The sequence below is a fragment of the Lytechinus pictus genome, chromosome 12, assembly GCF_037042905.1.
Source record: "Lytechinus pictus isolate F3 Inbred chromosome 12, Lp3.0, whole genome shotgun sequence".
Taxonomy (NCBI): domain Eukaryota; kingdom Metazoa; phylum Echinodermata; class Echinoidea; order Temnopleuroida; family Toxopneustidae; genus Lytechinus; species Lytechinus pictus.
This window is the reverse complement of record NC_087256.1, coordinates 30,353,043-30,413,990: the sequence shown is the minus strand read 5'-3', so window position 1 is coordinate 30,413,990 and position 60,948 is coordinate 30,353,043. Positions and strand designations below refer to the sequence as shown.

Below are 60,948 nucleotides of genomic sequence, written 5' to 3'. Positions count from 1 at the left end.
TGCTTTTCAAATTTCTCGGGACCAATCAGCTCCCCCACTTTAAAAAAAATCGTTCCCGGGGTGGGCATATCTAAAGGGAAATGAATATGCAATGAGGATATATTGGACGGTGTAATCAAAAGATGAAAAACAAAAGGTTCGAGACGGATTTCTGATTTGGACGAAAATAGGTAAATTGGAAGGGGGTGAATTTAGAAGGCCGCAGAAGGGTGGGGGTGCCTCCATATCGCCATGGACAACGTACTCGGGATCAACGTCCCGATTCGATTTCATAAACGCAAGAGGGCGCTATTCGACAAGCGCGAAAAATTAGGGAAAATCTAAGCACAACATGGCGAACGTCGAACAGGTAGGCTCCACAAATTGATAAATATTCAACGTTTGTTTTAGTAGTTTCCAAGGAGAAGAATAAATTTGATCTTAATTTAAATGTGATAAGATATTTGAATTTTGTAAATAAGTGTTTCTGATGTGTTAGAATTACCTGAAATCCATAAAAACATTAATATTAGACATCGCCCGCTTCGAAAAATTGTGAAAATTGAAATGACGTGTGTGTTTTGAATGCGAGTGTAACTGTAAGACTGTGCTGAGAGATTGGGTGATTTCAAGTTCGGTGTTGACTGTTGGTGTTGAGAGCGTAAAAAGGCCCCTGAACCGAGCTGGGTTCAGAGGAATGATACCGATTGCGTTATCGATAGCACATGACGTCACGCCTCTGCGCTGCGCTGCTAAATCATCTCAACTTCACGTGAGAAGTCTCGACGACGAAAATGAAATCGGAGAGAAATGCATTAAATTCTCATCGTACAGAATACCAATGTTTTACTTAATTCAAGAATTCGAAAGAGTGAACATTATTCTTCATCAAAATATATACAGCTCAAATGATTTGTACTCATCTTAACTGTAAAAGCTAATTTTACGGGGATGTCTCATCGTGTTCGCCGCCTGTTCACGAGCTTGAGATTGCCAAAAACTGAAAACCAACAGTAACACCGAACTTGAAATCATGATTTTCCCAATCTCTGGGGGTTGGTGTTGGTGAATGGGGAAATCGCATGTAGATCGTCAACACCAGCCGCAGTGCTGGGTTCAGCAGACGACATTCAACACAAACTGCCGGAAATACGTCATATTTTCCGAGGTCAATCCCAACACCAGCCTGATTTCAAGTACGGTTTTGTGGCTGGTGTTGGTGTTGTCACAACACCAACACCAGATTTCAACACCGTACTTGAAATCACCCATTGTGATGTGATGATAGTATGATGGGTGACCATAATTTGCGCACATTTTAAAAATTATCATGAAGTTGATTTTCAATCAAAAATTTCTCACAGGTCACACAAAATTAATCAAAATAAATACCAGACGGAAGGCAAGATCCCAAAGTCAAATTCGTCTGAAGTAGGTCAAGCCAGGCCCAGCCCCAGGGTTTCGCTGGTAATTGGTATCGCGATCTCAAAATTCCATGGCGATCGACTAGTGCGTGCTCGGCTGAAAAAGTGTCATAAAAAGTGTGACCTTATTTGCGCACGATCGTTTTGCAAGGCTTTAGAAAAGAAATCAAGCAGAAAAGGTAAGATAATTATATCAGACGGATGGTAAAATGCCCTAAATTCGGTTAGTATCACATTTTACTTATTTGGAGACCTCTGCTTGCAAACTGGCGATTTTTTTATGCTTGTCAAGAAGATCAGATTTTCTCTGAGCGGACGCAAAAGTTAACAAAATTTGCCGATGTTTTGCCAATATTTTCACAAATAGAGACCTTTCCTTCAAGAAAATTACCATACCGAGTAATTTTAAGTTGCTCTTTCTGTTGGTGACATCAGTATTTCAAGATATTAATTAGATATTGAGATATTCGACCGTGCGCAAAATTAGGTAATGCGCGAATTAAGGCAAGGCTCGACATTAGCGGTGGCCCGGTGGCCCGGGGCCACCAGAAATTCACCATAGGCAACCATTATTGATAAAATGTTCAGTTTTGGTGGCCCGAATCGGGCAACCAATAATTTTCAAAGTAGCGCAATTTTTCTCTCGATTTTGCACGCATTTATCAACTTTCTACAGCTCAAATTGCAACCCAGTTCGTCATGCGCCCTTTTTGTTGATCTACACACAAAGTTTGCATATTAGGCCTACAGCTATAGCATACAGTAGCTATTATCCAGCCAGCCGCGCCGGCCGGCTGGCGTGAGCTTTGCATGAAGCCACTGCATACAGTTGTGCTCTAGATGGAGCTGCGACAAAAAATGTTGCTGATAAGAAATCTTCCACAGAACTTTGAAAATCTGAGTCAAAGTCACATTTTACACCTATGAAATGACATTCTACAGTCTACATTACGAAAATTTGGTGTACCCTGATTATTTGCAAGCATTAAGAAGAGGAATTATTACCTCTCCTTTGACTACAAAATACCGATTTCCAAATGAATTAATACACATAAAAACACATAGGCAAGTACATCACAGTCCCACGTGTGCATTTGTATGTATGTTGATACTTGGTTTCTTTCGAAGCTGTGTCTTTTCTAGCCAAAAATAAACAGACAGTTTCTTTCTTTCTTGTTTATAAATGACTTCTTAAACCACTCTTGAGAAAGTAAATACTTTGGGAAGGCATTTCATTGATATGAAATGTGAATTTTTCCAACATTTTGGCAAATATAGGGAAGGACTTTTCTCACACTTTTTTTCCAGATATAACTTTTGCCGTTTTCCTTCTTCTTTTTTTTTCTTTCATTTTTTTTTACAGTGGTTAAACCATTTATACCCCTTCCCATTGAATATGCCTGATTAAAAAATATGTTTCTACTGAAAAAAAATAATACAAACTAAAGGATATAAAAATAGAAATGTGCCATTCCCAGAAGGTAAGTGAAAATTATTTGCTTGGCTTTTAATTATATTCCAGTCAGAATAGACTGTTGCCACAGCTGTTAAAAAATATTTTTAATGGCTTCTTAATTATCCCCTTTTCCCCATGTTTATATTAATTTTGTTTTATTCATTTTTCTTTCACTTTTTTTTTCTCTCTAAATTTGTTCTTTTCTTTTTTCCCTGTTCTTTGTTTTTTCTTTCTTCGTTTTCTTTCTTTTTTTTATTTCACTTATTTCTTTTATTATTTTTGTTTTCTTTTTGTAATATACTTTTTGATAATTATTTTTATTTGTTTCCCCCTTTTATGCATTGTTCTAATTTTGCAGCATATTTTTCTGTGATTTTCTCCTGCTATAATATGCTGCAAAAGAGAAAACAGAAATAAACTGGATTTGGGGCCTGCATAATCTAGGTTTTAGGATTCAAAGAGGAAGAAATGAAAAACCATTGTTTTGTACATCTATCTGAATTTGCTATGCACTATTTATTTACTTTACCAATTTGAGTGTGTGTCTATACGGAGATAAACAAAAAGTCCACACAACCTGCGAACAATAAAATTCATTTATTCTCTTTCAATCATTTCATTTTTACAACGATAGAAACAATTTATATTTTACCACAAGCCAATTAGCAAAGTAAAATAACAGCAAACATGGTTTACATACAACTTATGATAAAGTGAAAGTAACTTAGTGGTAGTGGCTGCAGAATTAATATTTCAGAAGTTTGTTTTATTCATTTTTGATTAATGTGTTTCTTTATATTTTTCGGGCCACCAAACTTTAATAACGGGCCACCAAAAAAAAACATTTGAAGGTTTTGGTGGCCCGAACGGGCCACCACCAAAAAAAGTTAATGTGGAGCCTTGATTAAGGTCACACTACCATATACTTTTAATGACTTTCAAGCATAGAATATCTTAGAAAGACAAGTAGTGAACCACAATAAAGGTTACACTATTCAATCAACAAACACTGAACAATTAAAACAATCTTTTTTTGTGAGTACCCCTCTGGCTTGGAACCATCTCCCACCTGACACAGTGAACAGCACATCACTAGAGGTGTTCAAGTCAAAGATCGAAAAGAGCTACCTACGATACGACTAAATATCACCGTGCCCTCTCTCACCCGCTGCATTCATACCAATTGGTTCAGCATTGTACACATCCAGATCCAGATCCATATACTGATCCAGATCCATATACTGATGTGACTGTCAACTTTGTTTCTTCCATCTGATCTGCAAACAAGACACTGCCCATTTTGTGCTTGCACTGAGCTGACTGCTGCACTGCAGATCTGATTGCTGGCGAATAGCTTCTCTTTAGTTCAATTTAGGAATCTTTTTAATATCGAGATAAGGGTCTAGTTACAGACGAGGCTGATGTCGTGATGACGTAAAACTGTAACTTTGATTTAAATGGCAATGCAGCCATGGCCATATCATGCATGACATACCTGCAGGCTGCACTGATCGTACACAGAATTTCAGAAGTGCACTGACTCGGCTGCGTTCTCGAGTCAAGCTTCTCCGAGGGTTGGGATATTGCCGAAGTATGCGTGCATTTATTGTGCATCAGAAAATAATTTCAAGAGGTACGCTTAAAACATTTGACATAGGGAAATTGAATAGGGCCTAGAAAGATTATTAAAAAGGACCAAAAAACGAGGGAAAACACATTTTCAAAGTCTTTATTTTCTAAAAATAACCAAATCTGGGCAAAATAGCTGATATTGTGAATTTTCCAGCTACATGTAAGGGTGCGATACCAATTTTTTACTGACCAAAATATTTCACATGTGAAGAGGGGTGTGATAGGAAGCTGACATAAAAAGGAAAACTGATTCAGCAAAGATAAATTTCATCTTTATATTTTTTTGTAGGTATCGTAGATGTAGTCTATCTATTTTTGTTCATATGATGGAAATGTGATAAATTGTAAGAATTTTATTGCATTTATTATGATTTAATTTATGAAAAGTTTTCAGTAAATGGATCCATATCCATTGTCATACATAAAGGCTCCACCCCTGTTATTTTGATATCAATTATTACAAATTTTTCATGATGTAGATATGAATATGTTGCAAAGGCTCAAGGTCTTTAGATGTTGAAAATGTCACAGAGAAGTGAGAACTTTGGTTTTCTTTTTCTGAGAAGCCCTATTTATAGGGCTGTAAGTCTCAGAATTGTGTTGTTGAACAGTTGACGATTTTCATTGAAGAACGAAAAAGAATGAATTGAAAAAAAATGCAGATTTTTACTCTCTTGTGTGTGAAACATTCACTAAAATCTCAGATTTATCTCTTAAAGCGACTTTACATTGACAAATCATGGGGAAATCGAGGCTAATCTAAAAAAACAGAGAAGGGATTCAAGTCTTTCACTCGGCTGCTTGCCTGGGGTGTTACGTAATAGACGCCAGCTTGTCTGGGAGGTCTAATCTTAGGAGAGCAATAGTTAGTAGACTAACCAACCAGAAGTAAACTGCATGTTTTCACTTTGAAACATGTAACTCCACAGAGGTTATTTATTTTGCTTTAGCAATCAAGAGACCTGCTTTGAGTCTAGGAATTGGGATTGTTGGAAGCTAGAACTGCGACGACCCGAAGTAAATAACCATCGGTCAAATTCGTGTGCTGTCCGAATTTTATCGCATTAATCCGACGGGCGCTCATGACGAAGGGATTATATTATGCAAGTCAATTGGCCTTTTGCAAATTTCGTATTGATTCAATTTCCCCATGATTTGTCAGTTGCCATGCCCTTTAATGAATATATTGTTTAACTAGACCTGTGAACTATTACGTTTTTGCAGCAATTATGTTTTTGTTGTTTTTTCAAAAGGATTCTCCTTTAAAGTAGCATTTATATGTAAGTGACAAGTCGAGGGGGGGGGGAGGAATATTTCGGAAGTCACTTGGCTTGGGTTCCATACAAGGATAAACATGCTACTGTAGCTGACATTATTCATATCGGCAAGAGTTCCATATGCACCCCCCCCCCCCCCCCCCACTAAAATTGAAATGAAAACATGGAGAAGGTTCAGAATAATATATTTAGCCCTAATATAGAACATATATGATGGAGTGGAAATACATACCAAAATATGGCTTTATTCCATCAAATTTTGAGCAGGAACTAGTGCGTGTAATTGTCCATAGACATCAGTTTATTTAGTCAGTAAAGGGTCTGTGAGTCTAGACAGCCGATAGTTCGGGAACTAGTGCGTGTAATTGTCCATAGAAATCAGTTTATTTAGTCAGTAAAGGGTCTGAGTCTAGACTAGTCGAACTATCGGCTGATAATTAAAATACCCCTTCGGGTGTCAGCGCTTCTCGCTAGCATAGCACGAAGAGGTCTTGACTGTAGATAAAGAGAGGTGAGTTCGAGTCCCAACTGAGGTAAGCAAGAGTAAAAAATAATAGAAAAATGTGAAATGAACGAACAAGAAGTCTCAACAATCTTTTGTTATTTTTTTATGGGGGGTGCATATGGAACTCTTTCCTTTATATCCAAATCTTTTAAAGCTTTCACAATGAGGAATCAAGATCATGCTTGGAGCGTATTATGTAATGGGTTTGGGTTACAACACTGGTTAAATTTGTACTGTCTGAATTTTTTTTACATTTTTTTTTACACTACTCCAACTTGCTCGATTGATGAATAGCCTATATTGTAATGAGCAAGTCAAACTCAAGCCATTTGCAAATTCCATGAGACTCGAATTCCCTGTGATATGTCACTTTACTGTCCCGTTAATCACTATCAACCATTTTCCTTTTTTTCCTATTTTTTCACCAGGAGCTTGTGCAGCTGGAGCTGCTATGCAAGCAACTTTACGAGAGCCCTGACACCGAGCAACGTTCACAGGCCGAAAAGGCTCTAGTTAGTTTCACCAACTCTCCAGATCTCAACAAATGCCAGCTACTGCTTGAAAGGGGGAATGTGAGTACAGCCAAGCCAGCTTCATGTATTATCCAAAACCTTAAAGATAAATGCCAGTTGTGGTAATGATTTCAAAATGAGTTTGTACTGTAGCCAACAAAATGACCATCGAAGTGTCTTTATGTATCAATAGAAAAAGAAAATGTGGCAAATGATTCTAGAAAAATATGTGTAATTGCTTTAAACTTGTAAAGTAAGAAAAACTACATCTTGCAAGTTAAATACTTGAGGTATTTGTATGCTTAATTTTGTGGACATACATGTAGTTATTTCACAAAATTGCCCGATTCTGCCTGGGTCATGTTGAAATCTCCTTGAAGAGGTGTGTGTTGAAACCTTTCTAGACAAATACCTGAAACTGAAAGAAGTTTTAGGGACACATTAAATTGCTTAGTATTATGTTGAGCAGCAATGCATACAATCTGGAAAATAGTTAAAAATATATATAATCCTGAAGGCTGGGGTTAAATACTTGACTTATTTTTTGTACTTAATTTTGGTGCTCTAATTGCTTGACATGTAATCTGCCCTATTCTGCCTGAATCATGTTGGAAACTTAGAAGATGTTTTTGTTGAAATCTTTTGAGGCACGATGATACACAAAATAATTAGCACCAAAAACTGAATGAAGTTTTAGGAATCTAGTAACGTCCAAATTTGATCTCTTTCAGACTATACATTATGCACAATAAGGAATTCAGGGGTTTGTGCCTGCCTACAGACTACAATCATGTGCTTTATCATCAAAACAGTTCATATCAATTTTTTTCTCTTTATACAGTCTGCCTATGCCCAGTTACTTGCATCATCATCACTCCTTAAACTGGTCTCTAAAACCACTGCAGTCATTCCCCTTGAACAAAGAATAGACATCAGTAAGTACATCTTTTATTCAAATAATGCACAGATATGAGTGCATTGGTTGGTTTTATGAGCATAAGGTAACTATGGAATTGTTAAACCCACGGGCGCAGCAGAGTTCGTTTAGACTAGTTTCCATGGTTCTCCGCATGCTCACTAATTCTACCGATGCATAAACAAACCTGTGTATCATTTGTTTTATAGAATGGTGGAATTTTTTGGCGAAAAATCTTCTTTTTTTTTACAACCATCCGTAAGTAATTACCAACACATGGCTAGCCATGTATCCGGTAAATTTGCCATGCATAAGTAATTACCGGACGCTCAGCAAATTTACCAGATGCATAGCTGTCCATGTGTCGGTAATTACTTATGCATGGTTGCCATTCTATAATGTTTTTTTATTTTAAACATTTGATCTACATGTCTGATTTTTTAAATTATGGTAAAGTTTTTGTCACATCATTCTGTGCAACCCTTGCGGGTGATTGCCCACCACTTCACCAGCCACAAAGTTTTGAGCATGTTCAAAAATTTTCTGCGTGCAAATCAGACTTGCGTGCACTTCTGCGGGCAACCTTATGTGAGATACATGCGAGATATTGTCAATGTGGGCAACCTGCGGGTGGCTTGCTGGTAGCAAAATTAGTTACCCGCAAGTCACACGCAACGATGTGACAGGGCCTTTATAGCAAGACTGACATCTGAGATTGCAACTATAATAAAAGATGAAGATCATTGTGATGATGATGATAATAGGCGGTGATCATGGTGAAGATTTGTGGAAAAGCCCCCCCCAAAAAAAAAAAAAAAAAAGAATTACATAAGCACATTACATGAGAGAGAAATTTCCATTTTGAATATATATTTGAATTAATTATAGTTCAATTTTCCTTCAATTAATAGACCTTACTTTGTGCCTGGATAATCAATGACATTTCTGTTAATACACTTATCTAAAAACATTATTTGCATAATTTTGTTTTTGTTTATCATTTTTTTTTGCAGAAAACTATGTGTTGAACTATCTTGCCAGTAGACCTAAACTGCCCAATTTTGTTTCCCAGGCACTCATTCAGGTAAGATACAAAGTTTTATTGGTGATGGCTACATACATGTACTGTACTTACAGATTTTAATCTGTGTTGCTAAACGCATACCTGCAATCGTTATTTTATGTTTAATCTTTTATTTTCATTATTCATTATTGATACCCTCTTAATACAGTTTCTTCCTCTCAGGCCATGATGATGCTTTCTTCCTTTAACCATTCTCTTATCGAGTGTAAATTGAGTAAGATAAATATATTCCAGAGGGATATTTCACAAAGATAAAAGTCCGACAAAAAATTTCCAGTTGCATGTGGTATAAAACACATCACCACATTGGCTGATCATGCTATGTAATCATCATTGAGATCATATAATAAACATATATAATATATGAGCATTGGCACTTACAGCATTACTGCTAGTCAACCCTAACTATTTGTGAAACACCCCCCTTATCAGTGTGCATCCCTTGACATTAATATATATTTTCTCATCTTGCAGTTACTCGTGCGGATCACAAAGCTAGGATGGTTCGACAGCAGGAAAGATGACTATGTCTTCAGGAACGTCATGTCGGATGTCTCCAAATTTCTCCAAGTAAGCAACAAAATATATAGATACACAAATATTACAGAAGTTGAAATGTTTGTTAAAGTTACATTTTACAAAATGCGAATATCATGGGGTTAGGGTGGAGGTTCAAGAGGAGTATTGGTCTTGTAATTCTAGGAAATTGTACATCTAGATCAACCTTGATCTTTAGACCAGTCTCGAGATTACAATCGGTGATCTTGGAGGTGTTAGCCTTGGTCTTATATATCTGGTCTTGATCATGGAGGGTCTGATTTCAAATCTTGATCAATAGCCTCTCATGAAGCATGGTATTAATTGAAAATTCCTGATAACTTTGTGCCTTCATCCAACCACATATTCCAATTTCAAAAGCTAATGACACCAATGAAAACAAGATACTGAACAGGACCGTGATTATTTGACAGCACAAATCCAGTTTCCAATCATCAAATCTGTGCAATTGGTTTGGTAGCTTGCAGTTTCATACAAGTTGTACATCACAAAAAAGAAAAATATGTTCTGGGCCTCTCTGCTTACAAAGAGTTACGATTGATCCAATCAATCGTATCTTTATGGAAATCCATCAGTGTCATAATTTTGTCTACAGGAAATTTTAACAATGTCCTTTGTAAACAAAGAGAAGCACAGTGAATTTTCAAGAAAACAACGAATGCATGAATATACATCATAGTTAGAAGATATATTGAACAACATGCATAATAGATGTTGACATCGCTGGCTGTCCATAGTTGTGATTAAATCGGATTAATCGCAACTCTTTGTAAGACAGGGGCCCTGTGCCACATTGCATAAAAGCTACTATTATATTAACTCTGCCATTCAATGATAACTGATATCCTTGATTATGAGTGGCTGTTGATCATTATTACCATCGTAGTTACCATTGGATTGGCAAGTTACTATTAAACTTTAATGTAAAGTTTCCCTGATTGAACAATTATGATTGATTCATTGTTTTCTTTTTCATTTTGTGTATTTCAGGGTTCCATGGAACATTTTGTCATTGGAGTACAACTCATGTCACAACTTGTTAGTGAAATCAATCAGGTGGGTTGTATTAAATCCCTTTTGTGATGACCGTCTCAAATTTTTAGCTTTGATATCTCTAGTTCGTGAAAACCCCACCTTTTAAGCAACTTATTATGTCCAGATTGTTTCATTCTACAATAAATTTTACAGACATTGTAAGTGTTTTGGTACATATTAAAAAGTGTAGTTTATATAGAGCATTTTATCAGTCCATTAATAAACATGCATTTTGGTTTGCAGTGCAATATTGTACTGTATCGCATGGTCTCAAATAATGATCATTAAAGTTAATGATCATTTTGGATGGTTTCTCTTCATGAATATTCCATTTGTTAGGGTTAATATTGTGCTCAGTTATGATTTGTGCTACATTGCCCCTAACCAGTGGGATATTTCTGGTATCCCATTATGAGCCTTTTTTTTCACATTTCCTCATTTAACGTATGATGTCAATCATGTCATACTTGATGAACAGTGACTATTCTATTGTAATACCGAGACAAGAAATGTATTCTGTCATAGGATATGTAATTCATATATATCACTATTCGTGTTCTTGCCTACAGCCCGACAACATTCGTCCCCTTACGAAGCATAGAAAGATAGCTTCATCCTTTCGAGACACCATGTTATTTGAGATCTTCAACATGGCATGTAATCTACTCAAACAAGCTTCCAAAGGTGGTATCAACATGCAGGATGACAGCAAGGTATGTACAAAAGCCTATTTAATGGGGAATCCAACCCAAATAATAAATTGCTTGAGAGGAAAATGAAAACTCAGACAAGTAGATACAGTACGTGAAAGTTTGAACAATATCGCACAAACAAAAAGTTGTACATTTTTAAAATTTCTAACAATTGGTAATATTGTTTTTCACTGTACCTATGGAGACAATTGGCCGCATTTGTGATGTCCAGTACATGAAATTTTGTTCAATAGTTTTACTTCAAATTATATTTTTCCTTCATGAGGACATAAAACAATACACTACTTTGGTTATAATATGATTACAGCCCCAGGGGAATCAGTACTAAAGTGAAAACCACAATCTCTGGTAACCAAGTACATGACCTCTGGGAAAGTTGTCCCTACCACTGGTCTTAGTTTACTTACCCAATCGCCAATTTGAAAAATTACATACTGTATAGTCTTTTAATGGGGATCTCAATTTTTAAACAGCCATAAGTGTTTTATTGCTTGTCCAATTTCTTTCAATTTTTCACCATTCTGCTTTACTTATTTTTTTTCCTCTCCCTCACAATTTTTGATGACCAAAGCGAGATTCCCCTTTAACATAAAAAAGAATTATTTTGCACCGTTTTAATAACCCTTTCACTTACGAGACTGCAAGCTTCATTGGACCTTCTTTGTTGAGAGCATAGTTGCTGACGCAGCACGACAATGTGATAGAACGGGATGGTATGTTCAGAACAACAGTCGTGGGTTCATACCCTCTTTAGTCATTTTAAGTACATGTGGACATGGAATTGAGAGCGAAGTTGGCTCAGTCGGTAAAGCGTGTGCCCGTCGAACCAAAGATCGTGGGTTTGAGTCCACCCCGGGCGGATGACTGAAGCCAGTGCGTTGTGTGTAAACGTCCCTCCCCTGTTTCATAGATGCAGGCTATGTTACAGTGGAAAACACTCCGTCCCTTGGATAGGACGTTAAATGGTGGCCCGGTGTAGAGGAAAATCACCACCTTTGCACGTTAAGAACCCACTGCACTATTCGAATAAGAGTAGGGGGAAACCCCGGTGTAGTGGTCCACCTGCATTCCCCCAGTTATCGGGAGTAGAGACCTGCGGGTCACAGTTCTGTGTGTGCGTCCTTCTAGGCGACCCAGATTGGCTGGCTCCTCCAATGCGCCTTTGAATGTCTTTGACAGATATATGGCGCTATACAAATGCTGTGCATCATCATCATCATCAACCCCATTGTACATTCTCAAAACCAAGCTCACCCCCGACAAAAAAGTTACCGGTAATTTGAATAAATAGATCAATTTTTTTTATTTTTTTTTTTTGTCTGTGATCAAACCCATTTTTTTTCTTCTCTTTTCTGCACCAACAGCAAGCTGTGATCAACCAGCTCTTGCAGCTCTCAAGGAACTGCTTGACCTTTGACTTCATAGGTACATTGACCGATGAATCGTCAGATGACTTGGGCACTGTCCAGATACCTACAGGATGGCGGTCAGGTAAGGGCAAGCAGTGTACAAATATCGAATAGGCATGAGTGCAAGATTTCGCATGAGGTGAAAGAAAGATGCTCTATAGAGTGTCTCTTTCTTTCACCGAATTCGAAATCTCGCACCATTGCACGAATAAGAATATTCGCCATTTGTGTTGTACAACACAGAGCTTAGCGAAAATATGAAGAAAAGAACCAGAGTTTTTCCCTGCAGTAATCTATGAAAAGGGTGCAAAAATATTGAAAGCAAAAGCAAAATCCCACAAGCGCACATGACCTCGGGCAGCATTGCGCATTAAGCCAGCAGGCTATACACATACTTCACTATCATTTTTTACTGAGCACAATGAATTGAATCGTATTGTGACGTCACCTCCTAAAGCCGTGCAGCGGTACATTTTGGATGGTACGTCGTGTGTGCAACGGTACAAATGTTTGACATTCAACCTCCCAATTTGCTCGCGTACAACAAGCCAAGTAGGCGTTGTACAATCAAAGACAACAGACAAGTTGAAACTTCCTCTCAAACAGCATGCGAGCGTTTCATGACAGTTTTTTCAGTGATTTTCACAGCCTAGTCTGTTCTCAGCCAATAAGATGCAAGGATTTTCAGTAGCTTATAACTTCTGTCGATAAAATCTCTAACGTAACTTTTCCTGAAATGCTCCCCATATTTTAGGGCAATATCATAAAAAAAAAACCTTTTTGTGTGTCCATCTGACCTCCATTTTCTCCAATCTTTCTTCACTTTGTGAACCAATTCAGCACTGATTAGTTGAAAGTTTTGTTATGATTCTTATATGCACAATCTCACAATTAATTTTTACAACTTATTTTTGGTTTTGGGGGTGTCTGGTCACATTTTCAAACTTAAAAAGCTTGCCAGTAGGTTGCAAAACAAATCAATTTTAGTCCAATGCTGAAGTACATACTCCTAAACTTTAGTGAATAATTTAATGTAATTATGCTTTTACATTTTGCCCATTTTCATTTTCAATTTATGTGTTCAAATTAAGTGTATTAATAAATACATCTTGCCCCTGCTAATAATGTCACTTCATTTTCTAATTCTATTCCTCTATCCATAGCCTTTCTGGATTTTAGTACAGTACATCTCTTCTTTGATCTATACAAGGCATTACCTGCATCGTTAGCACCTATAGTAAGTCTTGATAAAGTTTGCATAATTATATTAAAGGGGTACTTTGGGCTGAAAATATCTATATCTAAATAAATAAAGTAAAATTCACAGAGCAAAATGCAGAAAATTTTATCAAAATCTGATAACAAATAGCAAAGTTATTGAATTTTGAAGTTTAGCAATATTTTGTGGAATCAGTTATGCACATCATCATGTATATATACAAAAGAAGTGGGGATATGACATCAGTTTGCTCATTGAATGTTCATGAAGACATGCAGATAACTTTTTTGCCTGAATAATGCAAATCCTTACAATGCCATAACTTTGTTATTCCTTGTCCGAATTTGATCAAATTTTCGGTGTTTTGTTTGTCTGATTTTCTTTATCTGCTCAAATCATATTATTTTCAGCCTGGAGTACCCCTTTAATCAATTTGATGTAAATCTGAATTTGAATTTGTGAGAACATAGCATGCCTTGTCAGTTTCAATACCAAGTAAAAATATCAGATTTATCGTGAAATGGGGGAATTCTTTTGTTAAATAGGAAGGCGATTGTGATGATTGTGAGTTTTCAAATTCTTTTCATGATAGTTTATAGTGAAAAGGTTAGCTGGAAAGGAGTGCTCTTAAGAATTCCTAACAATGACAATATAAAAATAAGAACAAAAACAGCTTGAACGTTCATATGTTCAATGCAGTTCCATTCATGTTTTTATGTGTAGAGTGCATCAGGCTCATAGCAGAATAGAGATATTTTCTGATATCAGGATCTAACATGATATCCTACCTTGATTTTTTTTTCTCATGAAATATGAAATTAAAGAATCAATTTCTGTCAAAGTAACTCCCAAAGGAACTCGGCACTGCAACTTTCCACCACATTGACACCAAGCTGGTACATGTATTACCAAATTACATGGCTTTCCAGGAGATTATGGCTAATCTAATTGGCTAAAAACATTTGAATGCTTTTAAATGTGGAAATAGATGAATCTGATTGGCTTATGATATTTTGAATTCTTTGTGTAAATAGGCCCTCTCCTGTCTAGTACAGATAGCTTCAGTACGCCGGTCATTATTCAACAATTCAGAACGAGCAAAGTTTTTATCACAGCTAGTCACTGGGGTGAGAGGGATCCTGGAAAATCCACAAGTAAGTTGGAAGCTATTTCTGTCTGTAATTGATATTTTATTCAAGAATTACGAATCAATTGAAATTGCAAGTTTCATAAGGTATGTAGCAGAAGCTGAATATATTTCATTTCCTGTAATTATATTGTAATCTAGGAAGTTTTGTTGTATGCTCTTTCTCTTCTCAATTATAAATGTTTCCTATTTCAAGAGCCCTGGGCCCAATCTTACAAAGAGTTACAATTGATCCGATCATCCTCAACTGTATGAAATCCATCAATGTCATAATTTTTTCTACAGGAAATTTGCACAATGTCCATTGTAATTAAAGAGAAGCGCACTGAATTTTCAAGAAAACAATGAATGTACATCAGAGTTTAAAAATATTTTGAACAAACATGCATGATAGATGTTGACGTTGCTGGCTTTCCATAGTTGTGGTTGATCGGATCATTCACAACTCTTTGTAAGACGGGGGCCCTGTATTATAAAAATGTAAGATCATTCGTGACTGTAAGTCTATGTACAGAAGGTTGTAATCAATACATGCATCACCAACATTCATTATCATGTGAGGCTTGTGGGTCAACCACTATTTCCTTACACGTATAAAGTAATACAGGCTGCAAGTGAAAATTGAAAAATTGAACAGATATTTAACTGACTGATGAATCCCGAGTGCAGGGTAGAACTCCATGAGAGGTCCCTGGAGAACTAGTGTTTGAATGGAGTTTATCATCACTTTGAAATATAAACACTGTGATTAATGCATGGTGTTGAGTACACTGTGGCAAATGAGTCTCTCAGGATTACTGCAAAGTAGTGACATCACAATAAGAGCAGGTATAACAAAATGCATGAATTGTAATTATTAACATCTCTTTTTTTTTTACACTCCCGTATGTGACAGGGTCTTTCAGAATCAGCCAACTACCATGAGTTCTGCAGATTACTTGCAAGATTAAAGTCAAACTATCAGCTTGGTGAACTGGTCAAGGTGGAAGACTACACCGAAGTCATAGCCTTGATTGCAAAATTCACAGTCTCAAGTTTACAGGTAAGTACATTAGGTCCTGGGCCCCCGTTGCATAAAAGTTGCCATTATGGTAACTTTGCTATCCAATGGTAACTTGCATGGAATCCTGATTTTGATTGACTGTTGATCATTGTTTTGTGGACAGGTGTTAGAAAAGACAACATCCCATCCATATCCGGGGGTTCAGCTGGACAATAAATTATCACAGAGGGAACAAGTGGATAAAAACAGCTAACAAAGCCCACAAAACCCTTTGGCTTTCTACAGAGAAATTTATGGTTTTGTCCAAGGGATGTCAAAGTCATAGCCTATAAATCATAAGTCAGACCAGTATTAGAGTATGCCACTTGTGCATGGGATCCACATGAAGTCAAAACAAGTTAAAACTCTAGAAGGGGTTCAACGCAAGGCTGCCCCTTTTTGCTGTGGAGATTATAGCCGTGAAAGTAGCGTCAGTGGAATGTTAAAGGGGAATCCAACCCAAATAAAAACTTGTTTTTATAAGGGAAAAAAAAATCAGACAAGTTGATAGGTGAAAGTTTGAACAATATTGGACAAACAACAAGAAAGTTATGAATTTTTAAAAGTTGTAAATATTGGTAATCACTATACCCATGGAGACTTCAAATTGGCCGCATATGGGATGTCATAGTGATGTAAGGCAAGGACTACTCTTCCATGTACTCCAATACATATTATGGCTAAAATGTCATTTTTCCTAAAAGTTTTATTTCAAATTATATTTTTCTTTCATGAGGACATAAAACAATATACTACCTGGGTTATATTTAGATTACTGCCCCAGGGGAATGGGTACTTAGGAGAAAACCACAAATCCCTGATAATAAAGTACATGGCCTATGAGAAAAATGTCCTTGCCCCTTGTCATAATTTACTTACCCAGTTGCCAATTTGAAATCTACATAGTATTAGTGATCTCAATTTTAAAGCAACTATAACTTTCTTATAGCTTGTCCGATTTCTTTCAAACTTTCACCATTCTGTTTAATCTATTTTTCTCCTTCCCAACACAACATTTTATGGCTGAGGCTGGATTCCCCTTTAAAAGATCTCCAACTCGATACACTGGAAAGTAGAAGGGAAAAGAGCAGACTGACAATGATGTTTAAAATTCAGAATAATATTGTTGATATAAAAAAAGAGGAATACATAAACTTGATTTCCACAAGGGAGACGAGGAACAATAGTGGTACCCGTATAGAAGTGCCCTTTGCCTGGACAGAAACTTACAAAAATTCATTCTTTCCAAGAACAATAAGAGCTTGGAACTCATTGGATCCTAATATGAAAAATAAAATATCTGTAGAAAGTTTCAGAGCAACACTCTGACCCACACGTGAGCAGCATTCTGGCGATTTGCAGTCTACTGCCCTGCCAGTGTAAACTTCAGAAGGTTCATAGTAGTTACCATTGGATGACAAAGTTACCGTAAGAGTAACTTTTATGCAACAGGGCCCTTGTCTTGCAAAGAATTGATCCTATCAATCGCAACTTTGGAGAACCAGCACCAAGATGTCGGATGCATAGTTCCAAACAAAATGTATTCTGAATATGATGTATTCTCTTGTCCTCACCTGTCGGTGTGTTGCTCCTTGTTTCTAAATGAATGCTCTGTATAATTCCTATGTGCAGGACAATATGAATTTTATGGCTTTCCATAGTTGGGCTTGACTGGATAAATCACAACCCTTACTTTGGGCCCAGAACACAAAGCTTAGCAATGATCATAGAACTTTATTCTACGATGGATTCCACTGACTACAATGTACAATCAATCATTAAAATCAGGGGTACAATTGATTTCTAACCTTTGTGTTACAGGACCCAGGTGTGATGGATTCCTATCAAACTTTAATTGCAAATTCATATCACTTTACACAAATTTAGATCAATCGCAATTAGAATTTGAGTTGAATCTTATCTTGGGTTGTTGTTTTTTTGTGAGACAAGGGATGCAGTGGCAGTGCAGAAAAATGTTCTTGAGTCACAAATAATAAAAATAAAAGAAAAATAAACCCCTGTACTCTGCAATCAATAAAATATTGTCTTCTGCTGTTATAGAGAATTATGATTGGTCGATCCCCAAATTGTGAAAAAAGAAATTGGAAATCACCTTGTTGTAATTTCATAAAATAATCAACCTTTTTTTTATATCCACCCCTTTTCTCTATTCTTCACTTCTTGAACTGCTCAAGCCATGATAATTTGAGATTATTACAATTTTTTGTTTGAACTAAAAAAAAAAGAAAGATTTAAATCAATTTATAGAAGATTGACACATAGGAGGCAGGTCATTGATATTTTATGAAATTTCCATATCACAAAATTATATCGGTGGAGCCAGCAACTCGCTGTCCCAGCAAGAGACATTCTCCTCCCCATCCTAGGGCATTTTCAGCCATGGAGAGTAATTGAGAGTGAGGTAATGGCCTGTATTCTGAAGTCGGGTTTAACTTAAACCCAGGTTTAAAGTTGTGGTTTAAGTATGGATAGCCAATTGTTACATAAATCACTAACAGTAGAGATACCATATTTCAGCTCTTTTGGCTCTCGAGTCATTCATAATTGTCTAGGAAGTATAAAAAGATGATTGTCTTCACCATCGATGAATCAGAAAAGAGCACAGTAAACATAAGAAACATTATAATGTTGACACTTTTGGCTTCCCATAATTTTAGCACAGAGTTAGACCATGGTCTAAGGTAAACCTGACTTCAGAATACGGGCCAGTGACTTTAAATGAAACACTTCTGATCTGAGTAACGAAAAAAGCTTGGTATAAAAAAAATTCTATCTATACATAGGAAATTGTACAGCTTACAATGCTTGAGCGCTGAAAGCCAGCTCGAGCTAAAGCAGGGGTAATAATAATAACAAAGCACCTCGGAATAGAATATTTCTAGATAGGTGGCGCTATATAAATGCCTATTATTATTATTATGCTGACTTTCTCAATTTTTTGTAGTTGCAGATGTTGCCCCATACTTCCCTATCTGAAGTTGCATTTGGTATCTAAATGGTGTTGTAAGTGTTTTTATTTTCAGCAAGATTCATTCTGTTTCACCCAGATAGATGGGATGTTTTTCGTTTAAATATTATCTTACTTTCTACTTTATTTCTCTTGTATTGCAGGCGCCAGTCTGGCAATTTGCACCCAACAGTATTCACTACCTCTTAACGCTATGGCAGCGGATGGTTGCGTCCGTACCCTACGTCAAGGCCACGGAACCCCATCTCCTGGAGGTCTACACTCCAGAGGTCTCCAAGGCCTACATCACCTCAAGGTTAGATTCTGTCACCATGGTGATACGAGATGGGTTGGAAGACCCCCTGGATGATACCGGTATGGTTCAGCAGCAGTTAGAACAGGTGAGTCATTTGCTTTTCTGTTCCGGTAAAGTCTGCTACAAGGTTACGATTGTACATTGTGCCTGTAACGTGCTGAGTGTACAGTGGAAGTAAAAATATCACCTGTTGAATTCTTTGTGTAGTTAAGAAAACACATTTTCAGAGGAATAGCAACCAAGTAAGCGTAGATTTGCCAAACCTTCTGAGGGTCTCTAAGTAATTGCAGTGGTGGATCCAACTGGGTTAAGTACTATGCAATTACACAAGCCATATTGTTTGTGAACAATGATTGGCCCATCCAAAGCATTGTGTCTGGCCAGCTAGATCCGCCATTCAGTCAGTAAAAAGATTCTTTGACAATTGCTCCCAAGACAGTTGCTCCTACTTAAGCCTAACGTAAACCTGAACTTTAAACCCAACTCTCACTTTCATCTGATCCTCACATTTTGAACCAAAAATCACTACCCGAATCCTAACCTTATATCTTTGGAGAAATTATAGGAGCAGCCATCTCAGGAGCAAATGTCATATTTCTTGGGATCACTCTCAAGGGGGCAGTAAAATTAGCAATATATGTATATTATTCTCTTTCATTTTGACAGCTGTCTACCATAGGTCGGTGTGAATATGAGAAGACCTGTGCACTCCTCATTCAGCTCTTCGATCAATCAGCGCAGGATTACCAGAAGACCTTACCTTCAAGCCCTGAAATGGCCATACAAGAAGGTATGTGCTAAGACCTCCCTATCAATGGTCTAGGACAGTCATGGTACAGATTTAGTTTCAGGGCCATTCTCTACATAATTTCACAGTTCATGAAATGTATGGTAAACTGCCGATTTGTCTATTGCCAGCTCGTCCACTCATCACATGGTCTACCTTCATTTAGTCTAATGCCATTTCGTCCATCAACATTTTGTCTAACAATCATTTGGTCCAGTAACCATTTGCTCCAATAATAACTTCGTCTAATCACCAGTTCATCTATGACCATTTTGTCTAATAACCAGTTGGTCTAATACCCATTTTCTTTTCATTAATTTTGCCCAATTAACATTTATCCAATTAGACCAAATGGTTTGTGGACTAAATGGCTATTGGACCAACTGGATATTAGACGATATGGTGAGTGGAAGAATTGGCAATCAGACCATGTGGATAGTAGACGAATTGATGATAGACCAAATGATAGTATATAATTTGTAATTAGATGAAATGGCATTAGACCAATTGGAAATAAACCAAATGTATGACTCAACCATCTTTCCATCCACACACTCATGCAAGTTGGAACACAAATTAGATAGCCACACAATGCCTCCACTTTCTGTGACCAGGGGGGTGTTTCATGAAAGATGTCAGCGCTGACTAAATTGTCAGAGCTGACAATTTCAGTGAAATCCTTGGTTTTGATTGGCTGTTACCATGGTAACTGTCGGAGATCAAATGCAGATTACAAATGATTTATGAATGTTGACAAACCTGTTCGTATTTTCAAGCTTATGCATTACTGGCCACCGAGCACGTATGTATGGCAATCTGCCTATCTTTATTGAAAGAAAATGCAACGGAAACCACGCAAGAATCTAAGGCTACAGACCGAAAGATGGCTGGGAGACAGAATTGTGATGTTTTTCTGAGAAATGTCATCTTTTTAATTGTTCCGTGTATCTATGAGTAGAATACCAATCCTCTTCTCTTGCTGATCTTTTGTTTTTAACCATGACATAATAATTGTAGAACTCTGTTTATACTGCTACCAATTCTCAAGGCAGTTTGTTATGTTTGATCACAAAGTAAGTGCTATGCATAAAGGTCAACAGCATACAATAAAATAACCCTTTTGTACATCCAACCCCCCAATGTTCCCCATTCGTACTTGCTCAAACTATGATAATTTGATTATGACACATCACATGAATTCGAAAACAGACATAAAATCAGGAAAATCTAAGGAAACATTTACATGGTGATTTGGGGCGATGTCGCACCAAAATGCACGAAAGAGCCCTGGAAACTCGAAAAAGGGGAAAGGTTTTATCAATATTTTTGTCTGACAAGTTGTCAGATCTGACAACTTTCCTTGATTTTGATTGGCTGAGAAGCACTGTTACTATGGTAACTGTCGGATAGATCGTCCGACAAGTCCTTTCATGACACGCTTCCCTGGAAAATCCCCTTCCGTTGCAACGTTAAAGCTTATCCAATGATGCAGTTTCAGGTAGAGAGTTATGACAAGTAACCTCTGAAAATAAGAAATTCCTTTTTCCCTGAAGATTCCACATATAGGTGATTGGAAGTACATGATTCAATTTTAATCATTCATTTTTTTCTTGGCTGTCATTCCTCTGTTTAATACTCGTACGCTTCTCCTCTTCCTCCCATTGGTGACAGGTCGATTGACTTGGCTTGTGTATATCATTGGTGCCGTGATCGGTGGTCGGGTATCTTTCACTAGTGCGGATGAACACGATGGGCTCGATGGGGAATTGGTCTGCAGGTAAAACAACATCATATTCCCTTTGCTTTTGTAATCGTATATAAGCATGCTGAATCATGAAACGTGTCATCGATTGTACAAAGCAAATATTCAATGACAAACTTGCTGTCATCCAATCATATGGGATGATATTGTTAGTCGTCATTGATGACAAGTTTCATGAAACAGGATCCAAGGCTTGACACTAACGGGCAGTCCCCTGAGGGAAAAACCCATAACGAGTTACCCCTATACCTTACATTATCTCCTACTCACCCCCCCCCCTCCACCTTTTTTGTTTAAAAAAAAAAGGCCTTTAAAAGATAACACTCCTGGCATATTCTCTTTTATTCTATTTATTTTATCACCACATGAAAGGTATTGACTATTTTAACCAGTTTGAGGGGGTAAATGCTGACATATTTAAAAAAAAGATAATTACTACAGTGACAACTTTAATAGAAAAGTGTAAATTTTGCCCTTATTAAGTTTTTAGAGGCTGTCCCAAATAATTATATTTTTAAAGATAAATACATCGACTCAAGGCTGGGAAAGACGAAACATAATGCATATCTCTTATAATGCAATGTTTTCAATTTCATTCAGATAAAAAAAAATGTATTCAAAGTGATTGTCTTACCAACACATCTAAATTTTTAATATGTGATATTCAGACTAATCAGACATATTAATGCATATGTTTGCTTTGAATTATTATTCATTGTTTCAATTGAGATTTTATGTGGATTTATGGTAAAGGAAAAAAAATACATGGGCAGTGGGCAAAGAAACATTATTTTATCAAACCCACTTGATTGCAAAAAACCACAGAAATTGATATCAGGATTTGAATTTTGATGAAAGTATACTTTGGAGTGAACAAATTTTACCCTTAAGAGAAAATCGTTCCCCTTCCCTCATAATATGTGGAATTTCGCCCCTCTTTTTCTCAATATTGGGAATGCATCGGCTGTTTAGCATTCTCCTCCATATTCAACATTTGATATACATGTTGTTGAACTATTAACCATTAATTTTGTCCATCTCAAACTTGTTTACATTGAATAGATATTAGTTATTGTTTTTGTTGTATGCATGTCATTTTTTCGGGAAATCCAGGATATATATATTAAATAAAAAATAATAAGATGAAAAAAGGGAACAACTTTAATACAAAAGTGTAAATTTTGCCCTTATTAAGTTTTTAGAGGCTGTCCCAAATAATTATATTTTTAAAGATAAATATGTTAACTCAAGGCTGGGAAAGACGAAACATAATGCATATCTCTTATAATGCAATGTTTTCAATTTCATTCAGATAAAAAAAAAATGTATTCAAAGTGATTGTCTTACCAACACATCTAAATTTTTAATATATGATATTCAGACTAATCAGACATATTAATGCATATATTTGCTTTGAATTATTATTCATTGTTTCAATTGAGATTTTATGTGGATTTATGGTAAAGGAAAAAAAATACATGGGCAGTGGGCAAAGAAACATTATTTTATCAAACCCACTTGATTGCAAAAAACCACAGAAATTGATATCAGGATTTGAATTTTGATGAAAGTATACTTCGGAGTGAACAAATATTACCCTTTAGAGAAAATCATTCCCCTTCCCTCATAATATGTGGAATTTCGCCCCTCTTTTTCTCAATATTGGGAATGCATCGGCTGTTTAGCATTCTCCTCCATATTAAACATTTGATATACATGTTGTTTAATTATTAACCATTAATTTTGTCCATCTCAAACTTGTTTACATTGAATAGATATTTGTTATTGTTTTTGTTGTATGCATGTCATTTTTTGGGGAAATCCAGGATATATATATTGAATAAAAAATAATAAAATTGAAAAAGGGAATTTCTCTCTTGTGTTCTCTAGAGTACTGCAATTGATGAACCTTACTGATGCCAAACTATCACATGGAGGCTGTGAGAAGCTAGATATCGCAATGCTTAGTTTCTTTGAACAATTCACAAAGATATATCTTGGACACCAGATACAAAAGTCATCAAAGGTAAGCACTCTGTATGGCTAAATAGGGTTATCTTATAGAATAGGGGAAAGAAACAAGGAGGAATATAGTATAGGAAGAAGAAGTAGGTCCTCATTACATCCATCCATCAGCGGCCTCAAAATCTTATTTGCATTAATTATTATAAATCATTGTTTTATTAAGTTTCCCTTCATTACTCATGGACATTTTTTTTCTTCTGATTTTTAAATTAGATCACCTCTGCTTTATTGCAATGAAATAACTCTCCTCTACTATAATGTCGTGGAATACACAGGATTCCCAGCCCATCAGGGACAATTATTTTACTCTTTTCCAGTCAGGGAAAAATCAGGAAATTTGATAAAATATACCTCAAATCAGGAAATCTTTCAATCTGAGGGACGTGGGTTCGATTCCCAGCTATGCCGATTTTGTTGTTGTTTTTCCTTCAGCAAGAAATTTACTCACATTGTGCTGCACTCAACCCAGGTGTGGTAAATGGGTACCAGCAGGAAGTAATTCCTCAAAAAGCTGTGAGCACCAGAATCGATAGACTAGCTTTAATAGCCGGGGATATATAGGAGCACCTAACAAGGTGGATACGTGTGCTATATAAGTCCTATATTGTTTTTATTTTTATTATGATTTAATCATTGTATATACCAATTAATTTTTTTTTTGTATGAACAGCTATACAGAACATTATCACAGGTACTAGGACTCCAGGATGAATCCATGGTGCTCAGTGTATTCATTGGTAAAATGTAAGTTCACTTTCCATTCCAAGGTATTCTGCAGCTGTATTAAATCACGTAATCCGGGCGAGACTGCCAGAGGCGTTGCACTTGTTCATGCTAAAACCTTCCAAATCAAACCCCTTGTCAAAAAAATTATGAATTGAATTATGAACCAGATCCAGAGAACTCTTGGAAAAGATCCAAATAAAGTGAGTACACATCCGACTTCATGCAGTGTTCCCAAAATGTATGGGATAGCCACACCAGGCGTTTGTATATATATCAAACCATCCAGATCCAGATTGTTGACCCCAAGATGACATTTTTAAAAGATCTGACATTTAGAAGCCATGTTCTTAAAGTCACATGGCTTTAGACTGGTATTCTGGCCTTTCCGATATTTGCAAATTTACTGCTCTCAGAAGGTAAATCAAATGATTGGATGAAATCTGTTATGCGACCAATCCTTTTTAAAGCCAATTCAAAATCCTTTAACTGGTATATCACTCAGTTCATGGCTCTGCTTTACAGTACAACACTGCTCTCATTCACACCTACACACCATCTAGGCTTCTACGCTCCAGTGACTCCGGTCTTCCTACTGTTCCAAAATGTAAAACAAAGTTGGGGGAAAGGGCATTTATCCATGCAGGCCCTTGCTATGGAATTCCCTCCCACGAGAGATCCGGGATAGGAAGTGTGTCAAAACCTTTAAGATTAAGCTAAAAACTTCCCTCTGTAACTCATTTTATCAGTGATGATTTTTTTGTTATTTTGTTTTGCTCCCCCCTTCACTTGTGCGCTCTGAGCATCTCTTATGAAATTATTAATAAGAAAACTTGCTAATGACTGGTCCGAATGACTATTTCTCTTGACCAGTCATGATTTGAGATAAGGATTGTTGATCTCATAACAGGGATCAACTCAGTGTTAGATAGCATGTGATACACATCATTTTTATTAGGCATTAGAATAATTGCACACACTTGTTAGCTTTTGAACACCCTTGGCTATGCCTCGGGCATGTGGGAACTTTTCCAAAGTTACCTCGTGCAACGTTGATTATTGTATTATTTGTATACTAATACCCTTGATGAAGTGTATTATTTATATACTAATGCCCTGGATGATGTGTATTATCTGTATACTAATGCCCTGGATGATGTGTATTATCTGTATTCTAATGCCCTGGATGATGTGTATTATCTGTATACTAATGCCCTGGATGATGTGTATTATTTGTCTACTAATTCCCTTGATGAAGTGTATTATTTGTATACTAATGCCCTGGATGATGTGTATTATTTGTATACTAATACCCTGGATGATGTGTTTTATTTGTATACTAATACCCTCTATGATGTGTATTATTAGTATATTAATGCCCTTGATAAAAAGTATTTGTATACTAATGCCCTGGATGATGTGTATTATTTATATACTAATGCCCTGGATGATGTGTATTATCTGTATACTAATGCCCTGGATGATGTGTATTATCTGTATTCTAATGCCCTGGATGATGTGTATTATCTGTATACTAATGCCCTGGATGATGTGTATTATTTGTATACTAATGCCCTTGATGATGTGTATTATTTGTATACTAATGCCCTGGATGATGTGTTTTATTTGTATACTAATGCCCTGGATGATGTATATTATTTGTATACTAATGCCCTGGATGATGTGTATTATTTGTATACTAATGCCCTGGATGATGTGTATTATTTGTATACTAATGCCCTGGATGATATATATTATTTGTATACTAATGCCCTGGATGATGTGTATTATTTGTATACTAATGCCCTGGATGATGTGTATTATTTATATACTAATGCCCTGGATGATGTGTATTATCTGTATACTAATGCCCTGGATGATGTGTATTATCTGTATTCTAATGCCCTGGATGATGTGTATTATCTGTATACTAATGCCCTGGATGATGTGTATTATTTGTATACTAATGCCCTTGATGATGTGTATTATTTGTATACTAATGCCCTGGATGATGTGTTTTATTTGTATACTAATGCCCTGGATGATGTATATTATTTGTATACTAATGCCCTGGATGATGTGTATTATTTGTATACTAATGCCCTGGATGATGTGTATTATTTGTATACTAATGCCCTGGATGATATATATTATTTGTATACTAATGCCCTGGATGATGTGTATTATTTGTATACTAATGCCCTGGATGATGTGTATTATTTGTATACTAATGCCCTTGATGATGTGTATTATTTGTATACTAATGCCCTGGATGATGTATATTATTTGTATACTAATGCCCTGGATGATGTGTATTATTTGTATACTAATGCCCTGGATGATGTGTATTATTTGTATACTAATGCCCTTGATGATGTGTATTATTTGTATACTAATGCCCTGGATGATGTATATTATTTGTATACTAATGCCCTGGATGATATATATTATTTGTATACTAATGCCCTGGATGATGTGTATTATTTGTATACTAATGCCCTTGATAAAGTGTATTATTTATATACTAATGCCCTTCTTAAAGTTTATTATTTTTATACTAATGCCCTTAATAAAGTGTATTATTTGTAAACTAATGCCCTTGATAAAGTGTATTATTTGTATACTAATACCCTCTATGATGTGTATTATTTGTATATGTAGTCCTGGATGATGTGTATTATTTGATTTGTATATTAATACCCTCTATGATGTGTATTATTTGTATACTAATGCCCTCGATAAAATGTATTATTTGTATACTAATGCCTGATAATGTGTATTATCTATCAACCAGAATCACCAACCTCAAATACTGGGGAGGCAGCGAACCCATCATCTCAAAGACGTTACAGCTTCTCAATGACCTGTCCGTTGGGTATAGCAGTGTCAGGAAGCTGGTCAAACTAGAAGCAGTGCAATTCATGTTAGCCAATCATACAGTGAGTAATACAAGAACAGAATCGCACCTTGTAAGTCACATACAGTGGAGTTTGTTGGAGTTCCTGAAGTTTTTCGGAAATTTTGTTTTTAAGCATGCGTTTATCATATTCAAAGGTAAATTCTGCCTGGAGGTCAGCTCCCAAGGTAACTTAGAATTGTTTTCGAAGGGGTTGCCTCTTGGGTGAGGTGATCTCACAGGGGGACAAATAATTGCATGAAGTTTCCACCGAGTGAAATGCACTCTTCAAAGATGTTCATTGGGCAATTTATTCACATGAGGTAACCTCCTTGGGAAGTTATGTCTGGTGGGTGTTTCATAAAGCTGTTTGTAAGTTAAGAGCGACTTTAAGAACGACTGGTATATCTTTCTTACACGCTAAATAATCGCCAATGAACATTTAATGGTGAATATCATTTACCACAAGAAAGGATCACCAGTCGTTCTTAAAGTCGCTCTTACGAGCGGCTTTATGAGACGGGTCCCAGGGATTATCGTCATTGTTATGGCTTGATCGTGGCATAAGTCATCCCTAATGGAGTGTGGGCTCATCATACTGTGTAAAATTAATGGAAAACATGAACACCAGTAGAGCTCAATCACATAAAGACCCACAATGAATTAGGGGTATGAAAATAACTTTTTTTTCTACAAGAAAAAAAGTCTACTTATAAATGTTTTAAAGTCTTTAAAATAATTTATTTAAAAAAAAAAAAAATCAAGAAATGATTTCAAGTAGCAATCAATTTCAAGATAATTTCATGATAAATATATTGAACATGACTTTTTTTCGTATGATACACATTTCCCATAATTCCTTGACCAAAATATCTCCCGCACAAGGTCAAAAGAATAGTGCCTGGGTGAGCTTTCTGTATTTAATACTCTGATCAGATGTAAAGAAAAACAATAAATCAGCATATCTGAATCATGGAAATGTACATTTTCTGCTCTGGAAAATGGTGGTGAAAAATAAGTTAATATTTGAAACATGCAAATGCATGTACCCTAGATATGGTTTTTTGTTTTTGCATGAGATTGTGTTTGTTTCAATTTGTTTTTTTTGTGTGTTTTTTTAACATTATCATCAAAGGGTGTTATAGTTAAAGTCCATTGAGTTAATGTTGAGGATAAAGTTTTCTTTATATGAATGTGATTTATTTCGGGCAAATTCTTTCGTATTTCTTGGTGTTATACCTTTTGTTTTTCAATATTTTAAGTGACTTTTTTTGCAATTATAATGATCTAAGGTTTAATTACGTTTCAATATCCTTTATTTCCCCCAAAAATACTGATCTATTTATCACTTTTATCTGAAAATAAATTTGAGTTGAAATTGTTTCTTTGAGAAGCCTTTTTTCTATTTTGCATTAATATGCATCCATTTGAAACCAGCTCCCTGGTTGTCATGAATTTGGTCTCAAAAGATACTCAGAAATTAAGAAAAAAGTCAGAAAACTGCAATGTTGTAAAAATGCTTCTTAGTTTGATTTCAATATGCCTGAAAGAGGCACAAGTCATTCCTTGTCTTTCTTCAGCCAAATTACTTTTTCTCTATTGAATTACAGGGACAGAATATTTTGTAATGAAAATGTTGAAGGCCCTGTCACATCTGTTCGTGCAAGCCTTACAGGTGATTGCCCGCAACTCACCTGCAACAAAGTTTTGAGCATGTTCAAAACTTTTCTGCGTGCAAAACAGACTTGCGTGCACTTCTGCGGGCAACTGCGTGTGAGATGCGTGCGAGATACTGTCAATGCAGGTGACCTGCGAGTTGCAAAAAAGTCATCCGCAAGTCACACGCAAGGCTTGCACGGAACGATGTGAAAGGCATTGATGTTTACACCTTTGCTTTATGCCATAATATCCTTACTACTGAGAATTGATATTTCAGTCTTAAATCACATTATTCGATTCATATTTTAGATTTTTACTTTTAAATAAAAACCATCACAAACTGTGCTGCACCCCCTACAATTACAATGTCCAAATCTTGAAAATCAGGTAAACCAAGATGACTTGATAGTCGCTGATGATGTCAGACACAAAAGGAGAAGACCAATAAAGTATTAGCAAATTTTCTTAATGACCAAATATCTAGTTCCTCTTGAAATGTACATTATATCAAGAAAATGAAGTTTGTGAAATAACTGATTAATCTTGTCACTGACATCACTTTTCATTGATAATCTCTTATACCGCCACAGAGCGACCATTTTCCATTTCTTGGCGCCAATGGCACGCTATCAGTCCACGACATGAGGTGCCGGTCAACCTTCTACACTGCCCTCGGTAGGTTACTTTTGGTAGATCTCGGAGAGGACGAGGAAAGGTTCGAAACTTTCATGGTACCACTCACGACGGCCTTTCAATATGTTGGCAACCAGCTGGCTAATGCAAAGACAGGTTCAGGTTGGAATGAAGCTAATACGAAGGTAAGATTCTCACCAGTTAAAACACTACATTTACTAATTGATCGTAAAACAAATTGTGTTTGATTGCATTAACCACAAGGTACAATCAAACATGGAAAACAAATGGATTGCTAAACTATGTGTCCTGAAACATAAAGCGATACAGTCATTCTTTCTGGTCTATTGTAATTCTATACTGAATGGTTTCCATTGTACCTATGATTGATAAAAAACATATAATGATAATGTGACTTATAAAGCGCCATATCCACTCTGTAGAGTGCTCAAGGCGCATAAAGAGCTAAGAGTGAAATAAAAGAATTCTGAGAAGATTTTTAAAAGTCTCTACAGAGATACCTTTTTGTATGTCTTGAGGAAGACTATCCCACAAAGTGGGGCATGCATAGGCAAATGATCTTTCATTAATTTCATTGATTGTGTATCATTCATTTTGAAAGTTGCTTGTGCGATAAGTTTAAAATTGAATTTTGTAATAGAAGTGTAATGTAATGGAAACTGCATAGAAGAGGGCTTTGAATAATACCTGGGATGTAGGCATCTATAGTTGAAAACATATTTCCTTCTCGTTGACTTCTCATGAAGGATTCTGGAACACTGCTGTAATGGCACTGTACAGCATTTGAAACAAGGATAGGTGAAACTTTCATCTTGGTCAAATTTCTCTTTTCTTGAAGTTGCAAAATTTGAACAAATCGGATTTGATGCCGACTACAGATGGGCTCTCCACTACATCAGAGGGGAGGTTGTTCCATTCATTGATTTATGAAAATAAAAAAAAACATAACGAAAGCTCTCATTGAATTAAAGTGTACACTGAGTAGACAGTAACATCGAAACTGATTAATGGTAAATCATATGAAATCTGAAAAATATTTCAGATTTATAAGACCTTTTTACAATCTCTCGCATCCCATATGATATCCTTTCATGATTTATTGAATTAATAAATGAATTATTCTGTGCATGGTTTAAAAAAAATGGGGACTTAACTGTTGTTGACCCTTTGTAAATGCTTTTTTTAAAGTTTCTTTCCATTTAAGACCAAAAAGTTTTGATTTCGGATTTCTATATATTTATTATTTTTGTTTGTTTTTTGTGATGTGCAGAGGACACTCATTGGGCTAGCCCGAGACATCCGAGGGATTGCGTTTGCTTTCAACACAAAGACAAGTTACATGATGCTCTTTGACTGGATGTATCCTTTACTTCATCATTTTCTTGCTTGATTGTTTTATTTCTGATTATGTAAGGCTTCCCTTTCATTAATTTGTTATATTTATACATACAAACACCTGGGGCCCGTCTTACAAAGAGTTGCGATTGATCCAATCAACCACAACTATGGAAAGCCAGCAAAGTCAACATATGAAATACATGTTTGTGTTAGATGTTTTCTGGATGTGATGTATACTCAAACAGCCATCAATGTCTTGACAATTTGGTGTGCTTCTCTTTGTTTACAAAAGACATTGTACAACTTTCCTCCAGGAAAAATTATGATGTAGATGGATTTCCATATAGTTGAGGTTGATCGGATCAATAGTAATTCTCTATAAGACAGGGTCCTGATGGGTGTGTTATAAGTTGTTCGTAAGTTTTGAACGATTTTAAGAATGACTGATGATCCTTTCTTATGCGCTAAATAATCACCAATGAACATTAATGGTGAATATCATTTACCAAAAGAATGGATCACTAGTTGTTCTTAAATTCACTCTAAACTTACAAACAGTTTTATGAAACAGCCCCCTGGGAGATTATTTTATTGGTTTTCGTTCAAACTTATTTTCTAAATTATTAACTCAACTTGCATTGAGTAGGTAATAACTGAGTAAGTTGATGAAAATAAAGTAATGATGAATGTAATTGAATGAATGAATGTCTTAGTGAAAAAATAAATAAATATAATTATTAGATGGATGAATAAATGAATGAATATATGAAATATTGAATATTGAATTTATTGAATTTCCACAATCAAAATAAAAGTGTACAAAGTAAGCATTTTATAATGCAGTGGAGGAGATAACAAAAGTAAAATTACTTATCTAGGTTATCCCCTTACAAAACAACAAGTACACATAAAACATATAAAATTATACATTTCAATGTAATACAGCAAAAAAATCACTAAGTAAATAATTTACAATTAAACATAGTTCTGTATATACTCACACAAACACACACACACACCCACGCACACACTTACACTTTATACACATGCAGGAAAATCCTATCTCTTATTGCGCTGTAACAAAAAGTGCCTATATCTCCTTTTGAATGAGTTCAATGTTGGTTTTTCTCTTATAATTACTTCAATATTGTTCCAAATTTCTGGACCTTTAAAGAAAATAGAAAATTTTGAGCTGTTTGTTCTTGTTTGGGGAAAATGATATTTGCTGGATGATCTTGTATTATAATTGTGAAAATCAGAATTGAATTGAAAATATTTTGAAATTTGAATGGGAATTTTATTTCTGCAACAAAGATACATAAAAATTCCAATATTATAGAGATTTAAATCATAAATATTCAAAATCTGTAATTGAAAAAAAAAGTGGCTTCGAGTGGGCAAGATAAGAGGACTTTGTAATGATACGGACAATCTTTTTCTGCAATAGGAAGAGTCTGTTTATATATGAGCTATTTGAATTACACCAGGCTATATTACAATAGTTTAAATAAGGTAAAATAATTGAACTGTATATAGTCATCAATATGAATTTTGGCAAGAATCGTAATCTGTTGATAATACCAACTCCTTTGGAAACTTTGTTACAGACGATACCAATGTGTTCATGCCATGTTAATTTGTTGTCTATTGTCACCCCTAAAAATGTTAATGAAGATACTAATGAGATTTTTTTATTCCCCATATTTACATGAAATTGAGTATCTAAATGCTTATTCGTAAATATCATGTAATTTGTTTTTTTAATATTAAGTACTAGTTTATTTACAGATAACCATTTATCTAAAAGTACCAATTCACGATTGAATTTATCGTTTAGTAACTGTGGGTTTGTATGTGACATGAAAACACTGGTATCATCTGCAAACTGAATAAAATCAAGATGGCACGATACATTGTATATATCATTCATATAAATAAGAAATAACAACGGGCCTAAAATTGAACCCTGGGGCACTCCACATCTGCTGCATTCTGTTTCGGAAGTAATATTGTTAACATATACAAACTGTTTACGATCAATTAAGTAGCTTTGACACCAATCTAATAACACACCCCTTATACCATAATTACTGAGTTTGTGTAACAAAATAAAATGATCGAGAGTATCAAAGGCTTTTGACAAATCAAGAAATAAACCCAACATAATTTCTTTCTTGTCAAAACAATTGCTAACTTTATGGATGAACTCAAGAAGTGCAGAAGACGTGGAATGCCCCGGTCTAAAACCATACTGACGTTCTGAAATGATATTACATTTTTCAAGAAAGTCATACAACCTGGAGTAAAAACACTTTTCAAGAATATTAGAAAAGACAGGAAGAACAGATATGGGTCTGTAATTACTTACATCATTATGAGCACCACCTTTGAAAACTGGAATTACTTAAGATATTTTCATTTTATCAGGAAATACACCTTTAGCTATAGACATATTGAAGATTTTACAAAGAGGAACACAAATGACATGAATGACACGTTTAACAACAGATATGTGTACATTATCAAAACCAGGACTGGAATTCTTTTTCAATTTACAAACTATTTCAATTATTTCTTTACAAGTGACAGGCGGAAAAAATGCAGTTTTCACATTGTTCTTTAAGAATGATTGATAATTTACATTAGAATATTGCACATTTCCCCTTAAGTTGTAACCAATGTTGACAAAATATTCATTAAATATGTTAAAGATTGCAGATTCATTTTGAATCAAATTATTATCATGAAAAATTTCTACTATTTTCTTCCTATCTTTCTTTTTTGTACCAAGTATGTCTTGTAAAACATTCCATGTTTTCCGCATGTCACCCATAGCATTATCAAATTTATGTTTATAAAAGTTATGTTTAGCTTTTTTTAGGTCATTGTTCAACTTGTTTCGAAACTTCTTATATTTTTCATGTCTATAAGCTGTTCGATTCTGAAGATATTTTCTATATAACTTGAATTTGTTATTGCACATAATACTTAGTGATCCATGGTTTATTTTGTTTACTCTTTTTTATTTTTACAGTTTTAATAGGGAAACAATATCATGATAACATTCTAAAAATTGATGTAGGAAACAACTGTAACTATGATTTGGATCTTCATTAATAATCCATTTGATATTCTTGAGTTTATCCATAAACCTACCTATATTTACTTCACTAAGGTCACGTTTTTCAAAGGAATATGATTGACTTTTATTCTTTTCTTTTTTACAAATACTAAATATAGGTAAATGATCGCTGATGTCTGCAACCAACCACCTGACATAATATGTACAAGTTTATTAGTAAAAATATTGTCTAAAAGGGAACTTGTATTATGAGTGGTACGTGTTGGAAAATATATTAACGGATACATAGAATTGATCATGAGAATATCTAAAAATTTGTCAACTGTTGCACTATTAAGGGAATTCATTAGATCGATATTAAAATCCCCAACTAAGAAGAGATCTTTATTTCCATTATTAACAGATTCTAGAATAACATTCAGCATTCCAAGAAAAATAGGAATAGATTGACCTGGAGGTCTATATATTGAACCAAATACTGTTTTTTTGTTATAAGTATTAAATTCAATGAAAATGGATTCTATACAATCATTATTCACATCAAGATCTTTTCTATGTATAAAGTTAAGATCATTTCGAATGAAAATCCCTACACCACCACCTCTTTTCTTTTCTCTTGATTTTCCAATAAATTCGTACCCACTTATATTAAATGGGATATCATCAGGTTTTAACCAAGTCTCCGAGACTCCTATTGCACAAAATGTAAAATCTAAAATACTAAGTAGAGATAAAAGAGAATCACCATTTTTAAATATACTTCTACAATTTACATGCATGCATGAAAATACATCTCTTGATTCATTCATCTCCAGATTATTAATGCAACTATTGAATTCCTCAGGTATATATACATGTAACTCTTTGGCGGGCTCACTATCACAATCTTCATTCAAACTTGGAGATAAAAATTGTCTCAATTTAGAGATATTTACGCCATGAACAGATTTGCTTGAACTGACAGAAATAGGCATTTATCCCACAATACACATACATTCACACACCTACATACAAATGCATACAATAAATAGATAAAAGAAATAATAAGTAATTAGTAATAAGTAAGAAAATAGGAAAAATAGGAAATAAGAACCAGAAACCTTCAACATACTTAAAAATGATTGCAAGCTAAGCTATACTTCCGGATCAAACAGAGTTCCAATCTAATACATTACAAAAGTTCAAGGTCTTTGGTAGAGGTGATCATTTTTTTTATTTCATGTCCATTTGTAGTCTTGATGGAAGCAAATATCCTGCCGTCCAAAGACCAGGAGGAACTCACTTTTTGGTGCTTAAAAGTTTGTGACAAGAGATGATTGTTGTACTTCGTCAGATCCTCCATCACAACTATCCCAGAGTTCTTTAACTTACTACGCTTCTTGATGAATTCATACTTGGTCTTATGCGACATAAATTTCACGATGATTTGACGTGGTTTGTGAATTTCCTTGGCAGCACTAGCATATGAGTTTTCATGTGTGGACTGGAAATTCTTTTTTTCAATGCGATGTGAGCGATCAATGTCCTGTGTAGAGATGTGGATACCAATACGTGATGCTACTTCTTGCACGACATTATCGGTGACTTCATTGGCATTTTCCTTTATTCCCAAGATTCTGATGTTGCTTCTCCTGGAGTATTGCTCAAGGTTGTTCAATCGAAGTGACAATTCCTCAACAGATTCTTGCGTAGATTGCATCTTTTCTTGGATTCGTTGGAGATTATTGATTTTATCATTAATTGATGATTCACATTTATGAAGAGCATTCAGCTTTTCATCTAGCATTTCCTTCAATTTATTTTTTCCCGTTCTTGCATATGTTCGTCGAGCTTGATACGCTCTGTTTCCATGGCCTTAGCTACAGCAGACTGAACAGCTATATCTATTCTTTCAAGAAGATCCTTAGTCAAATCAAGGTTACCAAGAGATGGTGCCTCATCAGATTTATCTTCCTTACATTCTGAAGAACATGCTACTTTTGATACAGTTTTCTGAGATTTATTGCTGGAACGAGTATCAGGCATAGTTCTAGATGTGTGCTTTGACTTTTGACAAATAAATATAAGAATGCAATCGGAAGAGTGAAATTCAAGACTTACTAAAGCACATGTAGTTGAGGAAATGTTTGTATTATCCACCATCAGAAGAAAGATAATGTGGGACTGAAGTGAAGATTCAGCAAAACCATGACAGCTTGCAGATATAAAATATTGGTTCCTGGTTCAAAATGAAGTTCAAAACTTATTTACATGATGGAAGAAATAATCCAGAAGGTCTGTATAAATCTTGCACAGGTGCCTCTCTAACAAGTACAAACGTCTGTGTCAATCTCAGTTGCAAATGTACGAAACTCTATAAATCTCGCAGTAGGGAGAAACTCTATAAATCTCGCAATGAATTGGTGAATAAATGAATAGTTCAATTAACACTGTAGAAATGTGTAATGTTGTTATATATCACTTTATTTGCAAATCTGCACATTAAAGGAATACAATGTACGCCCAGGACATTTCTCTATAATGAGAAAATGCAGGGCAATAAAATTCACTATACAGAAAAAAAAAGCTTTAAATAATACAACAATCAATATGGAGAAAAATACTGGGAAGTGCAACGAGGTTAGCATTTCTCTATAATGAGAAAATGCAGGGTAATAAAATTCAATATACAGAAAGAAAAAAAAACCTTTGAATATAATACAACAATCGATATGGAGTACTGGGAAGTGCAACGAGGTTAGCAAAGGGAAGGAAAATGGAGTCCGACTATGTACTTGAAACACGGAGAGGGAGTTTGTTTTCCCACATATTCAGTTTTTTGGAGTAATAGATGACAAAAGATGACACGATGGCCAATTTTGATATATTCTTTCGGAATTGTTTGAGATGGACGGGACTCCCAGTTTCCTTCAGCAGCCGCTTTAGCCTCGTTGCATTGTCCGGTGAGATGTGGCCTCGAGAGCCGATTTCCAAAGGAAGGAATACCACTGAATATCCATTGCTTTCTATATCTGTGACTAGGGGGGCGTACTTGTTTGATTTGAACTCATGTGCTTTGGATATGTTCATTTCAAAAGGGACTGATAATTCGAGTATGAGAAGTTTCTTTGTGTTCCTCCAAAAAATGCAGATATCTGGTATGAGATTTGTTTGAGTGCATTCTAGTGGTATGGTAGATATTCTTTCCTTTGTCCATCGCCCTTCCTATTATTCTCATCATCATTATCATCATTTATGAATAAATGAACAACAATTGAATTGATAAAAAATTATTAGATCATTAAATAGATAAATAAATGAAATGAAATAGATAACATCAGTCTTCCTTGACCAAGTGTTTTTTGTCCAGCTACCCTGCCTACACCCCTGTATTACTGAGTGCCATAGAGCTGTGGTACCACGACCCATCCGTGACCACGCCCCTTCTTAAGCTCATGGCCGAACTGGTCCAGAATAGATCACAGAGGTTACAGTTTGATGTCTCCTCACCAAATGGCATCTTGCTATTCAGAGAAACCAGCAAGATGATGGTAGCATATGGTGAGTCAAGGGAAACAACTGCAAATATTTCTGCCCGACTTTGGCAAAAGGAAGCAAGTGACACCTCAGTCAAATTTGAGTTATTGTTGTTTCTGAAACACCCTTTGTATGTTGCACGTTCAGGCAAGATTTGGAGAAGAAATGATCGTTCTATGGAAAGATATTGAAGAAAATATGCTGTTAACTTGCATTGACGCCTGTGTAAATGACAAACACACATTGCTCGTTTACAGCAAATGATCCTTCTGTAACTTGCTTCCTTTTGCCAAAGTACGGCAGATTTGTGTAGAGGTGTTGTGGCTCAGTAGATTAGTCTCAGGACGTTGAAACATTGTATAAAGCGCTATATAAATGTTTGCATATTGTGATTGTTATTATTATTTGAATTACTCAGAACACAATGAACTGATCTATAACTATGCGGGATACTGTGAAAAACTTATTCAACTTTTTGAAAGGGTCCATTATGACCAGTTTGGTCGGTTTAAAAAGTGCTACATCAAAGCTTTTCATTAGTTCCATATCTTACAGGCATCTATGGAAATGTAATACTAGTATTAGAAAGTGGATGTTGTAATGATTTGCTCTTAGAACTATTCTTGTCATAAGTGAATGTAATACCTTTGGGATTTTGACTCTTCATAAAGCTATAAAATGATATTTTAGCGATCTTTGAGCTTGGTTATTATGTACAAACTCTCTGTCTTCCTTGTCCTCTTACCATTTTTTTAAATATCTTTCATCTCCTATTTTTCCTATTTCTACAGGTACAAGATTGCTCACGATTCAAGACATTCCAAAAGACCAGATATACCAGATGAAATATCCTTTTATAGAAAATTATCTTTTGAGGTGTAAAAGGGCCTAAACACTGTCAATTTGTATAATTTTACTCCCTCTGAATAATCTAAATATATGTAAGAAATGTGGAACTAACATTTTGAGAGGAAAATACTTGCTTGCAACTTGGTTGATGCGTAATTAGTATACAAATAATGAATGTTTCTGAGTGCAATGGACAGAATACTTCATGAGGTGAAAGATGAAATGATCCTTATGAATGAATGGATCATTATTTCATCTCTCACCGAATGAAGTATTCTGTCCATTGCACGAATGAAAAAACATTCATTATTTGGTTTATATGACACCTAAAAATAGATTTTTATTTTTTTCCATACAAAATGTATGAATTTCGATGCAAAACATGCTCATGCAGTGCGAGTTCGGATATCTGGAGACCTTAAACAGATTCTTACAATGCCCCATTAGTTACTGTGATCCTAAAGTTATGGTGGAAGCGTTGTGGTGTAGTGGTTCTGACTCTCGCCTTGTAATTAGAGGGTCGTGTGTTCAAATCCCACTATAGCCTAGCGTCCTTTGGCAAGGCGTCAATCTACAATTTGCCACTCTCCACCCAGGTGTTAAATGGGTATCCGGTAGGATGCGAAAGCGTTTGTAGTATGCCTAGCAATTGAGTCTTGGAACTCTGGTTAGAATGCTCACCAGGGAGTGGAGAAGGTGCGTACATTGTATGCGGGCATGCCGGGATCTGTAAAGCGCTTAGAGACATCATTCCGATGTATTAAGCGCTATATAAAAGCGGATTATTGTTATTATTGATCCTGGGTTAATGTATTTCATTCAATTTTGGGGGTAAGTATAAATTATAATCAACCTTTCTGCTCAAGATCATTGTTTCCTTGACTATCTGTTCCCTCCCCACATTGAAGGGCATCGCTGTTTGTTTCTCCATGTTGAAAGCTGCCCTCTCTGGCAGTTATGTCAACTTTGGTGTATTCCGTCTCTACGGTGACAGTGCACTAGAAGAAGCATTGCAGATGTTTGTCAAACTCCTCCTCTCGATCCCCCTAAGCAATCTGCTGGTGAGTGATTAAATCAATTCAATGCAATTAAAATTTATTTCACCAAAGGAATATATTTTTTTTTTAAACATACATAGTATTGTTATGATAAATAAAGTGTTGCTTGGCAGATAGCAGCTAGTAAAGAAAGTGACCATTGTAATTGGCTGACATTAAGAGATATATCTTACTGTATGGCCCAGACTTAGTTGATAATACAACAAATAAACGTTGATAAAACTGAGAGTGGGGGGATATAAGTTTTATTACAGTTATTTTTATGATTATAGGTAGTAAAACCTGTAGAAGTCAAATTTAGGAAATTTGAAATGCTTCACAAAGACACAACTTCAGAAGACAAATCAAAGGCATCTCCAAGCCCAGGTGTCACTGAATTTGCCTGGAAGAATTCTTAGCGACTTCTGCAATGTCTCTTCAGTCACTGCGATATCTTGGAGTTTTCTCCTCAATTGCCGCAAAGCCTCTGAAATGTATCTTGTAATTGTAATGATGTTTCCACAAAGTCTCCGAAATTAAATATTATTCAGACTGATTTCTAAGACGTCCCAGAGACTGGACTGAAAGAAGTCTCCCAACAGTCTTCAAAATTGATAGTTTAAAGTTCTTGCAACTACTTAGACTGTAATTTTCAGGAGACATCTGTGTAACAAGTAAAATGTTATAAACTAGTTTCAAGTCCAGTAAGATACCCACCCCCTTTAGTTGCCTCCCTGAAGTTCAGGGGAGGGTTTCATCAACATTTTTGTCCGACGAGTTGTCAGATCTGACAACTTTCCTTGATTCTGATTGGCTGAGAGGTACTGTTACTATGGTAATTGTCAGATAAAACAGGACTTGTCAGATAAAATCCTTTCACGAAACTCTCTCCAGGGCCCTATTGTACAAAGAGTTGTAATCGATCCAATCAACCTCATCTGTATGGAAATCCATCAATGTCATCATTTTTTCTACAGGAAATGTGCACAATGTCCTCTGTAAACAAAAAGAAGCATACTGAATTGCCTAGAAAACAATAGAGTATAGGAAAATACATCATATCATATCTAGAAAACGTTTTGAATAAGCATGCATTTATATGTTGACAATGTTAGTTTTCCTTAGTTGTTGACGATGGGATCAATCGCAACTCTTTGTAAGACGGGGCCTAGTTTTAGTCAGTCTTACTAGCCATGTCTCTCTGAAGTAATACTGAGCACATTGAAGGATGCTAGTTATTCTCGTCTTTGTATTCCAGGACTACCCTAAACTCAGTGGATCATACTATGTTCTTTTGGAATGCTTAGCCCAAGATCACATGGGTTTCATCAGTAGTTTAGAACCTCCAGTCTTCCTACATGTCTTGTCATCGGTATCAGAAGGTCTTACAGCGCTCGGTGAGTCCACATCCAATAGAATACCAATGAGTTGATGTCACAAAAAACATTTTGGATTTCAGCATTTTTGAAATATTTTGACAAAGCATGAGAAAAACAATTGACTCACCAAATAAAGTGGGAATTGGTCCATGGGGCCCCAAGATTTAACCACATTAGCCCTGTTGAAGTCAATGTACCATTATTCTGGTTCTAAAGGTTTAGAACCAGACAAATAATACATTGGTTTCAATGGGGGGATTTTCAAGTATTAATTTATTTAGCCATACATTCGGCCACCATGAACTGATTCCCACCAAATTTGATTTGTGAATGGTCGTTTTATCATGCTCTACCAAAATATATTGCAAAAACTCTTAACATGGTTGAAGAAAGAGAAAATTCACAATGTCATAATTCTTTACTCTATGATTATGTTTAATTATAAACATGTACCTAAAAATATTGTCATATTGGCTATTCATAAAAGATCAGGCCCCCAAGTGCTTCTGCGGCTTTAGAGATTGCAATATGACAAAACACCTATCCCTCCATGTTTTGTTGTACAGATACTATGGTGTGTACAAGCTGCTGCGCTATCCTGGATCATATAGGGACATTCCTCTTCAAGCAACTCACAAAGAGCACAAAGACAACTGGTCAGACCAACAGCTGGCCGAAGAGTGGAGGGGACACCAAGAACTACACAAACCTGCTAGATGTACCAAGGGATCTCCTTAGACAGGTTGGTTCATGATGATGATGACGATGAAGATAATGGTCGTCATGGTGGTGTCGATGTTGGTAGTGGTGGTCGTTTTGGTGGTGGTTGTGGCTGTGATGATGATGATGATGATGATGGTGATGATGGTGATGATGATGGTGATGGTGATGATGATGATGATGATGATGATGATTTTGGTGGTGGTTGTGGTTGTGCTGATGATGATAATGATGATGATGATGATTTGAGATTTGATTTGATGATATAATTCCTCTTGCAGCTCCAAAAAGCTCAACTGGAATGATGATAATGATGATGATGGTGATGATGATGATGATGATTATGATGATTATGGTGATGGTGATGGTGATTTTGTTTTGTCTATTTTTTATTTTTGGTAACGACTAAGTGAACACCAAGTTTCTTGACACATAATCTCGTTCTTAACAGGATTTTCTCTTGATATGATTTACATTCCCAAATAATCAATTACACCTGATATTTTCCACTATTGTTCACCTCCTTGTAGATGCTGTCAACAGTACTGAATATTATCATGTTTGAGGAATGCAGGAATCAGTGGTCCATGTCTAGGCCTCTCTTAGGTCTTATCCTACTCAATGAAAATGTAAGTGTCTTGGTTCCATGATAAATTTGTTTTTCCTTGTATTACTTATTAGTCTTGTTTTTTTTCTCACTTTGTCAATATGTTCAAATTTAAAAGAATTCAATTATCTGCCTATGATGAATATTTATTAAAAGTAAAAACTTTATAATTTTAGTTCAATTCTTCAGTTTTGAACCTCTGACCTTTCCCAGAAGTAACATAAAGCTGAAGAATTGATTTAAGCTTTCAAAAAAAATCATACCAACTACATCATCTGTTTGATTTTTGTGTGGTGGGTATGGGCAGGATTCAATTCATGAAATTCAATTTTGAAATACATGTAAGACCTTTGTAATGTTATATAACATATTGAGATATAGTGTAGTAGGTTTGGGTCCTGGAAAGGACCACCTAACTTGGGTGGTCCTTTTCAGGACCAACGCTTGCCCCAGAAAGATACATGGTGTACCGTGAAACCTACTACACTATTCTTCTTCACCATGGAAACCTTCAGAAGTTACATATTGAGATGTATCTCCTGACTTTCGCATATTTGATAATATAATCCTTGATAATTTGACAGATTTGTAAGAAGTACCCCTTTATCCTTTATTTCTGTTGTCGGGAATTAATTTATTTTTCCTATTTGCTTATGTTATTAGTATTTCCAAGAGTTCCAGCAGTCTGTTATTAGTGCCCAGCCAGTGGAGAAGCAACAGGATATGCACATGTGCTTCAAGAACCTTATGGATGGTATCGAGAGGAACCTCAGAACAAAGAACAGAGACAGGTGAGCCCTATGATTATGACATACCTGCCAACCATTCCGATTTTGGCGGAATTATACCGATTTTTATACCTCCATTCCGAATTCCGAATTTTAAAACCAAAATTCAGATTTTTGGGTTAATCAATATAGTGTTGAAATTATTGAAACGGCTGTATGATGCGACTAACGCATGCACGGCTCATATCAAGATGCGACTAACGCATAAACGACTGGAGCGCACGGCTACGCAAATGCGCTAGTTTTGCACAGAGAGCGACTTTAAACGGCGCGCAAACACTGCTAAGTGCGCAGTTCCATTGCAAATATGCATGTGAAAATAACGAGCGTACACGCTACGGCCGCACTTAGCGTTGACTTCCGGAAAAAAATGGCGGCTGACATCGGCTCGCGAAAGTGCCAGTTTTTAGTGAGGACATGTTTTCATAATCCACGAACATCGGAAAAACCGTGAAAAATACACTTTTTTAGACCCCTTGTTTCCTAACTACGATGTTAAGAATTACCGGTGGTGATATTTTTGACGCGAAATATTGTGATTTAGGTAAGAAAACTTCACCTTTTATTTGAGGTTTTGCCCATGTCGCCGGAAGATTTTGTAGTGTGGGAGTGAGTTAGTGAATGTGCAGTGTATGTCTAGTGTGTTAAATTTGGTGATTTCAGTGGTTTATTGCTGAGCTTCTGAGCTGCGCTGCCTGCATGCTGCAGCTGCCGAACGGCTGCACACCATACCCCGCGCCGCCCGGCCAGCCGTGCACCGACGCTACTCTAAGTTAGATCTATCCCAACGCAATTTTAACATTGATCTGTACTTTATTTCTTGAATAGTTGTCAAATTTTTGAGGAAGAAAGGAGATTATCAAATTTCGATCTCAAGTTGAGCCTTCGGAGCCGAACGCCAGATCTACTTGCTTCGCTTGCCAAAGCTCCCGGCGCCCGCCGAGTTGCTGCGCCTCTGCCTCCCCGTCTTAGCTCACCGGCGCACCGCAAGTGCGCAGTGCGGGTCGGGCGCATGCAGCCGTTTAGTTTCGGCTCCGTTTTTGTCATGGCTGAAAATCTGCTCTCTTATACCAACAAGCATTTATCCAATTTAGGTTTTGTCCTCAGTCAGTAACCCCTGTGCGGTGAAATAACATGAATATGATTGTCAATGTTTGGCTTATTTTCTCTTGATATAGGCTGGATAAATGTTTGATTTTTTGGCATGTCAGTTTATCATACAGTAAGTTAGGCCCAACTTAGATCTAAATTCATCATAAAAATAGGCCTATGCCTTGGCCCATAACTCAATTGAATTATTGAAATTAATTTTTTCTAATTAAAAAGAGAATCTGTGGAGATGAAGATCTTCATCAATCTCACTTTCCACCAATAGAGGGCTCTCAAAAATATATTCAAAAATAAGAAAAAATTAAAGTTTTTGAGAGCTCTGGTGAACAAGAAAAATTCATAGAATTAAATGAAAACAAATCACACCTGCATGAAACTGGGTGTTTTTTTGTCACAAAAGTGATATTTAAAGACCTTTTAATTGACAAATGATATTAAATTACATAAAGGTAGATTGTGAGGATATATTTGCTTTAAAAAGTGTAGGGAAATGCGGTACACTTACATGCTGAAAATGCAAAGAGCCCCTACCGTTAAAACGGGCCGGACACCCACTCGGTGCCCTCGTAGTATTGATACTGATTTTTTATTATCAAAGGTTGGCAGGTATGTTATGATGGTGCTGGTGCTGGTGGTGGTGATAATCATGATGATCATGATTATGATGGTGATGATGATGATCATGATCATGATAATGATGATGATGATGATGATGATGGTGATGATGATGATGATGATGATGGTGATGATGATGATGGTGTTGATGGTGATGATCGTGATCATGGTGGTGATTGTGATGATCGTATTAATATTGTTGAGGTATACCAAATCATTAATCATCAAAAGCTGAGGGAATCTGTCATGACATAAGCAAGAATTGCACAAATTGTTACCTGCTTATCAGGGCGTACCAACACATAGTTTATTCATTGTCTTTCTGTCTTTCATCAAGAATCAAAGAAATTAGTATATTTCAGCTGTCTCTTGATACCTGTCATACTGAACTGTGTAATTTTCCACTTTGCCTATACACCAGACCCAAAACACCTAGCATGAACCTCTACCACTATATCTGCTGCCTATCTACATGATCAATCTTGCATGTGGCTGTTGAATAAACATTGCTACAGTTATTAGGAATGTATTATTGAAACATTGAGATTGCTTGAGGATATACATAGTGCACTCTGACTGGAATGCTGTCATTGACCTTGAAGTAGAGGAAGCATCTCTTGTGTTTTCAGATTTAGTTCAAAACAATTTATATTGGCTTATCAGTATATTGCTTGTCCTAAGGAAATACACAGTTTAATGTTTATTTCATGCATATTGGCAGAAAGGGAATGTATCACAGGATAAAGATACAGGTTGTTTAAAAATACTAGATTTGTTGGTAGAATAATTTAAAACATAACCCAAGAGTTGACAGTTGATATAACATGAGATCAAATAAAAATGAGAAGTGATGTACAGTGTATGCCTGACAATCCAAAGTGTACACATTTCCCTTGACAGCCTTAATAACCTCATTGCAGCCTGATTTATTTTAGTAGAATTCTATTACAGTTGGCTGAGTGTAATAGAATGCGAGCCTGAATGAGTGATTATCTATCACAATAGTCCAGAGTTTAGGATGAATTATTGTGGCTGTCTCATTATTTGACATACATGTATGCTCATGTCTGCATCTATTTCATTACAGCTATTATGATGATAATATATACATATTATGATGATAATATATACATCACACTTCCCATCTTAATTTGATGTTCAAGGTGTTACAGAGCAAATTAATGACTTCAATTCAATTCAATTTATTCACGTCCATAAAAGGAAATTTGTTTTGGGATTTACATACATACATTTCATGACAACATCTAAAAATACATGAGAGAAAGACATACAAAGTATTAACGGCAATTATAAAGAGATAGTGCACCATTACAAAAAATATATATATATATATATATATACAAACATAATATCAACAAAGAAAAGAAAACTCCTACAAGGCACCATCTCCTCCCCCCGCGCTCACCCAACAGGAAGGTGAAACAATGTCCAGTGTGAAGAGATAGAAAAAGAGAAGAAGAGAGTAAAAGAAAGAAAGAGGGAGCAAGAGGGGCAAGAAGTTCAGAGAGAGGATAGAGAACAGAAAGGGGAGATTACCCCGGAGAAAAAGGGAGGCAGCGGGAGGGGGGCAAGGCATAACACTACCTATATTGCACACTGCATTGATATAATTAGATAATGCATCCATTTCAAGTACCGTACACCAGTGACTTCCAAGCATTGATCCCAATTAGATACAATTAAAAGCACGAATAAGCTATGACCGAGGACCTATTGGAGTAGTAGAAAAATAAAAGTAAAGTAAAATATGACCATGGACCTATTATAGTAGTACAATAATAAATAAAAGTAAAGTATGAAGAGGTCCACGGTCACCATGGACCTGTTACAATCTTATGATTGCAGATGCTAGCGACACTTGCATATAAACTGCTTTCCTTCCCAGTTGCATCAAACTTTATAGATTTAGAATAATTATTAAAGCAAACATGACTAACCCAGAGCAGAAGAAGTAAAAGATGGAGAACAAGAGGAAGGAAAAGGAGAATTAGAAGAAGGAGAAGATGAAGAAGAAGAAAAGGAAAAGAAGAAGAGAAGGAAGAAGAAGGGGAGGAAGTAATAAATGGGGACACATGAAAAAGTACATACTCAGAACAGTCGTCAGATATACGAGTTTCTATAAGAAAAACTGTGGGTTGTTTGATAAACTATTAATTGAAAAGAGGCGATACCATTTAATGTGAGCTGTCAAATGCCCTAATCGCGAATGGTACAAAACTATTAAGATAGCGATTTGTCCTACATCTTGCAGACTGGAGTCGTTTCCCTGATCTCATCCAACAAAAATATTGATTAAGAGGGTGTTGTTGGTCTTTCATGACATTCTCAACTTTCTTAAGGATGCAGGCAGAACAGATATCATCAAGTAAAAACCTATCCCCAACTATTTTTCCTGCTTGATTTAACATTAAACCTCTGAATTTTTTGTTTGGTCACATTTCCTCAAACTTCAATACCAAGAGAGGCATCCATATAAAATGGTGCTCTCAACAACCGAGGAGTAGAAGAGTTTGAAGATGACATTGTCGACATGGAAAGACTTCAGTTTCCTCAGAAAGTGGAGCCTTCCATGACCTTTACCTAGAACATGTTTGCACTGTTCTTCCCAGTTTGGCTTATCGTCAATTACTACACCAAGATATTTATATGATGAAACAATTTCAATTTCAGAATCTTTCATGACAACTGGATTTATGGAGACATTTTGTTTTTTCCTGTGATCAAATATAATTTCCTTAGTTTTCTTCTCATTCAAGATAAGGTAATTAGAATTACACCAGTGTATAAAAGTGTCCAGAGTTCTCCTATATTCTGTTTCATCGTTCTTAAAGATCAGTCCAACAATGACCGTGTCGTCGGCATATTTCAGAATACTTATGTTTACACCATCCGTTTGACAATCATTAGTATAGAGTATGAAGAGGATGGGTGACAGAACACATCCTTGAGGGGATCCTGTATGCCCCCCTCCCCCCGGAATGAATTAATTAAGAAATACATGTAAGAAATAAAGATTATTGAATAGAAAATAGATGATAGGTTCAAACGTTAAAGATGAATGAATAAATGGCTATCTGTCTGTCAAAAAAATTAAATGTGGTCGGTGATGATTGGGTTTTCAAATTCTCGGGAAGCAAGTCCCACATATTTGCCAAACTGTAGTAGCTTTGATTAGGAAGTTATGTACAATGGAGATTATGAGGAAATGAGATACGGTACTACACTGATTTGCTCTATAGGTCACAACGTCCTTGACGCAAACTGCCCCCCCCTCGTTTGGTGGGGGTGGGGTTATGATTTCTTTCAAAAACCATTGGTGCATTGATAGGGAATCGAAGTAGCAATAATGATTTATGCTTTATCATCGTCGATCAAAATACATGTATCACAGTAAATGTCAAAATATACCTTGCTAAAAAAATGGGAAAAACACCTACTGCGATATATTGTACATAGAGTCCAACCTTACACATTTTTTTATTGCAAGTGTACTGTCTTTCAATTGGAATAAGACCACTTGTCCTAAAGTCCAAAGGTGCTCTAGATTTTTGTTTGCATTTGTATTACAGTGTAGATTGATTTCGGTCATTTCTATTTGAGCTGATAAATCAAAGGTATACTGTTAGTGCCCATGTGTCATTCTAAGTTAGGTTTTCAGCCATTCTCTTATCTTTACGGTCTATTTTAGATTTTATGAAGATTAACACAAAAATATACCTTTTCTCCCTTCCTCAACACAGTCTTTCACAAAGAATAACTGAAATAACATTTTAACCCTATTCAGTTCAATAATTTAGAAATTGTCAAATAATTAATTGCCAAGAAATAAAGATTGACTTTTTTTTCTTTGACTAAAATAGGAATATTTGTACTGCAGAAGACAGTGAAGACTACTTTATCAAAAACACAGCCAGGTTTTTTAATTCAATTTCCTATTTTTAATGGGTTTTTGCCACCCATTATGTGGTAAGAGAGAATTGATTTGTTTTGTGTAACAGTTAAATTTCCTGTATTGAAAGCCTCTTCCTTCGTGACAGTTGGTTTGGCTATTAAACAATTGTAAAACTGTCATGTAAAATGATGCAAAAAGATATACTGCAAATTGAGATAGAATGAAACCCCTCCTCATAAAACACAATATGATTTTTTTTTCAATATCACTAATTTATAACAATATTAACTAATGAAGTTTTATACTGCATTGAGAATCGCCTCATTGTAGATATTGTGTTGATATGACTTCTGCATATTGTGCAGTTCTGAGTTTTGGAAAAATCAAATACTTGTGATGCTCTTTTGTGGAAGCATTGTAATGGACATAGTGGTTCTGACTCTCATCTTGTAATTAAAGGGTTGTTTGCTCTAGTACCAATGCGGCTAGCAGACCTGCCAACCAGTACGTTTTAGCAGTATTTAGTACGTTTTTGCAACCAAAATACGGCAGTACGTTTTTTTCTTGTAAAAATATGTTTTTTGTATTAAAAAAAAAAAAAAAAAATATTGAGAAAAATCATCTCTATATGTCTCTATTTCATAAAACGTACACAAATATGGTTATTAGATCAATGTAATTTCAGGTAACTTGTTTTTTTTTCAATCATTTTGTAAAAACCAGGGTGAGATATACACAAGTTTCAATGGGTTTTTTTTTTCATCTGCAAGAGCAGTGCGCATTTAAGCTTGCATGCAGCTTGAGCGCCGTGATGGGCGAGTGCGGCAAGCATTTTATTATGAAATACACTTTTTTGGGGGAAAATACAAAGTATTTATCTCACACGGTAAAAATACTGATTTTTTGGTCAAAATACTGATTTGGGGGGATAAGAATACTGAAAATGCAAAATACAACTTGGCAGCTCTGGGCTAGCGTCCTCTTGCAAGACATCGATCCACGCTCTGCCACTCTCCATCCGGGTGCTAAATGGCTACCAGATCGGATGATAAAGCCTATATAGTATAGTATGCCTAGCAATTGAGTTTCAAATCTTTTGCGGGAATGCTGTCTAGGAAGTTGGATATTGTTCGCATTGTGTGTGGGCGAGCTAGAATCCCATGGCCAGGGTAATGGTATATTTCTGTAAAGTGCTTGTGATGTATCAAGGCCTTCTTTAAAGGGGAATCCAGCCTTGGCCATAAAATGTTGTGTTGGGAAGGAGAAAAATAAATTAAACAGAATGGTGAAAGTTTGAAAGAAATCGGACAAGCAATAAGAAAGTTATAGCTGCTTTAAAATTAAGATTACTAATAGTATGTAGATTTCAAATTGGCAACTGGGTAGGTAAATTATGACAAGGGGCAAGGACAACTTTCCCATAGGCCATGTACTTTTATTATCAGGGATTTGTGGTTTTCTCCTAAGTACCCATTCCCCTGGGCAGTAATCTAAATATAACCCAGTTAGTATATTGTTAATGTCCTCATAAATGAAAAATATAATTTGAAATAAAACTTTTGGGAAAAATGACATTTTAGCCATAATATGTATTGGAGTACATGGAAGAGTAGTCCTTGCCTTACATCACTATGACATCCCACATGCGGCCAATTTGAAGTCTCCATGAGTATAGTGATTACCAATATTTACAACTTTTAAAAATTCAGAACTTTCTTGTTGTTTGTCCAATATTGTTCAAACTTTCACCTATCAACTCGTCTGATTTTTCTTTTTCTTATAAAAACAAGTTTTTATTTGGGTTGGATTCCCCTTTAAGGCCACTGCACACCTTACAACTGTTCCACGATCCGATTTTGGAATCAATCGCATTTTGCTCATTTTCTGAAAATGTGAACGAAAAGTATCTTTTTATTTGAGGTTCAAATTAACTGATGATATACTAGCAATATTGGATGATTGCAAGCCTTTATTTTGGAGTAAAGGCCAAGTTAGTTTCAAATCGTAGCCAATTGTACGATTGCTATGACGTCATTATGACTAGATATTAAATTCGCTTTTAGTATATTTAGGATGATAGCATAGTCACAGATTTGAACATAGGTATTAGTACAATGATTTAAAACATTGCAAAGTAAGATATTTCATGTCTCAATATAAGCATCAAATTCTACGTTTTATTCCAACCACGAGTCGCATACCAATCGTAAGGTGTGTGGTGGCCTTTAACCCTAAAAAGACTGGGGGGGCTGATTCAGCCCCCCCCTCAACATTTATCGCGATAAATCTGTAACGCGAAAAGCTGGCGCTGCGCCGTTCCATGACTTTTTTCTTTCAAGTCTTTCGCAACTTTTGAGACCAAATTTGCGACGCCCGGGTACGTGGTTCCGAAATTACGCAACATTTTGTAAGTGCATGTCGACCCGAAATTGCTCAAAACGTGAATTTGTGTACAAATCCAATGCAAATTGTGTTTTTAGCCAAACTTCATAAATGTATCCTTATTTTCAATTTTACTAATCAAACTTAATTAATTTCATCTTGTTTATGGTCAGAATAAAGTAGCGGACGATTTCCATTGAAAAAAACAATAAAAAACAAAAAGTCGAAAAACAGAGAAATACATAAGAAATTTAAAAAACAATAAAATACATTGAATTGTGATATTGATTTTTTTTTTAAGTACATTTGATCAGAATCCTTCAAAGAGTCTGTGAATAGAAAATGAGCAGTTTAGAGGCCTTATTTAGTTAATTAGAGCAAATCTTTGATTAGCATAATTAATGAATTATGAGATTTTTCGGAAAATTTGATCCTACAGTCTTGGAGGTTATGCCATGGGTAATGCACGTGCAAATTTTCGTCACGATCGCGCGGTCGACGGCCGAGATCATAGGGGGGGGGCTGAATCAGCCCCCCCCCCCCCCCCCCCAGTCTTCTTAGGCATCAAAATAGCCCAGTCTATTTAGGGTTAAACATGATATAAAAGCAGATTTTTCCTATTAATATTGTGGTTTTCATTTTTCTTTTCATATTTCAGATTTACGCAGAACTTGTCTGTATTCAGGAGGGACGTGAACGACTCTCTGCGGACGTCAAACACGTCGGGTAACAACGGAGATGGCAGCACGGGTAGCAACTCCACAGTGACGGTTGACATGATGAGCTAACATAGAATCCATCCAATGGGACTATAGGAGTCATTCAGGGTCTTTCCGTTCCTGCTGTTACCCACAAACCATCTAGAGTCATATATATGGATGTGGATAGCGATTTTGGGGGTGCAGGTGGAAGCCCAACGGTGTAAGTGGATCACTAAATATAACTGCATAAGAGGGACAGCAGAGATTGAGAAACCAGTGGTGAATCGTTACAGAAAGGTGATTTGTGGGACTGCAGCGTATGTTGCATTCAGTAGAGGAGAATACAGGGAAAGGCATATATGGGACTGCAGCGGACATGCAATCCTTTCAGTGGAAAGCTACATGAAAGAGCGTGTATGGGACTATAGAAGTCTTGCAACAGTAGGTAGAAAGCGACAGTAAAGATCATGCACGGGACTGCAGTAATTAGCGGACAGCTACAGATAAACAACGTATACGCTGGCTATGAATTCATGCTTCATTATGTCGACCCATGATCATGGGATATTTGGGTGTTATGGCACTCTGTTTAGAGAATTTCAGCTTGGGTAACATAACCGGTATTATGTGTGAAAAAATGTGGTTTATGTTTTTCTTTCATCGATATCTTCATTTTTTTGTGCTCACACCTTTATATAAAAGACCATATGTGAAGGGGTTTAGTTGGAAATAGTGTTTGGGATAAACCTTCAGGCATTTGTAAGGAAAGGGTCTATTTTCACTTCCATCCACTCTAGAAATTATTTTTGTAAGAAAATTCCTTTTCTATTATCTTATTTGGACAATGTATCTTGAGCATATTATGGTGGCAGTCGGCATTCTTTGCCATCGGTTTACACTCGACTTTACACTCTGTGCCAGAACAACAGTGACCACGTCGGAATAACGGGATCACTTATTCTGGCTGTCAAGAGTAAAGTAGAGTGTTATCTACTGTCAGTGAATGCTGACTTGGTCTGTAATTCAAGTTTGTTGTGAGCCCATATGCTGCAAGTTAAAATGTAAAGACTCAAAGATTTCATTATGCAATTTCATATTTGACTTTCTTTTTTTTTCTCTTCGTCCATAATTTGTTAATTTGCTGTTCGATGGAGGAATATCGATATCATCTACAGACAATCTTTGGGACAAAATGTGTGTCTTTTGGTGCATAGAACACTTTTGGTTTCAGGTTGATCATATCAATCAAACTCATAGTTTCATAGAAATGCTTATTTGCGGGAGAAAAGGTCAAGAAAGGAAAATTGAAACAAAATTGGGTATTTTTTTGTGAGTTTATAAATCTTTAGCAAGAACTTTGCAAGGAAATAATATTAAGATTATTTTCGATGTTTTAGTGAGTTTTGGGAGATGTGACATACATCTAATTCTTCTTTCTCACAAGTCTATAAAGAGGCAAGTCAAGTCTTGTGTTTGAAAAAAAAAGGTAATCAAATAATTGGAGAATTATGCAACTTATTTTGGTTTCTCTGATGATTAGTAATTCCATCCTTTAGAATCTGCATTGCAACATTTTCACCTGGATGTAATTTGGAATGTATTGCTTCACGTTATTTCACAAAACTCTTGGAATTAGACGTGTTCATTGTATGAAATATACTCCATTGTTTGGCAAAGTACCGCTTGAATATGTAATTAAATAGTTCATGATATATGAAGGGTACAAACTGGTTTTATACTGGAGCACGACATCCAAACTTGTTAAATAATATATCCTAGCCTAAACCTGAGGTATTTTTTTTTTTATGTGGGAAATAATGCATTGATAAATTGGTTAGCTATTGAACATCACATTGCCAAGTTTTGACACCTTAACTGATTTTCAGGCATATACAAAAAGATTCAAGCATTTATACAATTCAATACATTATAATTTGTTGCTGATTTTACCATCATTTGCAAAAGTTTAAGACCACTTGAGTGTTGTCTATTGTTTAGTTACATGTAATAATTGCAATAAACTGTAAGTTTCTTTAAAAAATGGCCTAATATAATGTGTTTGTGTTGATTCAATGAAACCATTACAGGATATTACAATGATATACATGCGCTATACACACACATTTTCAGGTGGTCTGTAACTTTTGCAAATGATGGTATTACAAGTGCCTGTGTGGATCTTATTGACTACCATTATTACACACACAAAAACAGCAGAAGAGTAAATATGTACAGCTGTACATAAATTTGGTGTAAAACTATTTTCTTTAACAGGTCAATTGCAATGGTAATCTAAACCTGTCATAGTTTTAGATTAGATTTTGTTCACAGATCAGTTATTATAATGAGTCGGTTGTTAACTTCATTTTCCCCCCAATCTATTACAACACATATTGAAAATGGTTTGGGGGGGGAAGGAAGCATGTCTGGTATTAACAGATTTTGAACATATTTCTCAGAAATATAAATGCAAGTCTATCTGCCTGAATTAAGACTATCTTTCATTTTGCTTGCATTCATAATGTCATAATCTACTATACAATGTAAGGCCCAATATCACACAGATACCAATGATGATAATTATTTCTTATTGAGATACTTTGACAAACTCTGCCCAATATTTTGGTTATGGTATTTCTACCTATGCCACTAAATACACAGTCAATATACTGTTACGGATAACATGCAAAAAGTGTGAATTTAAAAGTTATACAAATTTATTTTGTAAGAGACCCCTTAAGATTGATCTTTTTTGTTGTTGTAAATTTCTGATTTATTGCCTACAATGTGTTCAATTGAGAATTTTCTCTATAGCTGTAAAGTAAGAATTAAAGCAATTTGATGATCATTCATGTGATCAATCCTCTTTGCTACATACTTGCCTCACCTGTTTTGATAAAATTTTGTATTTAAAATAATATTTACATGAATCAAACAGAACTTAATTTTCAGCAATCAGAATTGATCTTTTGGGGCTTGTAGTATTGAAGTTGATCACAAAATTGTACGTGACGCATCCTGAACAGTGAAACGGTAGTTGATTTATTTAGCCAAAGAGTCTCTAATATGAAAAATATGAATCCTCAAAGTAATTATGTTATACAGTCAACATAAAGAATACAAAATATCTCACCCCGGATGGTTTTTCATAAAGCTGTTTGTAAGTTAGGATGACTTAATAATGACTGGAACATGTACTTGGATGCTGAATCAGAATGTCGAATAGTTTGATCCCCATTAGCTAAAGTTCAAATCCATGATGATTACGTGTGAATGCATCGTTTATAAATTGTCAAACAATGTCAAATCAGGGACAGTATAATGTTAGGATCAGAGAACGGGGCTTGATTCATAAAGCTTTTTGTGAACTAATCACTTTAAGTAGAACTAGGCCTGTTGCAGAAAAAAATGCGATCAAACGCAACCCCAAGAAATCAAACACAATTTTCTTCAACCAATGAAACATGAGCATAAGGGACTTGTGCTTGACTTTTTTAAGTTGCATACAAGCGCAACTCTTTCTGCGACGGCACCCAGGCGATTTGTTCTTCTGCTGGAGCGCCGTGGTGTAGCGGTTCTGACTCTCGCCTTCTAATCAGAGGGTCGTGTGTTCGAATCCCACCATGGCGTAGCGTCCTTTGGCAAGGCGTCGGTCCACACTTTGCCACTCTCACCCAGGTGCTAATTGGGTACCGGTAGGAAACAACCGTCATTGTGGTCTGTTTAGCAAGTGTGCGTCTAACGGGCTGCTTGAAATGCTTTGAATCCAGTAACCGGGTGATAATGATTGCGAAGCGCTTTGAGCAGTCGTAGAATGATAAAGCGCTATATAAATGCTAACTATTATACAAGAAAATGTGTCCTCACGTAGCTGACTTGGCTCCTCAAAATATAATGCAAGTCGTGCATGAAGTCATTCGTAACTTTACGAACAGATTTATGAAACACCATCAAGGTCTTTGTGCTTATGAAAGTTTTGTGCAACTTACAAACATGACACTGACTGCTCCCTCTTGTTGGTGCCAATAGGGCCGTCTGCACCAGCCCAAATTTTCAAATTAGCGTGCTATTTCTGATCCGGCAAATTATCCCGATCTGAACAATTTCGAGACTATTTGTAATGGGGACGCAATTACCACGCTAGTTCTTAGGATTAATCTCGAGATTGCAATCCCAAGTCAACTTGGGATTATTTGCAAAATACCACGCTATTTTACGAATTTATCCTGCTTATTCGCAGGTGCGGACGCACTCTGGATTATTTATTTATTCACGGCGTCAGACCATAATGCATCGATGGCTCGCTCTTGCAATGGTGGAGACGGGGTTTCTTGAATGTCGAGATTAATCGCGAAAGGGGGCCAATCGGCTAAAATCTCAAGATTGAGCAAACTCGGGCTGGTGCAGCACCCCCTAATGGGATTTGGTTTAGTGGTCCAGATAATCTCCAGACTATCAACCCTGATTTATGTTTAATCCTACCATGGCACCAAGGATCTCTTTGCAAGAATTACCTCACTTGACTCAAGTGGAATAAGTTGGATCCTGATGAAACTGTAGTAACATCCAATTCTACCTGCTATCTTAATACCCCACATCTCCAATAATAGTACGACGGTGCTTGTATAGCGCATATCACTGCCCATGGGCGTCTCTATGCGCTTAATAGGAAAATAGACAAAGAAAGAAGGGTGGATTAAAGCTATTATGTAGACTGTCTCAATCAAAACACTGCTTAAACAAATTTTGAGACAAAACATGAAATCGCCTAATTCACAATATTGGAATTTTACTTTCTTCCCTTGCATTTGGTTGCAAGCTGCTACGGGCCCCTGTGTGTGTGTCAGGGACAACTTAATGATTTGCAAAGTATGGGAGAGAGGAGGGGCTGAACATGTATCAAATCACAATTTGATGGTCATTTTCATGTTTTTTAACACATTTACTGAAAAAAAGTGTGATCCCCTGTGTGCAAAATATTCCTTGTGTTGCTTTTAAGTAGATAAAATACTTTAATACTGACATAAAACTCCTAAATATAAAATGTTTTTTCTCAATGTGATAGTTGGGTTATTTGTTTCAAAATCTATTCAATGTAGAAATTTTATTATGTGATCCATGAGATCTCGCCATGAACACGAAAATGATGTGATGTAAGATTGAAAATCTTCTGTGTAAATTCAATTTGGTTTTGATAAAAGCAGCAGAATAAAAAATACATATCCATGAAAGTTTGACAAAAAATGCATCAAAGTATAACAAAGTTCTGATATCTATATGACTTGCGAGCTGCTTTCAATATGCCACGAACTGTAGAATCCATAAATTGTCAATCTTTTTAAATTGTTTATGATGAATCAATGACTTTGTTTGCAGGAAAGTGTGTTTTGATACCGGTGTTAATGGCGATGTCACATTTCCCCTAGGTGGCCATACGGCGAGTCAAAAAAGGCCGTTTCAACATTTTTGTTCCTTGGTTTTAATAAAGATCAAACAGCTGTTTTCGACTAGCCGTACGGCCACCATAGGAGGAATGTGACTGCAGCATTGAATACATACAGTGCGTCCCACAAAAAAGGCAACCTGTTTTTAAAGATAGATTTCACAAGTATTAAATATGCTTTTACTATAAATTTGATACTCATGGCAAGAGTGGAATCTCACCTCTCATTTAAAACCAACAGCTCAGCAAATCCTTCACGCATGGCCGTACGGCCACCATAGGAGAAATGTGACTGCAGCATTGAATACATACAGTGCGTCCCACAAAAAAGGAAACCTGTTTTTAAAGATAGATTTCACAAGTATTAAATATGCTTTTACTATAAATTTGATACTCGTGGCAAGAGTGGAATCTCACCTCTCATTTAAAACCAACAGCTCAGCAAATCCTTCACGCATGGCAGATTACAAACAATAAATATTGAGGCATATCAGAAACGATTTGTGCAGTAACGTACATGTGAATCTGAATCCACTCTCATTTTAGGGATCAAAGAGAAAAGCTGAACAACAAATACAAAAGAAATGCTAATGAGTCAATCGTCAAATATTTGTCATATCACAAACCGATTTTGTCCAATTTTTTTTGCGCAACCTGATTTTGACATTGAAATTTCAAACTCGTCTTGCTCAATAATGCGTTGAAGTGCTTGTCTCAAAACAAAAAGGAATAATTGATTCGTATGATAACTTAAATTAAATATTATAATTAATTTGCCTTTGACTTAAAAAGACATGGAAATCCCCGTTTCCTTTTTTCTGGGACGCACTGTATATGCACAAGTAAATTGAGTTAGAATTTTGATAATGAAATATATGAGTTTATGGAATTTATAAAAAGGTAAATCTGCAAAAAAGTCATATCTCTTGGGACCACAGAATTCTATTCAACTGAGAATTTTTTTTTTTGCGTAATCTGGTCTTCGAAAAATTGCTTTGATATTAGGCGATTATTCAACTCTTATAAGATCGGTTTATGCAAATGTAAGTGTAATTGAATACCTATGGGATAGCAGCTTGCAGTTGCTGTCATAAAAGTAATATTTCCAAACTTGTTCTCTTTTGATGGATGTTTTTTAATCCTCTACCATGTTTATGTCATTTTAATGCTTATGTGTATTAGACAAGATATCCCCTTAAAGATCACTAAATAATACAAATTATGCAAACGAAACCTAATTGTTTTACCTGTGGTAGTTTTGTTAATGTCCCTCAAAGAATTTGGTTCATGTTTGAGAAATTGAAGGCCAATAATGGCCTGTCATGTCACAGTAAAACTGTTGAATAGCAAGCACCATTAACCCTTCATGGAGGGAAAATAATTAAGAAGTTTGATACTTTCATTTGTAAGAATATTTGTACAAACATTTGTGAAGAGAATATGAATAAAATTTGGAGAAAATGTCTTTTGCAAAAAAAAAACAGTGAAGTCATGTAAACCATTTGTTCTTTGAAAGAATTATTCATGCTCAAACCAAAACAGACTGGGGTATATTCTTATCTGATGATGACTTGCCTGAAGATGTTAATGGTGGTGGTGGTGGGGATGATGATGATGATGGTAATGATGCTGATGGTGGTGGTGCAGGGGCCGCGGAAGCGGGGGGGCTGGGGGGGGCTTCAGCCCCCCCCCCCACTTTTTTCCAAAACCGTGTACAAAAATGTAAAAATTACCATAGGATTGTGATTTTTTGCATGGTCAGCCCACCCACTTGTGGCTCAGCCCCCCCACTTTGAAAACCGTTCCGCGGCCCCTGTGGTGATGAGGAGGAGGAGGACAACGACGATGATGTCGATAATGGTGGTGGCCGGGGGTGATGATGATGTTGGCGCGATGACGACGATGATGATGGGGTGATGATATGGTAATGGTGGTAATGGTCCTGGAAATTTGTTATTTAATATTCAAATAAATTAAGAAAATAGCATACAATCAAAATTACTTCTTGAATATGGATGAATGAAATCAAATTGGAGGAAAAAAATGTCCGAGATTAATCAATTGCATATGCTGCGCGCACTGGACCGCCGCCGGACGACCTTCGTGCAGCATGCTATGTTAATATTGCAAACGTTAAACGTGTGTGTGGTGTCGTCTGCAAGTTAACGTGGTACCAACTTAGGAGTCACTTATCGGTAACATCGCATTTTTTCTGCCCAGTCGCAAATAGGAAAAGAGTAACTTAAGCAACAATGCCTGGAGAACAGAATGCGGACTTTCCTAGTGTAAGTACTGGATCGTAATTGACATATTTCACCTCATTAAAGCGCCACTTGTCAAACAAGCAGAATTAATTGTGCACCCAACGGCCGTCTCCAACCAGGCCGCCCCGGCGCTGGCGGGTGGCAAAATACGGAGCAAACCAGTGCGGTAGAAGTCCAACAAAACTGTAGTATTGTACTGTAACTTTTTAAAAAATTGTTTCTGTGTTGCTATTTTATAAAACAAATAATGCACTTGCTCTGTCGTGCGTAAAAGTAAATGCAGGGAAAGCTCGGTTTCTTCAGATGGAGCACACTGGGCACTCGCCGCAAGCGGCTCGTGCACAGTGCGACTCCTATCTAAAAGAAACCTCGCGTGCTCTGCATTTCCACTAACGCACTCGGCTGCATGCATTATTTGTATAAAGTAAGAGAGAGAAAGAAAGAAAAGTGATTGTGAAAATATGTGAAAATTATTTTGTTTGTTTAACATGGGTCCAGAACAAAAAAAAAGTCTCAACAAACAGAAATACTTCACTTTGAAAGTTTGAGTATGACTGGTTTGCTATATCGATTTGTGTAAAAGGGAGATGAGAAGGATTGGGAGAAGAAGCAGGGTATAGTATGAGATCAAGATGAGGAAAATGAGTTGGAACAAAGTGATCAATTCTGCCATTTCTGGTTGCATGCATTTTAGAAAGCAACATTGTCCTGACCAGTTAAGATTTCAAGATTTATTAAAAACATGTGATTGCAGAATAAAAGCTGAATAGACATATTTTTTACAATAAAAAATAAACACAGTGTAATTAACAATATAACAAAGGAATCAAGAAATTACAATTATAGGTCTAAATTCGAAATAATTAGGATATAAATGGTACCAAAGTTTGATCTTATTTCTTGTACTACTATTAATGTTAACAGAGAAAAGCTCTCAACTAATTTCTGTAGACCAGTCCTAACTATAAAAATTTGCTACTGTTATCTAGATCTAGTGCAGACTTTCAAAAATTGGAGCAAAATCGCAATGCGATACCAGGGAAATTATTCCCTGTTAGTCAAATTAAGACTGAACTTTGAGGGTTTTTTTCTTTCCTTTCTTTCTTTTGCTTGTTGTTGTTGTTGTTGTTCTTTTGTTTGTAAATGAAAGGTGCCATAGAAAATCATAAAATCACTGTCTGGACCACAAATTTCCCAAAGATTTTATTTTCAGTTGGTGTAGATATTCAACTGGAAGGATGGCTTATACCGTTACCAAATATTCCTAAAATGCAATGAAACTCAAGGTAAAAGTTTAAATTCGAAGCAAGTATACCAAGTACAGGGTCAGAGAAAAGGTCAAATTATGGATAGAATGCTTTACAACTTAACATCCATTGGCAGACTATGGGATCAAGAGCATGCAAGGTGACCTACATGTATGACCCCTTTAAAGGGGAATCCAGCCTTGGCCATAAAATGTTGTGTTGGGAAGGAGAAAAATAAATTAAACAGAATGGTGAAAGT

At 36.0% G+C, this 60,948-nt stretch overlaps 1 protein-coding gene across 1 annotated transcript; it reads left to right on the top strand.

The window, feature by feature from the left end:
- Window positions 1-249: 249 nt before the first annotated feature.
- LOC129272776 (exportin-7-like) lies at window positions 250-54,146 on the top strand. Its single transcript, XM_054909878.2, has 27 exons — window positions 250-349; window positions 6,702-6,845; window positions 7,627-7,720; window positions 8,715-8,785; window positions 9,260-9,355; window positions 10,334-10,399; window positions 10,948-11,091; window positions 12,456-12,582; window positions 13,664-13,737; window positions 14,754-14,873; window positions 15,762-15,908; window positions 19,041-19,277; window positions 19,859-19,982; window positions 21,651-21,756; window positions 23,632-23,767; window positions 24,437-24,510; window positions 27,284-27,428; window positions 29,635-29,862; window positions 30,969-31,057; window positions 37,468-37,658; window positions 38,426-38,480; window positions 39,385-39,544; window positions 40,779-40,917; window positions 41,466-41,641; window positions 42,150-42,248; window positions 42,890-43,017; window positions 51,693-54,146. Exons 1-27 carry the CDS (start codon window positions 332-334, stop codon window positions 51,820-51,822), a joined length of 3,318 nt encoding a protein of 1,105 aa, XP_054765853.2. The 5' UTR covers window positions 250-331; the 3' UTR covers window positions 51,823-54,146.
- Window positions 54,147-60,948: the final 6,802 nt, after the last annotated feature.

Excerpts from the sequence above, each read along its gene's own strand:
- LOC129272776 (XM_054909878.2), top strand. Across the intron at positions 19,983-21,650 it reads TGAAATGGCCATACAAGAAG|GTCGATTGACTTGGCTTGTG; the intron begins GTATGTGCTAAG and ends CATTGGTGACAG. Across the intron at positions 42,249-42,889 it reads TTATCCTACTCAATGAAAAT|TATTTCCAAGAGTTCCAGCA; the intron begins GTAAGTGTCTTG and ends TTATGTTATTAG.